This window comes from Juglans regia, chromosome 1 (genome assembly GCF_001411555.2).
Source record: "Juglans regia cultivar Chandler chromosome 1, Walnut 2.0, whole genome shotgun sequence".
NCBI classification, from domain to species: Eukaryota; Viridiplantae; Streptophyta; class Magnoliopsida; order Fagales; family Juglandaceae; genus Juglans; species Juglans regia.
The window spans coordinates 6798250-6868799 of record NC_049901.1 but is presented as its reverse complement, the minus strand read 5'-3'; the positions used below and the strand labels follow the sequence as shown (position 1 = coordinate 6868799).

At 38.9% G+C, this 70550-nt stretch overlaps 6 protein-coding genes across 8 annotated transcripts in view; 3 read left to right on the top strand and 3 right to left on the bottom strand.

Moving 5' to 3' along the window:
• The window catches only part of LOC108988058 (alpha/beta hydrolase domain-containing protein 17C-like), a 9637-nt gene extending 9047 nt beyond the window's left edge, over positions 1-590 (top strand). Inside the window, exons 5-6 of the mRNA XM_018961157.2 lie at positions 1-88; positions 223-590. The exon at positions 1-88 is cut by the window's left edge and continues 403 nt beyond it. Coding sequence (XP_018816702.1) covers positions 1-88; positions 223-295 — 161 coding nt within the window. The 3' untranslated portion in view covers positions 296-590. The remainder of the gene's footprint in view (positions 89-222) is intronic.
• A 1573-nt stretch (positions 591-2163) lies between these two features.
• LOC108988055 (DNA-directed RNA polymerase 2, chloroplastic/mitochondrial) lies at positions 2164-15941 on the top strand. 2 transcript variants are annotated; one of them, XM_035683374.1, is made up of 19 exons: positions 2164-3295; positions 4744-4992; positions 5086-5219; positions 5299-5365; positions 5562-5620; positions 6680-6797; positions 7041-7154; positions 7302-7433; positions 7540-7956; positions 8606-8656; positions 9263-9333; positions 12778-12862; positions 13129-13281; positions 13399-13473; positions 13576-13680; positions 13793-13840; positions 14632-14746; positions 14831-14934; positions 15175-15941. In XM_035683374.1, the coding sequence occupies exons 1-19, from the start codon at positions 2489-2491 to the stop codon at positions 15283-15285; spliced, it is 3015 nt and encodes a 1004-aa protein (XP_035539267.1). In that variant the 5' UTR covers positions 2164-2488; the 3' UTR covers positions 15286-15941. The 2 variants fall into 2 exon arrangements, with proteins under 2 accessions (XP_035539267.1, XP_018816698.1); XM_018961153.2 differs by having other exon boundaries at positions 2165-3295; positions 13591-13680.
• Positions 15942-16183: 242 nt separating this feature from the next.
• Positions 16184-24130, bottom strand: LOC108988056 (kanadaptin). Its single transcript, XM_018961156.2, has 12 exons — positions 23655-24130; positions 23458-23543; positions 22369-22448; positions 21989-22044; positions 21126-21174; positions 20009-20155; positions 19695-19790; positions 19288-19401; positions 18887-19017; positions 18370-18611; positions 16905-17729; positions 16184-16814 (listed from the first exon to the last, which is right to left on the bottom strand). Exons 1-12 carry the CDS (start codon positions 24044-24046, stop codon positions 16765-16767), a joined length of 2268 nt encoding a protein of 755 aa, XP_018816701.1. The 5' UTR covers positions 24047-24130; the 3' UTR covers positions 16184-16764.
• Positions 24131-25462: 1332 nt separating this feature from the next.
• LOC108988060 (biogenesis of lysosome-related organelles complex 1 subunit 2) lies at positions 25463-28090 on the bottom strand. Of its 2 annotated transcripts, none has more exons than XM_018961159.2 (3): positions 27898-28090; positions 26147-26352; positions 25463-25958 (listed from the first exon to the last, which is right to left on the bottom strand). In XM_018961159.2, the coding sequence occupies exons 2-3, from the start codon at positions 26225-26227 to the stop codon at positions 25689-25691; spliced, it is 351 nt and encodes a 116-aa protein (XP_018816704.1). In that variant the 5' UTR covers positions 26228-26352; positions 27898-28090; the 3' UTR covers positions 25463-25688. The 2 variants fall into 2 exon arrangements, with proteins under 2 accessions (XP_018816704.1, XP_018816705.1); XM_018961160.2 differs by having other exon boundaries at positions 26147-26312; positions 27898-28068.
• Positions 28091-32798: 4708 nt separating this feature from the next.
• On the top strand, positions 32799-57395 carry LOC108988097. The gene is made up of 18 exons (XM_018961213.2): positions 32799-33093; positions 33255-33404; positions 34157-34275; positions 34374-34419; positions 38064-38136; positions 38219-38276; positions 38878-38973; positions 39998-40115; positions 40187-40453; positions 42559-42660; positions 42839-43196; positions 43284-43397; positions 44035-44666; positions 44792-44988; positions 45579-45801; positions 46598-46717; positions 53181-53954; positions 54109-57395. The coding sequence occupies exons 2-18, from the start codon at positions 33309-33311 to the stop codon at positions 57178-57180; spliced, it is 6465 nt and encodes a 2154-aa protein (XP_018816758.1). The 5' UTR covers positions 32799-33093; positions 33255-33308; the 3' UTR covers positions 57181-57395.
• Positions 57396-57993: 598 nt separating this feature from the next.
• On the bottom strand, positions 57994-62700 carry LOC108988175 (amino acid transporter AVT6A-like). The gene is made up of 6 exons (XM_018961323.2): positions 61757-62700; positions 61218-61670; positions 60885-61037; positions 60178-60381; positions 59044-59509; positions 57994-58486 (listed from the first exon to the last, which is right to left on the bottom strand). The coding sequence occupies exons 2-6, from the start codon at positions 61642-61644 to the stop codon at positions 58348-58350; spliced, it is 1389 nt and encodes a 462-aa protein (XP_018816868.1). The 5' UTR covers positions 61645-61670; positions 61757-62700; the 3' UTR covers positions 57994-58347.
• Positions 62701-70550: the final 7850 nt, after the last annotated feature.

The following is a 70550-nucleotide window of genomic DNA, read 5'->3' as shown; positions in this document are numbered from 1 at the left end:
GAGAGAAATCAAGACATAGTGTTGATCGGCCTGAGAAAGTGAGTAATGGCACAGACCAGCAAGAGAGAGCGAGGAACAGCATTGACCGGTATAATTTACTCGCTAGGATTGCTTTTATCCATTTATCCTTCTTGTTTCAAACAAGGGTTGACCAATGAGGCATGCCTGCTATACACGAGACGTCTGGTTTTCCTAACTGTTATAATTGGGTTGTGGTGGCAGATTTGGAGAGATGGTGAGATCGGTTGGATTATGCAATATTGATTGTTTCAAACCCACTGCAACAAAGATATGAAGAAGAGAACAGAGCAGTGCACACATGGAAGGTTGTATTCGCTTTTATTTTAATTATTTGATTGATCAAGGGGGTTGTACAATTGTGTTATTTCTTGTCCATTTTCTGGAGGAAAAAATAGGAAATCAATATAATCCAGAAAATCATCTCATTTCATTGTCAATTGAGGTTAATAAATCTTACTCTGCTTCTGTCTTGCCCCCCCTCTACCCTCTCTCTCTGAGGCTCTGCACATTTGCATGTAGCAGTTTTTGTTCATCAACTATGTTGCAATACATAGTGTTTTCTTTCCATATATTTCATCTTGGGCTATTTTTCAGTTGAGCACTCTTCAGAGTTCAGAATATTACGTCTTTCTGTCAGTTAAGGTTTCAAAATCTGATGAAAGTTTGGCAAATTTCCCTCTTGTTAATTTTTCAGTTCGAGGACTAGAGTGTGTTCTTGATGGAAGGGTGACTGTGGTTAATCTTACATCACAGGACTTGAAGATCCCTGGATGTTATATCCAGATTTAGTATTGACATCTTTATATATATATATATAATTTACTTGCAAGTGTGACCCCTCGTTCATCAAGCCGAATCAATAAGTAACTTCTTGGTGAGAAACTTTGAACTTTGATGAGAGTTCTCTTTTCAGCCCCTCGCCTCAAACCCACCCCCGATAGGTATTAAGGGCTCGTTTGAATTATGAGTTAAATAAAATGTTATTAGAATATTATTTTTTAATATTATTATTGTTTTGAAATTTAAAAAAGTTGAATTGTTTATTATATTTTATGTGAAAATTTGATAAAATTGCAATAATGATATGAGATTAAACCATCTCTTTTTCCAAACAAGGCCCTATTTTCTCCTCACGGCTTATGTACTTTTATTTTCCTGTATCCTAATGCTTACTGTATCCTTTGGAACGATGTTTCAATCTCAGATTTGCAATATGTGGTGATGAACTGGTTGGAGGGAAGTTTTACCCTCTTGTCGATTAAGCTGGCAATAAGCAGAGTTGACCCTCTTTGCCTGCAATTCTTTGTTGAATAACAGATTAAGCCTGAGAAAAACCAAGTGATTAATATTTCCAAATACTAATTATTGGTATTTTGATTAAAATATCAAGAGCCCTTGATCGGTGGGGATCCCTACCATTACTCGGACAATGATAGGGATAACTTCATGAGAGATAAAAAGCAATGAGGTCCATCTTCTTTTCTGTGAATCGAATAGATGATCCCAATCGGCTCTTACCACTCTGTTAACTTGTTTATATCTTTTCTATAAATCATTTCTGACTTGTGTTAGGATTTGGATTCCTCTAGATTCTACACTAATATTGAAAAGGTGCCTAGTGTTGGAACCAGCCATCGTTCAAACATACCTTAATCTCTTATCGGTCCACGTTGCCATAGTGGAAGCCACCCACTCGTATTATGCATTTATAGAGCTGTGGACGCGTAATCTACATAATTGCATATTTATTATTTGAGAACCGTTATATACATAAAAATAAATTTACAAATTGATGTGATTTTATTAGATCTGTTAGATTTATTTTACTATAAAAATAATTTTATCATCTGATGTATTATATCAAACCATATCAATTTATAAATTTATTTTTATCTAATTCCTTTGTGTCTAAAACATTTTTTTTATTATTTTCAATGCTCGCGTAATGTTACAGATGTAGCATGCCTGTATTAATATATTAATAGTATGATTTACTTTTTCAATGAAATATATTTTTTTGTGACAAATATATCTGTCACAACAATTTTAGGTGGGTTGCAAATAGCATTACTAATTTGATCCCTAATTAATTAATAAGTTGTAACGTCGCCCATCTACTTTATGAAGGCAAGGAAAACAAAGTTCACCATGAGAAAGCAAGCGACAGTGAAACGAAGGACAGAGAAAGGTTTAAGAAGGGTTTAGGTCCGAGGCGGCCACTACACAGTCCCTCTATGGATTCAGTTCCCTCTGCGAATTTCTTTTACGACCCATTTCCTCTAATCACAATCGCATCCCAGTGCCACTCCATCCCATCAATTTCATTGTCGTCAAATTTTGATTCAAATTGATCTTAAGCAGTTAAACCCCTATAGTCTCTGCAAATCTCTGCAGCAAAATCGATACTCTTCTTCCCTGTTGTAAACAAACAAATTTTCCTTTAAGACCTTCAAGGATTTCCACTGGCATGTGGAGCAATATTGCCAAACGAGCTATTTCAAAGTCCCAGAGTTTTGTCCTCAATTCCCACTCCCTCAGACGGGTTCATAGCTTTCTGGGTCGTACCCAGGACCCGATCTTCCCTGAAGAATTCAGATATAGGCCCTCTGAGCTTAATGCTTGCTGGGATAATGGGTTTTCGGAAATGGGTTATCATCGACATGACGAGTTTTTTTCACATGAGGACTTTATGCGGAGGCCAAGTTTTGGAATTAGTGGGTTTTGTCCCAGAGGCTATGCGAGTTTGGCCGAGGCTGAGGTAGTTTCGTCTACGGATGTGGAGGAGGATGTCTCGGTTGCCGAGGAGGTTCAAGAATTATTGCAGGAAATGAGTAAAGAAGAGAAGAGGCAAGTTGATTATCGGCGGCGGAGGCAACAGAAGATGGCGAGGGGAATGGGCCAAGGAAAGTATCACTTGCTAAGGAGGAGGCAGGTGAAGATTGAGACAGAGGCGTGGGAACAAGCGGCAAAGGAGTATAAGGAGCTTTTGATGGTCATGTGCGCGCAGAAGCTGGCCCCGAATTTGCCATATATGAAGTCGTTGTTTCTTGGTTGGTTTGAGCCTTTACGGGACGCCATTGAAAAGGAGCAGCAGTTGTGCCGGAATGGGAAGAACAAGCGGGCGTATGCCCCATATTTTGAACAGTTACCGGCTGACATGATGTCCGTTATCACAATGCATAAGTTGACAGGTTTATTGATGACAGGTGGTGAGCATGGAGCTGCGAGGGTGGTACAGGCCGCTTGCATGATAGGCGATGCCATTGAGCAGGAGGTAGAAAGTTTTTTCCGCATTCTTTTCATGGTCATTTTGGTTTGAACCCTCCTATTTGATCATTCTATGATTCTTAGCCGTTCACTAGGATTGAGTGAAGAGACGTGGTATACAGTTAAATTGGTTTAGAGGGCGATGAGTAAGAATATACAACTTAAAGAGTTAGTGATTTTCAAATGCCTTGGGAGTAGTAATGTTTAGAATTTCGGTTACGCTGATGAGTTATAGATTGGTGCATGGTGACCATTACAATTGTTGTTTTAAACCATGGGGCGATATCATTTTTGGGCCTTAGTAATGTTCTTTTTTATTGGTAAACAAAATTTTATTCATGATATTTGGGCCTTAGTAATGTTTTTTTTATAAGTAATAAGAAAATTTTATTGACAAGTAAATAGGTGTAGCCCAAGTATACAAGATAAAACACTTAAATACAAGCTAAGAACTAGAAAAGGATGATAGCAAGTCATGAAGATTGTCTCCATTCAAAACAAGAACCTTTGTCCAAAAACACAAAGTGCTAAAGAAAAACTCTCTCAAGTTCTCCCATCAAACGTTCTCTATCTTCAAAGCACCGCCTATTTCTTTCCAACCATAAGCACCACATCAAACATAAAGGGATCATTCTCCAAATAGCAACAAAGCAATGATTCCCGCTAAAACCTTGTCAATAAGCTAAGAAATCCACCCTTGCTTAGGTATCACCCAAGCAATACCCGTCCTTCCAAAAATCTCTTCCCAAAAAGTCTAGCCACCTCGTAATGAAGAAATAAGTGATCAACCAATTCACCATATTTCTTACACATGAAGCACCAATCCACAACGATTAGTCCACGCTTTCTCAAATTATCCATGGTCAAAATAAATGCACTTCCAAGGAAATTTATTAACAGAATGACAAGTCAATGCCTTATAATAGGAGCTAACCGAGAATCTTAAATTTCCAGCGTGGATCCACAGCAAATTATCCGTGGACGAAACTACCTCAGCCTCGGCCAATCCGTGGATCCCAGGGTTTTATGACCCTGGGATGTAATGTCTAATTCTTCTGTAAAGCTTGACTTGGGACTAAAGATAACTGAGATAGAGCCCTTTATGTTCTGGAGTGGTTTGAATATTTTTTTGTTCTTTTTGTAAAATATTGTGGAGCAATGTTTAGTAACAGCAGATAGTTTCCAGTGTTTAATTATCCTGGTTTTAGAAAAATGGATATACTGGAATTATAACAGGTTTTTGTTATCTCTTCCTTTTATATTCTTCCTCTGTAATTGTATATTTTGATTTTGTTGTGAGTTTCTTATTCTTCAAAAAAAAAAAAAAAATGATTTGGTTGTAACAAATATGTCAGGGTTGGGTTAGTTGGACTCTTCTGGTTTTATCTTTCTGAATATGCTCATTGAAATGGGTGAGTATTTCTTGTTATCCCACAATGAGCACTGATGTGTCAGGTTAGAATTCACAAATTCTTGGAGAAAACAAAACAGAAAAAGGGTAATGAAGATAAGGAAAATGAAGGAGGTGACTCTAATTCTCTTATCAAGGAACAAGAGGAGTTACTTATTAAAAAAAAAGGGGAACAAGAGGAGTTAAGAAAAAAGGTCACTAATTTGATGAAGAAGCAAAAGCTGGTGGCAGTGAGGCAGATAGTGAAGGGAAAAGATGATTCAAAGCCATGGGGCCAGGATGCTAAGGCTAAGGTTTGAAGATATCTTGTAATGACATGAAAGAGATTATTTGTTTCTGTCAGTATGCTTTCTAAAAGAGGTGCTCTTTGCCCTTGTAATTTTCAGGTTGGAAGCCGTCTGATTGAACTGTTGATGCAAACAGCTTATATACAACCACCAGCCAATCAGCTAGCAGATGGCCCACCTGATATTCGACCTGCTTTTGTACACTCATTCCGAACTGTGATGAAGGAAGGAAAGTAAGATCCCTTTACTTCCCTGTTTTCAGAAGCTTAAAATATTTTCCCTGGTTTCACTTCTGGGCTTCTGTTTCCACAGGAAAAGAAGCAGAAGATATGGCATTATTGAATGTAACCCTCTAGTTCTTAAAGGCCTTGAGAGAACTGTAAGCAAGTTGTATCATCTTTCATTCCTTAGTGAGCATTAATCGGAAGTTGCATGTGGGCAAATGATGGGTTGTTTTCTTTTTAAGGGTTTGGGCAATTGGTGGATTATTTTCTAGTTTTTTGAGGTGGAACTTCCCACCCACTAACACATTCTTGTGTAAGGGTGATTACAAGATATGCTATTTGCTCAAACAGGTAAGGCACATGGTTATTCCTTATATGCCAATGTTGGTGCCCCCAGTCAAGTGGACAGGGTACGTCATTTGAGCTTCTATTTTCTTTATTTTTCGCTTGGTGGCTGCCTTTTTTGTTTTGAACTGCATAATCATGGTGCAGACAACTTAGCGTCCAACGTTTTGATATTCATACAGTGATAGCTTGTTTGAGCTTTTCTGTAAGAGTGCTATATAAGAGAAAGGGGTCTCTAGATTGCTAACATCTAACAGGCATATGTTTTTGGTATTTTTTTGGAAACAATAAATTAGTTCAATAATCTTGGAAAAAAAGTTATATGCTGAGTGTTTCCAAACAATTCTCAAGGACTAGATAAATGACGTTAGATTACTTTTATCGGCCATTCAAGTAATCATAATGGAACTGTTAGGATTGATTAACAAAAATATTGTAATTTTGATTGGAAAATAACTTTCTATAAAACTTTAAGTCTCCATTCAACACAAAAGTCCTGTTTTATTTACTTCATCACAATAGTTGCTTGATAAATCAAAGATGTAATATCATCTAGGGCCTGAAAAATGAAATTTTGGGATGCACTTGTGAGAGACTAATGACTTCTTTTCTATACGCAAACACCTTTAGTTAGGCTATCTATCTTATCATGTAAGAGAAGGTTAATTGATTTCTACTTTTTGGCCATTTCGTTCTACTTTGTTTTAGTTCTTGGTAACAGTATTACTTATTAATAAAAACGAGCTAATAATATTATTTACAAGGCTTTAGGTGGAATTTCTGGAGTAAGAAGTACTTGAATGTATTTTGGCTCTTTTGAACTAAGGATTTCTTGCCTTTTTGTTCCAATATTTAGAAACTCACAGAGGTTCTTGTAGTCATTTTAAAACGCATCCGTATCCCCTTCTGCCCATGGACTAGTTTATGTAAATTGCACTAAAGGAAATCCCAATTTCATTAGTGTATCCAAATGTCAGAAAGGGTATTGCAACTATCTCTTGCCTGTATGATTATGCTAATAATTCTGAATAAAAGATAAAGATGGCTTTTTGGTGGTTCAACTGTTGGTAACTATCCTTCTACTCCTTTATTCACCGTTCTTTCTTTTATTTGTCCTTTTGCAGTTATGATAAAGGAGGGCACTTGTTTTTACCATCCTATATCATGCGCACTCATGGATCCAGACATCAACGTGAAGCAGTTAAGAGGGCTCCTAGGAAACAACTAGAACCAGTTTTTGAGGTTTGAAATTATGTGAATTGTTCATTACTTTTTTTTATTATTATTTTTGTTTTTAGGTGTGGAAAACAATACAGGTATTCTGTATAGTGTATTCTGAACACTTTATTGTACTTAGCTGTGAGAACTAGTTACTGGAATTATGTTGGTTGTCATAGCACATATATTTTGTTTGCTTGGTATTTCTTCCCGTTTTGTTCCATTCAGAAAGGCTGTCATAATTGTTTAAGTACATCAACTCTCCAGGCGCTGAATACTCTTGGGTATACCAAGTGGAGGATAAATAAGAGGGTACTTAGTATTGTAGATAGAATATGGGCTAGTGGTGGCCATCTTGCTGATTTGGTGGACCGCAATGATGTGAGTTATGTTATGCCATCTATTTTTTGTCATTTTTGTTCTGATGTGCCTGTTTTGTTTAACAGTAACCCAACTTCCACGTGATTAGTGAGTTTGGTTCATTAACAGCAATTTGAAAATGCTTTTGTTTAACTATATGTGTTGTAGGTACCTTTACCAAATGAGCCAGATACTGAAGATGAAGCTCAGCTTAAGAAATGGAAATGGAGAGTCAAATCTCTGAAGAAAGAGAACAGGGAGAGACATTCACAGCGTTGTGACATAGAACTTAAACTTGCTGTATGATGCCTTTTACTCACTGTAAGACAGTAACCATGCTTTTCAAAGATGCTAACCCTTTCTTATTTTTAATAAGGTTTGTGTCAACTTTATTTACTGGGAGCAGGTTGCAAGGAAAATGAAGGATGAAGAAGGTTTTTTCTACCCACACAACCTTGATTTTCGAGGTCGTGCATACCCAATGCACCCGTACTTAAATCATCTGGGTTCAGATCTATGCCGGGGTATTTTGGAATTTGCCGCAGGACGCCCTCTTGGAAAGTCAGGCTTACGTTGGTTAAAGATACACTTGGCAAACTTATATGCTGGTGGTGTGGACAAATTGTCTCATGAGGGTCGAATAGCATTTACTGAGAACCATTTAGATGATATATTTGATTCTACAGACAGGCCACTTGAAGGCAAGCGCTGGTGGTTGAATGCAGAAGATCCATTTCAGTTCTTGGCTGTGTGCATGAATATAACTGATGCCTTGAGAAGTTCATCCCCAGAGACCTTTGTTTCACATATACCTGTACACCAGGTACTTTCATAGGGGACATAAGTTGCTCTGGGGAGTACTGATGCTCTGAATAGTAGTTTTTGCAGTTATTTACATATTTTTAATGGTAAATAACCCTTGAATAAGTTATATTCATGTGCTAAATCTTATGGGGAAAAACTGATCAAGAGAAAAAGAAAGGGAAAAAAAGGACTAGAGCGTAGTGTAAGGGTGTTAAAGGAGGTGTAGAGACAGTTTATATGTTCTTATGCATGAACTGTCTCCAATATTGATGTGTCTGCACACGTCTATCTAGCTTTTTGTGCGGTTTCCATACTGGAACTCTTATTGGATTCATTTGTAATGGCTACCTCCTACCTCCAGTCATATGCAGAGACTAACCAAAGACAAGTTTCAGTGGGTTCCTTTGTTAGGTTGTTTTACTTGATTTGTCTTGTATTAGAGGGCGTTCAATGGATTGTTGCAATTGTTGCATGGCAATTGTTGCATGGATGTGGGTAGGACCACCGGCTTAATTGCATTCATATTTCTTTTCTTATATGATACCGTCATCTCTTTACCGTATGTCTTTCCAGCACAGCTAAGCTTTGATTTGATCTGATATTTTGTGTTTTCTCTATAATTCATAACTTGTACTTAGTTCTTTTTTCCCCTTTTTGATGTTGTCTAGGATGGTTCTTGCAATGGTTTACAACACTATGCTGCTCTTGGAAGAGACAAGGTAACGTTGTTGTTTTTATTTTCCAGTTTAATTTAGGAGTAGGTATAAAGTTTTCACTTCTGTTTGGATGACTTCCCACAAATAATGCTAGATGCGTGAGAGATGCTATAAACCTTTCGATTTTGTGGGAGAAAAGGGAACCAAATTTATTGATTTACCACGATTGCCTTCCTCATTAATTAGGATTCAAAATGGCACTTAACTCACTTTACACTGTCTAAATTGTTATTTTTTTTGTCAATTATAAGACACCAAGCAATATGATCTGAGATTGTAGAAACACACTTAGAAGAAGGTAAAAAAAGGAAAAAAACTTCTAGTAATTTATTGAATAAATTTTGTCAAAAATGCAGATGAGGTTGATCAAAAAACTTTTTAAACATCTCTTTAGTTGAGATTTATCTATTTCTATCCATTAATTTTCCCTTTGCCTAATGCACCATTTAATGGAAAACTATTTACTGACATATGTTTAAATTGAAATGGATATGCCACTTACTTAATGGACACCATACCTCTCTCTCTCTCTCTCCTGTTTGAAAAATAAAGATTCGTTTCATTCTCGGATGCATATGAATTATTTCTCATTCATAATGTTCCATTCAGTTGGGGGCAGTAGCTGTCAATTTAGTTGCGGGAGAGAAGCCAGCAGATGTTTACTCAGGAATTGCTGTTAGGTAAGCTGTTATCTACCAAGGCAAATGGGATTCATCAGATAATGGGGTCCCAAACCTTTTTACTTTAGTTGCACTAGTAAGATTTCAGGAAGCATTGCAATTCCCATTATTCTTGCTACAGTCTTTTTTCTCCCCTCTCTGATAATAAGAAACAAAAGCAAGTATTGAGCAGAAGAAATGTGTTTTTTTGAGTTGGTACTTTAATTTTTGATAAGCTATATTATTTTTATTAATGATTCAATAAAAACAAAGGCGTTATCGAGGTAAACATGGAGTATACGACAGACAGCTACTGAAAGAAAGAAAAGAGGTGAAGAAATCTTGGAAGCTAAGGCTAGAATACATAGGTGGCTGCCATCCAATAGTAAAATGAATTGAAAAACAAGGACTTCCACAGCAAACAAATGCTCATTCGCAATTACTACCACAAGAAAGTTTCCCCGATCTCTAAGGGGGCTTATGCACTCCAGGACTTTCAGAATCATTTTTCATAAGGTCTTGTTGTGATGTGTATCCAATTGCCATTGCTAACACGCTAACAGGTCCACCACCCCATCTAGGCATAACCTGATATGAGCTACCACCTGGAGACATATGAAGTGGTACAAAATATGGAAGAAATGAGGAAACAACTTAATCATAGACTATGCTTGCTTTCTTCTCATAAGAATAATTAGTTCTATGTTTCTAGGTTGCTGGTTAAAGCACTCATAATTTAAAAAATTAGCTGTCTTTGTCATGTCCATATGTAACGTGGGAAGTATTAAATGTTTCAGTCTTTGCATCCACATCTATGGATTTTTGGGATGAATAATCCATGCATACCTCTCTATTAGTCTATACATGGAAAATAGGAAGTTTGACATGTTGGGCCTTCATAGTGGAGCTGAGTCTTTCTTTATCATTCTGGGGGTCCTGACTGAAAAGAGCTCCAGAACTCTTATCTCCTCCTCTATTGCTAAATTGATCTCTTTTTCCCTTTTAAATTTCTGCCCGGTGTAGTTGGTGGTAAGAGAACTACTCTATTGGTCAGCAATCCTGAGCAGCAAATTCTTTTTTTTTTTTTATAAGTAAAAATATTATATATATCAATAGGAGTAACCAAGTACACTAGACGTATACAAGAAAACACCTGGTCCATACTAGAGAGCTCCTAATGACCCAAAAAGCCCCCATCCAAAATACACCATGCCCGAATTGGAATAAAACGCACCTCCCCAACCCCAACCCCTTGTTTCCCCGTAAGACTAATACTCCACCCGAAACTCCCTCTACAAGAACGTAGTCATGATGCCCTCCCTTTAGTCTTCTCTCGACTTGAACTACCACCCTTAGCGTCATAGTTGATTGCTCAAGAAAGACGCTTTAACTCCCTGCTTTTCTTAAAACTTGATTTGGTTTCAAGCGAGTGGCTTGCCTCAATCGCAGTGAGTAGTGCTTTAAATTGGTCTTCACATCCTATATGTGAGAGCCCCACGATATGCTGAATCTCGTGACCTTATGTAGAACCCAATCCAATGGTGAGCGCGCTATATTGTTTATTGGAGGGAGAGAAACCAGGGGAACAACATTATCCCCAAAAACAGTACCCAACTGCACTCCCGACCCTAGACATTCCTTCTCACAAGGCATCAACTACAAACCCATAATTTCCTCTCAGTCCCTGCCATATCTTGCATTCAAATCCCAAACCTCCTCAACAGCTATACGGTAGCTGTCCATTGTTGCTGTCGCTATTAAAGGTTCCTCCCCTCCATCGACGAGGACATTGCTTGTATATGCTCCACCCCCTGACGATCCTTTCTGTGCCACTTTGTCAGACCCTACTGCTCCCTCTGGAAGCATAGAATAGGTAGGGGAAGCACTACCTTCTATTACCGCATTTTCATCTTCTAAAAGAGGCTCGTCAATTTCTTCCAAAGCACTCAAGACCCTGGAAGGACCCACCTTCAATTGAAAGTGAACCCTGGAAAAAAGTACCAACCCCATTAGCAACTGGTGACTGAGGGCAGTCAGACGACAAGCTACCGATGTCTTGAGTGAAACCGGCGTGAAGTGAACAGTGATGCCAGCGTCCAACGACCCTATTTGTGACGGTGTCGAAACGCCCTTTGCCGGCGCACTTGAGGCCTTCAAACCCTTTGGATCTACCCTCCCGCCCCCCTTGTCCGTTTCGACCCACCTCCCAAACCCACGACTAGGTCCAGCCTGTTAACCACTTTAATCATGAGATCACTCACATACTCTATAACTACCGTCAATTGAGTTTTGACAGCCCACAAGACCCTCTCCACTTCTCCTAATGTTGTCTCCTACAAGTGTCTTACAATTTTCTTCCGCCGCGGAGCTATTCTCTATTGGACTACCCACCAATGACCTCAACACTGAAACGTACGAGGCACCTTTGATTGAGGAAGGCCTTCCCACTGTCTTTCCATCAACACACTCTCCTCTGTTTGCATGCTTCAGAATAGCGGCTTTGGACCCAGTAACGCTTCGAATGGATTGCAGAAAACCTTTCCATCTAATGCCATTTACGCCTTCCAGAATCACCAACAAACCTTTCCTCCTTCCATTCCGAAATTCTGAGAGTTGCAGAAAGCTGCCCCTTGCATTAATATGATGTTGAATGATAAGAACTCTATTACCCATCCTTAGCTCCCTGAAGAATCCTTCATGACAATTGAGTTCTAAACAATCAGCTATCTCCTTAGCCACCCACGAAGCTGTCGTCCCACCTAGACACATGAACTTAGCCATCATTTTATTACATTCAAAGATGCGAAAGCTATTTCCTCCCTCTTTCGTAAAAACGAAAGTTTTTTATTCCACCTTCAACCACCTCTCACCTTTCATCTGAGACGAATCCATGTCGCACATCGTCATCATCTGATCCCAAGTCACAAGATCATTCTAGGATAATCTCGCTTCGTCATCTCAAGGATTATACCAAGATAAAAAGCAGATCAGAAACATCAGATCTGCACCAACGAGAATGCAGATGAAAATCCTGGTCACCGGAGGGGGACAGACGTCGGAGGGCCCTCAAAGGAGTCGCTGGAGCCCGTTGGTCTTGTCTGTGGCGGTGGTGAGGTGTCACTCGCTGGTCTAGGGTGGGTGAACAGTGGCGGCGGGTTTTCTCTCTCTGTAGGGTTTTCTCTCTCAACACCAAACTTCAGATACTTCTTCCAAATAATTATCTGAGCAGCAAATTCTATTGGCGGTTTGGGTTTGATGTTGTCTGTTGAAAGCATATGGCTAGTGAAATGCTTTCAACCTTAATTTCTGTTTCTGCTAAATAGATTTGACAAACCAAAAATAATTGACTTAATTTGTTTGTAAAGGCAACTGAATGTATTCACAGCTGCATAATTTTTTCCTTTTTTACAACGTATTTCTAACTGCAGTGGCCATTTTGATGACGACATCATATTTGCTATGCAGGGTACTAGAAATCATGCGAAAGGATGCCCAGAAAGATCCCACTGTTTTTCCAGATGCATTGCATGCAAGAATATTAATTAATCAGGTTCTTTGCCAACTTTTCATTTCCTGATTTGTATGATGTCTTGCGATGCATATTTTTAAACTTGGCAAATTGAAACTATCAAACCATTGCATTATTTTTCATCACGAATTCATTCAGAAGATGCAAGTAGGTTTTATATGATTCTTTCGGCGTACATTGCGATGTATTATGTGATTTGCTTGGTGTTCATGGCGATGTTGCCTACTGGGTGACCTCCTTTCTCTCACAACTGATAGTTGTTGACCTGATGGCTGGATGTCATCCAGGTGGACAGGAAATTGGTGAAGCAAACAGTGATGACATCAGTATATGGGGTCACTTACATTGGTGCTAGGGATCAAATCAAGAGGAGGTTGAAGGAACGTGGTGCAATTGCAGATGATGCTGAGCTCTTCGGTGCTTCTTGTTATGCTGCAAAGGTGGTTGAGGAAGAAGGATTGATGCCATTACTATAGCCGCATATTTCTGAGTGTACGTGTATCTGTGAGTCTCGATGAATTTACGTTAATGACAACTCTTTATTGTTGCCTGGGCAGACCACCCTAACTGCATTAGGGGAGATGTTTGAAGCTGCACGCAGTATCATGAGCTGGCTTGGTGAATGTGCAAAAGTGTGTCCTGTACCCATTTTCTTTTGGTTTTGCTTAAATATGTTTAAACATTATTTTCTACTCGTTTCTCTGTTGTCACTATACAAATATATGACTTCATAGTTGGAACACGAACAGATAATTGCATCTGAAAATCAGACAGTGCAGTGGACAACTCCACTTGGACTTCCTGTTGTGCAACCGTATCGAAATTTGGGAAGGCATCTTGTGAGTGGTTCAAAATCTTCATTAACATCTATGCTTATTACTCTAGTCACATATCGAGAATCCAAAAGAGCATTTCAAGTCATTAAATTTCTTTTTATGAAATTCAATGCAGATAAAAACTTCTCTTCAGATATTATCGCTACAGCGAGAAACAGAAAAGGTAGTTGTGCCTACTTTCCCATCTGAGCTCTGCTTGGTTATGTGGGTTTCTTTTAGTGTAATTCCACGTCACCCCTGCATTATACATTGACATTCAATGTCTGGCATGCCTATTTCATGTTGTAGCATTTCTCTTTGCAGAGAAATGATATTTGTAATCATAGAGTATACAAGCGGTGCACACTCATTTTGGAAACAGTGAGTTAATATGGGATCCACATGAAAAAAAATTAATTTTTTAATGGTGGACCCCACTCTTTTTCAAAAAGAGTGTGCAGCACTTGCACAACCAATGACTGTATCTAGCATCACTCCTTTACAAATATGTGGGTTTGCCCCAAATTTCTAGCTAGATGTGGGATTCTACTTAGAGGGGTGCAATGCCCTCACCTTGCAGTCCTGCTCCTCCATGTGCTAGATGTATTTAAGTTTATAGATTGACCCAACGGAAATGAATTTCTAATGCAACCCCATTCCCCATTCTCTTCTTCACCCCTTCTCATCTGCAAGAAATGATTCTTGGTTCTGCTCTGAATGTGGAAGCTGGAAATGGCTTAGAGCATCTAATGATGGATCCAATCAAAATGCATTGATATACAGTTTGTTAGTCATGCTGACTGAACAAAGATATATAGGGCCGATTTCTTATTTTTTACCCTAAATTGAAGAGCAACAAAAAGGAGGCCAATTTCATCTTCGGCTTTGACTTTCTAGGTTTTTAATGTGATGAATATAGCCATCACATTTTATGTTGGATATTTTGGGCCACCGAGCTCAATTTTACCATTGTAGGTCATGGTCAAGCGGCAGAGGACAGCTTTTCCACCAAACTTCATTCACTCCCTCGATGGTTCTCACATGATGAAGACTGCAATTGCCTGCAAAAAAGCAGGCTTGAACTTTGCAGGTTTTTCTTGTGGTTCCTTCCTTTTTTTTTCTCCTTTGTTGCTTTCAATTTTCTACTGATTTTACCACTGGTATATGATTACAGGAGTTCATGATTCATATTGGACCCATGCATGTGATGTGGATGAAATGAGCAGGATACTTAGAGAGAAGTTTGTTGAACTCTATGAGACACCAATACTGGAGAATGTACAGTATCTTTACGTATATACATTTAAGTGAAATCGGAAGCCCATTTAGTGATAGAATAATCACCATAATTTTGCTGAATATGGAAAAAAAGAAAAGAATGATGAAACTGCCGATTTTTAAGAAATTAGTTTATTCATTTCTCTTTTTCTGATTGAAACTTAGAGAAGTGTAAGCATGTAAACATTTCAAATCTATTATCTAGTAGTTCATTGTTCTAACCAATTGTTTTGTATGCAGTTACTGGAAAGCTTTCAGCAGTCCTTCCCGACATTGTCTTTTCCTTCCTTACCTGAACGTGGAGACTTTGATTTAAGGGATGTCTTGGAATCCCCATACTTCTTTAACTGAACAGATGCACGTATTTCTCTCCCCCAGGACTACAGTGATCTCATGCCTCTATAGATGTTTGCTTCTCTGTTTCTTTCCATATCATGGTTAGGAAAGTAGGGTCTTCTGTCAAAATCCCTCGTTGAGAATCGCTGCACCATCCATGTAAATATTACGTGAGGATGTCCCTGCACATGGAGAAGATTGCTATTTGATGCTTCATGTGGCCTTGAACTCACCTTTCTATGCTCCTGTACAGCCAACGTGTAACTTCAGTTTTTCTTTATATGTATGCCATATGGGTTAAAAGAGCTTGTCTGAAGTCGAATCACGGCAGGAAAATTCTAAATAAGAAGCTGAGATATAAGTCCGAGATGGCTGCTGCTTGTACACAGCTTCTTGACGATACATTTCTGTGCATCATGTTAAAGATGCAAAGCTTCATGATGATTCGATTGATATTAGAGTCTGTTGTGAGAAAATGCTAGGATCAGGTTCCTTTGATACTTGCAGATGCAAATATTGCTTTTTCTATAGGATATAATACTTCTTTTCCGTTATTCTTCAGGATTATGTGCCATATACATGTATATATTTCCTTTTATTGTAAGTAAATGGGAGTCCGATACCTTACTATATCATGAAACATTACGGGAAGCAAAACTTTTTATAGAGTATATGGATCGGCTTACCTCCTTTTGGTGGTTGAGAAATTTATTAATTTTGTGCAGAAAACATAGCAAAGTGTCTGTTGATCTCGACAAGACGATGGAATCATGGAACTCCTCATAGAACCCTGGGACGATCATGTCATGGATACTAACGCTTCAAATATAAAAAATAAACCTTTTGAGAGAGAGAGAGAGAGAGAGAGAGAGAGAGAGAGAGAGCTTTACATTGGACTGAGAATACCTTCAAGTAAATTCATCAGCATAATATTAAAAACAAGTAAGTTTTTATCAGTAATTTCAAGTAGTTGTGTCTCTTTCAAAGTATAGTCAATTTTCTGAACGGGTTACCTGCAAGTCAAGTCGCTGCTATCTCCAACCGAAAAACATCAGTCTGCTCATGGTGTTGTATCAAATTGGATCGATAATTTCGAGGATGGGTCGAGATCAATTTATCAGACCCATATCCTATTTATTTTTATTTCTTTTCTTTCCGTGCATTGTATTTGCTGCTATGGAATATTTGTTGGCCCAGTACCCCACATTTTATATATCTGGCATTTTCCTAATGCAATATTTCCATGGAAAAACAGTGCAATTCTCTGACTCAGTTGCATATTGCACGATGTTGTTTCTCTATTACTACATCTTCCCATAACGTCTCCTACAAAACTCATCCGAGTCATATCCCTCCAACTTAAACTTGATTGCGAAAGTCCAAGCAAGAGTGAGTCCATTTCCACCATGAATGCCTTCAAAAGTACAAAATTTCATGCCAATTTACATAATTATCAGCCACGTACTTCAGAGTAAGCACACAACATTTGGAAACTCAGTAACCATAGCGTTCGTTTAAGGATGTCCGCCCATCACCTGTTTGACCTGCATAAAGCATAAAGATGATATAATAATTAGACCAGCTACAAATAAAAGTATGGAATACTTGGCACAGCTCTAGAGCAGATTGCTTACCTTCCGGGGGTACCCAAGATTCATAATCTTTAGTACCATTGAGAAATGAGGGCTTCTCAGGACCTAGCACCCTCTTAGGCTTTTTGTTATCCCGACTTGACTGGTTATCCCCTGAACTATCTTGGCCTTCATATTTCTCCTCATTATCTGGTGCACAATACCCCTTTTGATGCTTTAACAGCAATGCCACAGCATCCTCTGCCATCACAGCTCCTGAAGAGGAAGATGTCCACGATTGAGGAGCATTGCTGTCGCCACCTTCAGGTTTATCAACTTGCTTCCGCTTCCTTACAATCAAACCTGGTGCAGCACTTTCAATCCCAGACACCCCCTTTGTGTGTGTTTCCTCCTCAGCGCCCAATATTTTCGTCCTATCTTTGTAGTCAACAAAATGATCAGGCTCGTGAAGATCCAGGGGTGCTACTTGTTGGGCCGCTTCTATCTTTCTATCCTCTATAGCCCCAAGCCATTGGGGCTTCACAACAGTATATACAGCTGTTTTGCCTTCAGTTGCATCGCTGACAATCTTGGCAGCTTCTGGCTTCTTGCTTGACTCCACAGTTGCATCTGTAGTTTCCTCTTTCAGCACAGAGCCATTCACCCGTTTCTCTGGTTGACTCTTTTCTTTTGGACCCGTAGGAAGTTGCTTCTTAATGGCAGCTGCGGGAGTTTCTGATTTGTTGGGCTTCTGCTCTTTTGCTTTCAAATCCCTTTTATTTGCAGCTTCTCCAGTTGGATCAGCAATCTTCAACAAGTAACATATCCTATCCATTTCTGACTGGAGAGCTGATGAGTCCTTCTCAAGTTGCACGGTTTTATCAAGCACTGACAATAAGAAGATCTCAGAAACAAAATAACAAGATGATATGCTCTCAAGCATTCAATATATATATATTTTTTATAGGTAAAAGCAATTTTATTGATACTAAAATAGTCATAGCCTTAGTACACAAGAAGTATATAAGAGAATTCACCTAATTACTCAAAGTAAATGCCAAGCACCCTTTTTTTATAAGTAGATGCCAACAATGAAACACCAAAAAACATTTGCATCACATTTCAGCAATAATAAGATTAATCTATTACTTGGACATGATAGAGGTCAAATACACGTGCATCTCCAAGTGCTTTGAAATCTAGGCTTATAGTTGAACAGAACTCATGACACAAAAATTTGTAAATGGCCCACCAATTTTCATAGGTAACACGTGAACATACATACATCAAGCATCATTAATTTCCATATTTGTTAAACAGCTCCGCATCGATGCTACCGACATTAATAATGCCTTCCCAGCATGTTAATCCCTTGACTGTTCCCTTATCACATACAAATGCATGTGGAGAATGATATATACACCGTCAGATATGCAAGCACACTATGACAACACAAAACAATAGGATTCTTCTTCCCAACAGTAATGCATTCAAAATCAATTGACAAATCCAGAATATGATATCTTACCTAGCTGAGATGAAAGCCCTGACATGTAAGCATCAAGTGCATCTCCAACTTCAGTTTCAACTGTAGTTTGTGATGCCATTCTGTTCTTTTCAATTGAAAGCAACTTTTTATTCTCTTCCATTTCCTGTATTATGGCGTCTCGCTTATCAAGAAGAGTATCAGCAGTTTCAACAGATTGGTTCTCACCAACTTTTTGACTAGAAGCCTTCTTCTTTGTCCGATCATAAAATTCATCCTCATCACTGAGCAAATGACATAATTTTTTCTTGATCAGTAAACAAATTTTCTTGATAGAAATAGACATTGCCCAAGTGCACGGAACATATAATTACATGCACTAACAACAAATCCACTTTGCATGACCATCATCATTGTTATTGATACTTCAAGAATAAAACTATATTATATCCTCTGGAAGTTCAAATATTTTGTTTAGGAAAAGAAACTGAAACATAATAACACTAAATTAATCTTAAAGTCTCCGTTTAAAACAGAGCATTTGCCATAGATAAGATACCTTGAATAGTCTTCATCATCTTCTGTGGCTCCTATCTTCTTTCCACGAGATATCTTTCCAGTACGTGCACCTATACTTTCTTGGATACTATCATTCAGTGTCTCCTCCAAGTTTTCTAGTTCTTCCATAATCTACACAAAATTGTAAGTACAATGTCAAGATATGTGTCCACACATGAACCAATATCTCTTTCCAAAAAGAAAAGAGACTAATCCTCTACTCAACAAGCATAAGCTTTGTAAGTAAGAGTCATGCTTGTTTGAAGGTGTGCCTAGGGTGTGTTAAAAAATTGATTTCTTGGATGCATACAGCCTATCACTAAGTTTACAAACACCACCTATAAAAAGAAATATAAATTTAAGTTTACAACCACCATGATTGTATTAAATATAGAGTTTTACCTGTGTAATCCTTTGCTCATTCCGAGCAATTTGAGTCTGTTGCCCTTGTGTCAAACCACCTTGAGCAATGTCTTTAACACGGATGGCGTCTATTTCCTTTTTCATATGAGCAATCTGCAGCCAGTAAAGTGAATGTGTACAGAAGGCATAAGCACCAATATGAGTGTGAAAACTTAAGGACATAGAACACAAATTGGGAGTAGACAATTCTATTAGACTTGATTTATAAATCACTAACTGCTCCAACACCCTAAATGAACACCCATCAAATAGTTTCCTTACTGGTTCTTGAAAAGGAGGTCATATGTACTTACAGAAAAAGGAGTCTAAGCTAAAACACAAAAATATCATTATTTGATTAGACATGGCCTAGTTAGAAAACATGGTATCAGAATCATGGCACTTGCCTTTTCCGTTCTTTTCAATATTTTGCCACGGGTTTTTTCCTGCTTCTCTGTAAGCTGTCCTTTGTATGTCTGCCAAGTTACTTCATCACCAGTATCCTGAATATACACCAAAATGTATCAGTGAATGTGGAAAACATTCAGAGTAAATTTTCATCAAAAGAAACTGAATCCTGCATTTCAAAAAAATAAAAAAAGCTATAATATTTCAAGAAAAGAAAGATTCTATCCAAGTCACATCTGATCAAAGAAGTGACTATCAATAAATATATAAATCTGATCTGAGACGTGATCAATGACCATAAAGCCCCACAAACCTCAGTTTCTTCGATTGCATCCTCTCCCATACCCCATGAGATACCATCAGCAAGAGATGCTTCCCGTCTTGCTCGTTGAAGGGAAGCTTCCCGGTCTAGCACCTCTTCTCGAATTTTTGCATCTCTTATAACTTTCAAGTCCCTCTCCTATAAAAGGGAAAAAATAAACCAAAAAAAAGGACTAAAGCAATGGGAATGAAAATGCAAACAAAAGGGGGAGAAGATTATCTAAAAATTTATAAACAAAAAAGTGTAAATAGCCATGAAGATGCTATGTGAAATGAACGTTAAAAAAGAAGTATATCAAAATATTGCTTGGGGAACACAATTGTAACATCATCAAACGGAATAAAAATGATCGTGAAGGTTCTTGATGACTCATTTGTTGAAAGTGTTTGCAATTATCTGCAATCCTTGAATTCCTCTTTGATAAATGCTGACTTCAGTCTATTTTTATTTTTTCACTTTTCTAAGGTTTGAGAATTTCATATTGTTAGAGCACACTTGTTTGTAAAGGACTAAATGTCCATGACTTTCTACTTTCAGCTGTAAACTCTAGTTAGGTACTTCTCATGTATACTACTTGTGTACTTGGGCTTTGCCTATTATTGTGAATAAAACTTCTTGATTACCGATAAAAAAAAGATAAAAAAAAAAAAAAAAAGAGGGGAAAACTTGAAAAACGGATGCTTACCACAATACAATATTTCCCAAATGGATCTTCATCTAGATTATGAGAAGTTAATGATAGAAACAGGAGAAATCCAAATTTTTTTTTTTTTTATCAGTAAATAAGATTTTATTGATCACAAGGATAGGCAAGAGCCCAGGTACACGGGACAGAAATCTACAACTATTCATCAAGAAGAGTAAAACTCTTGTCAAATATGAATATGCACCTGCCTACATATAAGAAAACACATGGTGCTATTGATGATAGTTTGTGCTTTTGTTCTTCCAATTCCAGATGGAAACTCCAACATACTCTTCTTTAAAAGTAGGGACACTAACATACTCTCTTGTATGTGAACACAAGGGATACATCATATCCAAGCACAAAAATAGCAGATCATATCAGAAATTGAATGATATTAAAACGTTGGCATTGAAATCTTACTGGCAGCATCAATTCAGCCGGTCCTTGGAAAATGTACAAGCGAGATGAACTATACAATTAGAAAAAAGGAATGATCAGAACCATATACCAATAAAAATATTTAAAGAATTTAAGAATGATAAACATAAATACCTTACGCCTCTCTATCTAAACCTATCAATACCTTATACCAATGTAAAAAGCCATTAATAACTATCAAAGAAGTGGGTTCAAATCCCACTGGGTGCAAACAATCTCTAGGGGCCATCGGACTGGGGAATTTTCCCATTGAATTACCCGAGATGCACTTGCAGAAAAGTCCTTACCAAGGGCCTGTGCACCTCTGGGATTAGTTGGGACGCTATTCCCGGACACTCGGTGCCAATAAAAAAAATAACTACTAAAAGAAGAAAGAAGCAAAGAAGAAGAACAGCGCAATAGACTGTCAACAATACAATAAATAATGTAATTATAAAAAACTAATTAGTACCATGCAGTCCAAGTTATCTAGGAGAATCTTTTTTTTTTATAAGTAAATCTAGGAGAATCTATTACCCATGCAGATCCTTTTTTGATCAGTAAAGAAAATCTCATTGATCATAAGAATAGGCAAGAGCCCAAGTATACGGGACATATACAAGAGCATTGTCTATGTGGTGCTAGTTTAGACCCATGCAGATTTTACTAGCACAGACCAGATGGAAGAGAATCACAAGAAAATGTCATAAAACAAGAATAGATTGAAGTATTTATAATTTTTCTTTACAAGGAAATTTACTCAAAGTGCAAAGGGGCGGAACCCATTACAAAGGAAGTATACAATAGGAGACACCCAACCGAAATTTATATAATGAAGTTAAAACAATCAGGGAAAAAACACTCACTGGCCAAACCGAATGACATCACCAACATGCAAGTCCACATAAACATTTTTCTTAACCTGATTAAAGGGGAGAAGGAACAGTGGTTAGATAATGATATCACCAATTGACAATTATCGTATGTCACAACAAAAATGCTTTTCATGAAAAAGCCATCAGGAAAAGAGGTGAATTCATATATGTGTGTGCACTTGTGTCACAAATTAACATATTCTTAGAGATATCTCATAGGTTTCATTGATAATTTGAGAATATTATCAAATAACAAAACCATAAACAAATAAATTGAAAGTTTAACCTCATACATTACCATAGTTTTTAATATTTTTTGTGGTAATAAATAAAATAATGCAATTGAAGGGAAAAAGGTTTCGAGGTAATACCTGACTCTTGTTAATGAAAGTACCATGAGTACTGCCAAGATCATAAAGATAGGCATCACCACTTCTTTTAAACTGAAGAACTGACAAAGAGAACATATAGGTTACCTCTATGAAACTATGAGAACACTATTAAAGGTTAAAGTTTGTACAAACAACTCCATTGAGCATGAACTTGTTCATATCAATAACATAAGGAAGCAATTAGTAATCTCTTCGGGCTTCCACATGTATGCATTGCTTTATGATATTAAATTTCCCACTAAAAAAAGGGGATAAAGATTTGGCAGTAAGAGTCCTTAAAAGATCTTATCACACACGTCCATAAGTTCTAGGATATCAGCAGATATTAGGAATCATGTGCCAGGGGCTACTGCATAAGCTGGGAAGCTAGCCTAAACTCAAGTTTCATTCTTGAACAGGAGTAAAAGCTAGTTCATAGAAATAGTGCAAATCACAAATCCTATAATTACTGATCAAGAAAAAGCAGAGTACAAATCCTATAATCTCTTACTGAATCATAAAGCACTGCCCAATTTGGTATAAGAGGGCCTGGTTACAAGCATTTGGGCAAATCGTTTAAACAGAACCAAATGATATCAACATCCACACGTTTACTTATATTACCAATAAGGATTTACGTACCCACACACACAAAAGCTTGAGCTATCATAGGAATTGCTCATATGATGAGTTTTAAAAGTTCAGTTCATATGAAATTGAATCTTGGAAAAGCAAAGGAAGCCAAGTTAAAGAGAAACGGGTGGAGAAGATGACAAGAAGGATTACCCAGCTACATCCAAACAAAACCCACTTCTTAGCCACCGCCAATATTTTTTATTTATAACATCTACAAAACTCCAGAAAATCTCTACCACCATCCAAGTAGACTCAATGTGAAGTCCAAAATCTAATTCTCATGATATGGAAGCATTTTCCAGCCACATTAGCAACATGCTGAAGTAGTATATCCCAATTCAGCATTTACTTCAAGAAAGCACACCCAAAGCCATTTTTGTTCAATGTTTAATTTAGCCATAGAGAAAAACAAATTTAAAAAAAAAAAAAAAAAAAAGCAAAAAATTGTAGTACCGGCATGAAACCGAGAAATGGTCGGGTGCTCAAGTACAAAATCGCAGAGATCCACACGTCCAAACATGTAAGCCCCCTTTTCATGCCTGAATGAAATCCACAACATTAGCACCGAACAAATACATAATGAATAAAAACTTAATCAAGTGCAAGCCCTGTATTTTCTAATCGGAGTTAGATATAGATTCAATGCTTACACATGGAATTGATCGATGATAGAGCCATCCTTGAGAATCTCAAGGTAGAACTGGTGGCATGGAGCTCCGCTCCACGGGGGAATTGTGTAAGGAGGGGGCGCAGCTTTAGCGCTCTGATGCAATGGAGATGGCTCCGACGTTGTTTTGGCACTGTCATGCTCAGTCTCGGGTAAATTCTCTATAGGTTCTTCTGCGGTATCGAATTTGTTTGTATCGAGTTCTGGCTGGGGTTGGGATTGTGTTACAATATTATCGGTTTGGGGTTTGGGAGGAGGTGGGCCCATGGTGGTCGTCATCGGTTCGCTTGAAGAAGAAGAAGAAGAAGAAGAAGAGGAGGTTTGGGTTTCGTCCAGGGTTTTAGGTGGTGGAGGGGGATCCACGGCCATGGTCATTGTAGCAGAGCAGAGAGAGAGAGAGAGAGAGAGGCAAACGACGACGATGAAGACCGCTGAATAACGACTGTAAACTTCGCAAAAGGGCTGATCGTTGGATCGAATATTTTTTCGGCCTTTTATAATACTGGGCCGGGCCTCTAACTTTCTTTTTCCCGTCAGCTCGTTAAGCCTCCGTCACACGTCCGTAATAGAGATAGGAATGATCAAAGTGATAGTAGGCTTGGGTTGATTAATAAGAATTAGTAGCTGAGTTTATTTGTTTGAGTCTAGTTGAGTCGGGTCACGACCAATTTATTGTTAGTTATATTTTGATTGGACTTTATGTTACCGTTGGAGTAAATGATCTGTGGCCCAAGAAAGAAGTCATATATATGGTAGAATGAGGGACCTGTGGAGGGATCGAAAATCATTAATGACAATGTCTTCTTATTTTCTTTTATCTCTTTCGTTTGGAGGTTACGTCAACCTCAAATTTGACGATTTTCTTTACATTTTTTCTCATTCTTTCTAGTTATTCAAACACTGTCTATCAAATGTGTTACAGCCTCTCATTCGTCCCTCCTGACCGACCAAGGCCGCCGAAGACAAATCAGTCCGTGTCTCTCGCTCTCTGAGTTGAATGAAGTGAATAGCTACAACGTGCGAATTTATCTTTTCGTATTCTCCATTTGAACAGGGATTGAACTACATCCCACAACTGGTTCATCACTTGAAAGGTTCAGGCAGCTTCTCCTAGTTCACGAGTCTCCGTTTTATATCCTTTTTTTCTCTTTTGTTTTTCCAGGGTGCAGTTATGTGTGAATTGTGCATATTTGTGGTGATTCGACACTTGTTTGGTTTAAAATATCCATGAGGATGGATAAATCGCGTAGTGTTGGTGAACCTGGTTGCTGCTTTTGACACTGTAGGTTTGTGAAGAAGAAGGAGGAGGAAAGGAATTGATTGGAGGAGATGAAAAACGTCACGTGAGCATTGGGTCACTCGCCCGATTCTTACACATGGAATCTTTTGCTAGGTTTAAATGTATAATCCAATATATTTTTACCCATCTCGAAGCTTTGAATGTTTCGAATCCACCTAAAGATTCAGCTTTACCCAGAAGTTGGCTTAAAGACTAAGGAGTTTGCTCAAGTTATAAAGATGGAGTGTGCTCTACCAGGTCTAAACTTCAAATATGAAGGTGCAAACAATCTCTAAAGATCATCGAATTGAAAATATTTTTTTTTAATTACTCAAAATGCACTTACTAAAAATTTTTTGCTGAGGTATGTGCACCCCTAAATTAATTGGGATACTGTTCCTTGACTCCCAATGCCAAATCAATAAATAAATAAATAAATCAGCTTCACGAAGAAACAGGTGGTCTTTTCGTTAACAGAAAAGCTCGGCTAACTACATTGTGTTTCATATGGGTGATAAGCTGAATCATGAATCTGGTGCTCTTTCCGTGTATAGAAGAGATACAAATATTTCAGGATCTCCAATAAGTTTGGTGTTCGACAAAAGCAAAGAACCATAATCTACTGTTCCAATAACCAAACAGGATCACATTTACAACAAACACAATTCAATGAACCAACTAAACCGTTATCAAAGATTTCAAATAAGAAATACGAAGCAGACAGACACGTTGATTAGTTTACGAGGTGGGAGGGCTTTGGTAGAGGGATTGCACTTTGGATTCTAACAAAGACGCGTACTTATCGAGCATCGAGATGACAGCTTCAAAATCTGTCACTTGCCTCTCTATTTCACTGATCTGCTGGACGTACTCGTCGAAGCTGCTGCTCTTGTTCTTCAACTGCTCCACAAATACTCTCAGCCCAGAGGCCACGTCCCCGAAGCCGTTGTACTCTTCTGCCACTCTCAGATTCATCTTCTCCAACAATTCCAGGTGATTATTCGTACCCTATCCAACAAAATCAAAAGCAGATTTGTCATAATTTCTGTTGGCAATATTCCAGAATTAAGTAATTTGGTAATTTGAACCCTAGAAAATGCGGAATGAGAGGTGAGAGGGGATTGAAGATCAAGAAAAGAATAACAAAAGGACAGTGCAAATTGGGGGTTAGAGGGAGAGAGAGAGAGAGAGAGTACTTGGAGCTCGGATTTGATCATGGTGGAGACACTGGTGAACAGGTCGTTAAGCGAGTCGGCGAGCTCGTCCTTCCCAGCCATGAAGTTTGCTTTGGACCGTTTGGCCCAAGGCAAAACAACGCGGTACCACTTGTATAGTTGTATTAGAGCATTGGCAATGGCAACTCTAAAGTTTGGTTAGAATCTCAACTTTTGGTTAGCTGAATCTACATTGGATTAACTATCTTAAAGTTAAAATAATAATATTATATTATATATTTTAATAATATTTGACCAAAAAAAATATATATTTTACAAATACACTTCATATATTTTAATAATATTTGAAAAAAAAAATTATACAACAATTCTTGAAACCAACAATGCATCTAATTCATCAATATTCGCAACCAGTAGAATAAATAAAAAATTCTGCCAGTGCATGCCATTGTGTATTGACCAACACACGGCACCAACACAGTGCGCAAAAATACCAACACACTCCATACAAATACCAACACAGTCCACAAAATACCAACACATTCCACAAAAATAACAACACAATCCATACAAATAGCAACAAAAATACCAACACGGTCAACAAGATATAAATGTTATATCTGCCTGCCTCAAACTGACGTGTAAAACCACATGTAAAACTAGCAGGTCATAGCAGGACATAGCAGGTCATAGCATAGCAAGACATAGCAGGTCAAACCAAGTAATAGTGTGCCACAATGCATGTTTCAGCTATTTGTTTGTTTGAAAATCTATGTTGAATACGTTAGAAGGTGGAGTAGGACTTTCTCATACTCCTTTGGTAGTCCTACGCATTCAGTATCATGCACTAGTCTTTTTAAGTCATCAATGATTACTTCTGATTTTATTTCTTTTGCAATTTATCTTCTGTAAGTTAATTATCAGATTTTATGAGTTTGAAGAATACTGTACTTTATGTCCACATACACAAAATATTTTATAGCATAACTTTGTATGTTTCTTCTAAAGCAGGTCTTCTAAAAATGGAAGCTGTCATCCTCCACAAATGAAAACAATTCCCACATGATCTTTGTAGTACAGAAAAAGAACCAAGTCAAGAAATGGACCAGCTTTGCTTCAAACAGAGCAATCATACGAGCAGAATAGAAACCCGGCTGATCTCTTCCCTAGAGAAACACTAAGAAACCAAAACAAACCAGAAAAAAACATGAGCATCAAAACTCAAAATTCTCAAGCCAAGTCTATCAGAACCTTAAAACAGAACCACAATGTGGTTTCTTCTCTGATTTACCTGCCAAAAACAGCACAAAAATTGCAGAATCACCCTAAATTTACCAGCAAAATTGCGCCAAATCACTAGATTTAATAGAACAAAACAAGTCCTTTCAGAAACCCAGTCCAAAACCATAAAAAATATAAATTCACTCCGTTATTAGTACATACCCACTTCCAGAAAATCGCCTTAATCTAATCCCATGCCCTTCAAAAGAAATCACTCAACCAGCATCCTAAATTAGGTCAACCCCTATCATATTCTCCCTCCCAAAGACACCCAGCTATTCGGAAACAGAATACCAAGAAGATTCCAAAGTTCAAGCCCGCACGGAATACAGGGGACCCAAACCACACATTACCCATTAAAAAAAAAGTAGAAGCAAGCTACTCTGCAAAAACAACCATTCATGCAAGCGCCCAGAAGCGTCTTTAGAAAGAGAAGAGGGAGAGGAGAGACTCAGAGAAAAGGGAGAGAAGAGCGAGGAAGAGAGACTTACCGTTTGGCCTGGAAGAATATGGGAAAGAAGATGACCGACGGAGAGAAGAGGGACGAACGAGGAGCAAGGGTTGAAGACGAACGAGGCAACAGAACGCGAGGTAGCTTGCGGGTTGAAGAGAGAGAAAAGAACGAGGCCACCTTCGATGATTGCGCAAGTACCTTATGAGAAGAGTAATGTTAGATAGTTTTGTAACTGCATTTTGAAAAAAATTATATTTATTATTAAAAAATTATTTTTTTTAGAATTTTAAATTTATCTTTTTTAAAAAAAAAAAGTGTATAAACTTTATACAATATTTTTTTTTTAACAAGTTAAACATAGCATAGATAAACTAAGTGATTACAAAGATATAAGATTCAGTGGGGTAGGAGTCCCCAACAATCTTTCCAAAACAAACAAAAAGCAGCACCAAAATAAAAATAAAAACAGGGTAAGTCAAAAGTTTGACTCCAACCCAGTCCCACAAGGGGATGCCGCTCAAAAGCAGTTTTAACATAGTCTGATAAACAGACTATAAACCTACGACTAAATGCCGTAGTCAAGAGGGGTGCACTGCGTTTTGTTGATCTGGTCAAACTGTAGGAGACTATCACGACCACATCATCTTGATCACTGGTTAGGGAAAACAGAAACATAGGAGAATAGCAACTAGAAGACCCGATACACCGGCAAAAGACCGCCACCAACGACAGTGACGCGTGTATGGCACGCGGCACACTGAGCGAGAAAGAAGCAGGTGGATCTGAAATATCCGAGGCCGTTGGCCACTGTGGTGCCTTGCGTGGCGGCTGGAAATCCCTTCTGGTGTGGTGGCGCAGGAGGCCTACGCGCAATGTAAGCTGCGCGTGAGCCATACGCACCTACGCGCCACTGATCTGGACAGTTTCCTTCCTCCGTCCGACAGATCGGCTGCTGGGGAGACCATTGGAGAGGGGCGTGGCAGTCAGAAAGTGCTGGCAAGCAGCAGATCGGAACAACTTGTTACTATCACCGGAAAAAGTTCAAACAAACTGGAAATAAGCCTATTAACTAGAGCTGGGCGATCGGAGAGGGGGAGGAGACGAAGCTCCACCACCCTCTGAGTGGTGACGCTGTCATAGCTGGAAATGAGAGAAACGGGAGAACGAGAAAAAAAAGGGAGAAACGGGTTCGCGAGGGTGATTCCTCCTTCGTACAATTTAAAACTAGAAAGATCATTTATCTTCCTCGATATGGCCAACGTTTACATCTTTTGGTCTCTTCGATTTCGTAAACTCGTGAAATTGAAAATGGGTAGCACTTGAAGCTGGTCGGGTGGGAAGTAAAATTTTACACTAACCAATTGAAAGCTGTCACATGGGTCTCTTTATAGATTTTTATTTACACCCTCACACAGGTGATGAAATCAATTTATTTGAATCCTCCCCCACCCACGTGATCTATTCCCCTCACTCTCACATCATCTATCCGTCTCTCTCTACAATACAATCTGGTTTCCAAAAATTTGTGAGGCTCTCTGTTTGGTTTTCAAGATTTATGGAGCGCTCGTGTCTGGTGAAACTTTCCGAAAGGTAAAACTTTTTGTTTGTTTAGTCCCTCATTTTTGTCATCTCACAAAATCTACAAATCATTACGTGGTTCATGAATTTAATCAATTGAAATGTGCAACCTTTAGGCATTTCACTTTCTATTTTTTCTTTATAATCTTTTTTTATTTTACATATTTCACGATTATACTTTTAAAATCTAAAGATCATATTTATTAATCTATCTAACATTCTTTTTATGTGTCGATATTTTTTATGATGATAAATGTGTTGTGACCCTTATGCATGTCTGGTTTATAAGGTAAACCAAGTGGTCTCGTGACCTTTCATTGTCATTCTCTATCAGCTAATATTTGTGTATTTTCTCTATACTTTGTCTGACATCTCCATCAATATCTTGGTCTTTATTTACTTTTCTTTTATTTCATTTTTTTTCCAACTTGTGCGGTGCACCACATACAGTAGCAGCATATAAATAGATTAGAATTTTGTGTGATTTTCTTACGAGTTTTGCGTTGAAATCTTTAAATTATATTCTAGAGTTTTGTATTGAGTACACTACACTTAATTTTGATTATCTATTGAGCTATCATTGCCCAGTAAATTATATTAGGTTGAGTGAATGATGAGTACATAAAGAGATCACGTTGAGATTTTAGATAGTTGTAATTCTAGTATCGATGAAGTTGAAATGATTGAAGAGGATGATAAGGTTAAACAAGACAAGAATATGCTCAATGAAAGCCATACGATGTCATTTTTATATGTGAAGCCGTATGTGGGGCTAATGTTTGACAATCTAAATGATGCACATAGTTACTAAAACATGGACACGTTCCATGCATAATGGATGATTGTGATATGTAATAGCATAAAACGCAATACAATAACGATTTACATTATCATTAACGATTTACATTAAATGTTTTATAGTAACATTAAACGATTTACATTATCATTGACTTTAAAAAAGTTCAAACTAACTAATAACGAAATAATAAAATCCAATACGCAATTAAGACACTTTTGTACTACTTCTTCATTAATTTGAATTTTGCATTTTCTATTATTGCACGTTCATATGCTATCATTTCATTTATTCGTTGTGCTAATTGCAAGGCTTGCTTACAACAATCCGGTTGTTCCATTGCAAAGTCAACTCATTAAAAAAATTTACACTGGTTTTGAGCCTTGTAATATGGACAATTCAAAAACTGTCGACAACAACTTTTAGGATTGGCCAACGTCCACTGCTTTGAGGGAATGCCATAATAACATAATGGTCTTCGTCTCGACATGATTTAATTCCACCTTCATAGAATGTAAACTAGATATGGTGTCTCCGCTACTACTTCCCATATTTCTATAAACAAATATAAAAACAAGCAGTCGACAAACATCAACAAGTTGATCCATCACTATCTACAAGTTGATCCATAAAAACAAGCAGTAAATAAACACAAGGTGTGTGAGGTATTTTTACAAATACAAGGTGTACAATTTTTACAAATCAAATAGCTAAAGGATTTAAAAGATCACCTATACTTGTCATAGGTTGTATGTTTTATCAAATAACATTTAGAAGAGTTTCATCAAACAATCTAGTCGAGACAATGTTATTTATTGGTATAACCGCATGGTTTAGAATGTTTCAGTTGCCATTCTTCTTCAAAATTAAAATTTAACAATCAATCTCATTCAAAAACATATTTAGAATATATAGAGATCCCCCACAAGAAAATGCATAAATCAAAATCTTCAAACAACACAAGAAATAGATCTCCACAAGAAAATGCATAAATCGAACCCTAGAATTACGGGTGTAACCGATTCGGTTTTAGAAAAAATTTGAGACCGAACCGGTATGCACTGGTTTTGCATTTTCAATAACCGATTCTGGACCGTTACCCCCTAAAACGGTACTTCCAGTTTTATTGGTTTCGGTTCGGTCCGGTACGATCTGATTTTCTGATTTTAATATACTATATACTATATTATACAATATATATATAATAGTATATTATAATATATAATATAGTAATATATTATAGTATATTATAATATAAAATGATGTAGTATTAGTATAACTATTAAGACAATAGACTATAGTGATATAAGATTTTAAAATTTAATATTATATTAATTAGTAGTTTATCATATAATACAAAACTATTTTATATATAATTATATATTATATATAAAAATTATATATAATATAAAAAATTATAATATATATGAACCAGTCCGGTCCAGTTTTAGAAAAAGAAAAATCGAAATCGGACCGATTTTGATCGGTTTTAAGAAAAATAAAACTGGTGCCGGACAGAACCAAATTTGATACCGGACCAAACCCACCGGTTCACCGGTTTTTCTTTTTACACTCCGAGCTAGAATCGCATGAAATGCAAAAATAAGCCCATAAATCAAACCCTAAAATCCAACAGAAATAGCATGTGAAATGCATAAATTAAATACTTACCCACTCAAGGAGAAGATTGCACAAGAGGGAACGGGTGGTGAAATTGGCACTGCGGGAGGGAAGGGGTGGTGAAATAGGCGTTGTGAGAGAGGGAGGTGGTGGGGAAAAGGCGCTACATGAGAGGGAAGGGGGGGGAAAAGGCGCTACGCGATAGGGAGGGGGAGGGGAAATCGGCTGCGTGAGATAAGTTGATTCGTTGTATGAGATTCGTTCATCTCTTCGAAATCGTGTTGGATGACGAACGAAATGGGGCTGGGAATGAGAGATAACTCAGAAAGGGGGCTGCGAATAGAAGGGGATAACTCTTCATAAAGAGGGCTGCAAATGGAAGGGGAGATGAATGATTCTGAAGGGTCGGGTGTAGGTGTTTTGGATTTGCACCTCCTACATGGCCAGTAGTTATTAGTTGGTGTGAAAATGAGTTTTATACATAACATGCATTGAGTTTTTCCCATTGAAAATCGTATTTTTTTATCATTATATTTTCAACATGATATGATATTAATTGATGGAAAAATAAGTGAAATATAGCAACGATTTTTATTTATTTATTTTTTGAAGCAATCTTATTATTTAACATTATATCATGAAATAATATAAAAATAATAATGAATTACATTACTGCATGAAATTAATCAATGGGTTTCGCGGTAGCTTTTGTTCATGGTAATTGGTAAGTTATTTATGGGCCGGAGCTCTTTATTTGGGCTGAAATGAATACAGAATATTTAACTCGAACCTGATTATTTGTGAAGCCAATCACCTGTCAACGAGAATCAAGTTAGTACTATACTTCTTGTATATTCACGCCCGAGACATTACGGGTCAAGCAATAAACCGATTGTCGGAAGGAAAAGGGAACAAGAATATAAGACTGGAAAAATGAAAATGAAAAATAAGAAATAAAATACAGGCTGTCATGAATACAGAAAATTCCCAGATTTTGCTCTGCAACGATCTTGTGGAAATTTCACTTCCCCCGTTGGTGATCGTCGGAGAATAGGAGGCCTAGGGCTTGGTGCTCCATCCTCCTAAAATCTCCGTTCCTCCATCAAAGCCAAACGAAGGAGCAAAGGGAAAAACAAAAACGGAACAAAACAAAACGTGTCTTATTCTAATTCCAAGGGTTTCCGGCGCGGCCTGTTAACAGAGGGAGCTCCTTCAGCATTGCGCTCTCGAGCTTTTCAGGTACTTGTTCTTTCCTACAAGATTCAATTTGACAATCTCATGGCGTGGCCTCAAAATTTGATATTCCATGAGTGGCATGGTTATCTGTTAGAGTCTTCGAGACTTATTGTTTATTGTTTCTCTCTCTGTTTTTTTTTTTGGGGGGCGGGGGTGGGGGGCAGCTGGATTGGGTGTGAAGTGAATGAGATTGAGTTGGAGCTGAAAAAGAAGCGAAAATGAAGGCAGGGAGCGCTGCCAAGTTGATAGTGGAGGCCCTGCTGCAGCGCTTCCTTCCGCTCTCTCGGCGTCGCATCGAAACCGCCCAAGCACAGGTCCCTTGCTTTATTTCTATTTAAATATAGCAATTTTTCTGTATATCGATTCGGTCATGGTTTTGCCGAAAAGCCATAAATTTTCGCTTAGACGACAGCCATTTCTGATATTTGGTTGATAGGAAGTTTATTTCTGTTGCGTAGGAATGCCAAACACTTTGTAAGATAAGGATAAATCTTGGCATATATGACAACCATTTCCTCAATTTGGTTGATAAGGGTTGTCCAATACTGTGTAAGATAAGGTCTATATCTTGGAGCCTCAGATTTTTAATTTTTTTTAATGCTGGGAAATTGAAATACTGAATATGGGAAGTTTAACACTTTAAACCATAAATTACCAAAACTAACGCATTGCACCACCAATCTACAAAGATCAATGTGCACTCTCTGTTGAGATCCGGCCATCAAGATTGCACCACGTCTCCTATTTTTTTATCCATCTTAAATTGCATAATGGACAAGGTTATTATATCTCAATTTTTGGTAATTGGAGGGAGCAATGTGTATTTACCACCTTTTTTCTTATATGGAGGCATCAGAATATAGAAATAGTTGATGAGAGATAGTGCGAGTGCAATTGCTAGACCCTTCCTCATACTTCTTCGTGCCTAGGTAGAGTGTAATTGCTCCTATGAGTATAGGGTGCTACTATGGTCATGCCCAAGTAGAGGGTATCATCCTCTAGTCTCCTGTTGCCCTTTTCATATAATATGTTTCATGATTTTTCTCATTACTTGGGTAAATCACAGGATGGACAGTACCTTCGACCATCAGATCCTGCCTATGAACAAGTACTGGATTCCTTAGCCATGATTGCGCGTCATACACCTGTACCTCTTCTAGAAGCTCTTCTTAGATGGAGAGAGAGGTGGGTTGAATCACCATTTTTACCGTTTTAAATATTTGTTAGCTTTTTCAGCTATTTTTGTATTCTTGAGTTTAGTTAATTCAATTGTAAAATTGCAGTGAGTCACCAAAGGGAGCAAATGATGCATCTACATTCCAAAAAAAGGTTTGTCACATGATTAGTAGCTTGATTGTAAAATTTATTTTTGTGGCAGAATAACTTTTTAATCGTATTTAATAAATGTTGACAATCATGACCCAATGCTACCAATACAGCTCCTCATCCTAAGTGCTAGATTGCAACGCTGCATGTTATATATCGACTACATTGGAATCCATATGATTGTATTCGCTCTTGCTGTTGGCTACCCCTGTTGATTTTCACCGGATATATTTTATTCCTCACTCTTTTCTCCTCATCCTTAGTTTGTTCTCATTAATTTCTTGAATTTCATTTATTTGTGAAATTTGAGAAAAGTCTTAATGCTACGTCCATTGCGCTTATTCCTAAAAAAGCTGAGTTCGTGTAGGTGAAGGATTTTCGTCCCATTAGTCTCATTAGTAGTGTATACAAAATAATTTCGAAGGTGCTTGCCAACCGTTTGAGTGGGGTTATGGGAAAGATCATCTCAAAATTTCAAAATGCCTTTGTTAAGGGAAGACAAATTCTTGACTCCGTTCTTATTGCTAATGAGTGCTTAGAGAGTAGAATCAGAGGTGGCGTTCCCGGCATCCTTTGTAAATTGGATATGGAAAAAGCTTTCGACCACGTCAACTGGGATTTTTTGGTTTATACTCTTGGTAGGTATGGTTTTGGGGAGAGGTGGTGTAATTGGATGAAGCATTGCATATCTACAATTAGATTTTCAGTTTTGGTTAATGGCACACTAGCTAGTTTTTTTGACAGCTCCCGGGGATTGAGACAAGGGGATCCACTGTCCCCTTTTCTTTTTGTTTCCTTTTTGTTTTAGTTATGGATGTGTTGAGTAGAATGTTGAAGGCGGCAGTGGATATGGGATTCATATCAGGCTTTTTGGTGGGTAGTCCTTCGTATGACAACGTTAATGTTTCTCATCTACTCTTTGCGGATGACACTTGATCCTTTATGAGCCAAATTCTTATCATATCCGTTCTTTACGGGCTCTCTTGCTATGCTTTGAAGCCGTATCCGGTTTAAAGGTGAACTTATTGAAGTCGGAAATGATCCTTGTTGGTATGGTCAATAATCTAGGAGATTTGGCTGATATTTTGGGTTGCAAAGTCTCTAGCTTGCCTTTGAAGTATCTTGACCTCCCTTTGGGGGCACCTCACAAATCCAAGGCTATTTGGGACAGGATTATAGAGAAAGATTGAATGTCAATTAGCTGGTTGGAAAAGGATTTATTTGTCCAAAGGTGGTAGAATCACTTTAATCAAGAGCACCTTATCTAATATCCCAACCTATTTTCTATCACTTTTTCCTTTGCCTACAGGAGTGGCTAATAGAATGGAAAGGATATTTCGTGCTTTCTTGTGGGGCGGTATGGAGAATGAGAAGAAATTCCATTTGATTAAGTGGGATAAGATTTGCACTCCTCTTTCATTGGAAGGTTTGGGTATTAGAAAGCTGAAAACTTTCAATAAGGCACTTTTAGGGAAATGGTTGTGGAGGTATCATCAAGAAGGGTCTTTGGAGGATTGTTATTGATGCCATGTATGGGAGTACTTGGGGTGACTGGTGTTCCAACGAAGTAAGAGGGGCATATGGTGTGGGAGTGTGGAGATTCATTCGTAATGGATGGGGGGAGTTCTTCAGAAATTTCAGACTTGAGGTTGGTAGGGGAAACCTTTGGCATGGCTTGTGGTGTGGGGATGAGACCTTGAAGAATGTTTCCCCCTCTCTCTTCAGAATTGCTTTGAATAAAGGTGCTTTTGTGGCTGATTACATGGATAATACTGCTGGATTTATTTAGTGGTCAGTAAGCTTTATTAGAGATGTCCAAGATTGAGAAGTGGGGGACAATGCTGATTTTTACAGCTTACTTTATGCTTTAAACATAAACTCTGTAGGGGAGGCATATTTCTTTGGAATCAGTTTGGTAATAAGAAATTATCGGTTAGATCTTTATGCAAGGTCTTGGCATCACATTTTTCTGCTGACTTTTTTCCTTGGAAAAATATTTGGAGATGCAAGGTGCCTCTTAAGGTGGCTTTCTTCGGGTGGTTGGCTTCTCACGGGAAAATTCTTACCATTGATAAGTTGAGAAAGCATGGAATCGTTGCAATGGATTGTTGCTTCATGTGTAAAAGATGTGGTGAATCGGCAAATCATCTTCTTCATCATTGTGATATGTCGAAGGCTTTGTGGGGCGAGGTCTTTGCTAAGGCGGGAATTGCTTGGGTGATGCCCAAGAGGGTGGTGAACCTCTTGGCGTGTTGGAGAGGGATTCTAGGAAATCGTCAAAAAGCAAATGTTTGGAAGATAGTACCTCTTTGTCTTATGTGGTGTATTTGGAATGAGAGGAATGGGCGCTGTTTTGAGAATAGAGAACAATCGGTGGAAGGGATTAGAGGTTTCTTTTTTCATACTTTGCTGCTTTGGGCTTCGGTTATTGTTTTGGATGGGAATAGTCTTAAATGACTTTTGTACTATTTTTATGGGTTAGCTTGTAATTAGGTTTCTCTCTTTTGTACACTTCTTGTGTATTTGAGCTATGCCTAATTACATTATAAATTTCTTACTTATAAAAAAAAAAAAAGAATTTCTTAGTTTGGGGGATAGGTTGCTTAAAATTTGATCATTATTTGTGGAAATTTTGTTGTTGTTCTATCATTTGAGTGAGTGCTTGTTAAGAAAGGGCTGCTAAGTTAGGTTTTCATTGAACTGAAGCCTTTTGAATTCTTTGTCAAGGAGGATATCTCTATTGTAAAAGTTAATGAGAGAAGTAGGGGCAGTTTCTCTTGATTTCATCCATTGCCGTCTTCCATGGCTTGCCTCACCTAAAAGAGAGAAGAGAGCCTTTTCAAAATTCCTAAGGGTAGGGAGCGCCATATATATTGTCCAAGTTCATTCTAATAGCCATGGCAGGTACTTACGCATGGTAAGTTTAGATGAGGTGGTCATCAATTATTTAGCCATAGAAGGGGTGGATGGCAAGGAGCTGCATAGGGTGTTAAAGCACTTCCACTCCTTTCTTGGAGAGCTTTATAACCACCATAGGGAGACCATGCGAACCCTTTGTTTTTTAAATATATAATATTGCTTATCCGAAAACCAAAGTAGAAATTTTTGTATACAACTGTGTGGGTGCTAGTATTGCTGTGTCTTTGTTGCTTGATTTATGCTTGCTTCTGCCTAGCTTATAGTCACTGACAATTTATTATTATTAAAGGAAGGAAGGGACTGCTTAAGTGCAGTATTGGGGAAAATTTAATTGAAGGCAATGAGATGTCTTTATCTTCCAGCAAAAGTCATTTGAAAAGGAGGATAGATGGGCAGTGTGTGTTCATTTGCTTGCTGACCATGAGCTAATATACTTATGTTTTGGTTATAGCTATCATGAAATCCTCACATGAATATATATATCTGCATAAGTGCATACTTTGTCTAATTCTCCTATCTAGAGTCAAGGAGTAAAAGATATAAGAAAATTATGAAAGTTAAGCCCATTAAAGTATATAGAAGCTGTCCAAAGGAAGAGAGTGCTGAAGAAGTAAGTTTTGAGCCTAAATTATCATTTTATTGTAAAAGATCCATTTCCTTTCAACACATATATTGCATAGAAAACTGTGCTCTGATCCTTTCTAACTATGTGTTAACATTGAGCTCAGCTTGCTGTGGAGTGCATTTTTTGCTCGGCATGTATTCGATTTGTGGAGTGCTGTCCACAGGAGGGACTTACTGGTTTGTTGATTATTTTGTTATGTTGTTTATCCCATTGGATTTGTTTACCTGATATTGACATACTGAATTGTGCTCATTGCAGAGAAACTCTGGTCTGGGCTTGAGAATTTTGTTTTTGACTGGCTAATTAATGCTGATAGGTAAGCTGCATCCTATGGGTTTGGAGAACTAAAAGAAGTGATTTTGTGCCTTAATTATTTTGGCTTGCATATTAATGATTCTCTATTTCTGATAAACTTGGACTTCCTTTTTTTTAAGTACTAAAAACTTTTTATTAAAAATCACAAAAGTCATAGCCCGAGTAGAAAGTTGGTATGTCCCCAGATAGCATATTGACCTAGTTGTTTCATTTATTTGACCTGTATCTCCTTTGCTGTGGTTCAAGTGGTGGTTATTGATCTGTATTTGGGTGTGAAAGGGATGTTTGAGCAGCTGCATTTTTATTAGTCACCAAAAAAATGGGGTAAAAGAGAAAAAAGGTTATTGACTTTTCGTTCTGGTTGGGGAATCTTTGGAATAATGTCTTCTTAAAAAAAAAATTATTGACTCCTTGTTATTTGTTTTAACTTGAATTCTTTACTTCAGTTTGATCATGCCATGATGTAGATTGAAGTGAGAGTAAGGGACTAGGTGTTTTTCGTTTGGTCAGAATTGACTAGATCATATACTACAAAACTTGATGAACAAATCCTTGTAAGTCTTGAGAAGTTTATAATGTATGAATATACGTTCTTGTTACAGGGTTGTTAGCCAGGTTGAATATCCCTCTTTGGTTGATTTGCGAGGACTCCTTCTGGACCTAGTTGCTCAACTCTTAGGTGCTTTATCTCGAATCAGGTAATCCGCATCTATAAAACTTGAATTACTTAAAATTGTGATCAGGTTCAAAATTGTTTTGTCCTTTAATTTTGGAGACTTGTAGGGTTTAGATTACCCATAAAAATTATATGCAGTTGTTGCTGCGTAGTTGAATAAATCACAACGCTGAATAGTTTTTAGCAAACTTAATATACCTGTTTCCTTATTTCTTATCAGTGTCAAGATTGAGATATGTTATTATTATCATGTATGGCCTTGTTGGCAGAGTAGCTTGGAAGAAGAAATTTAAATTTTTACATTACTGATAGAATTTTTTTTCTTGGTGACTGGACTGAAGTAGCCATCCATACCTTGTACCTCTTATTACATAATTATCATCATTCACCATTTCGATATGTCCACAATGTCTTAGTTCATGCAAATTATATACCTATAAGACTGCACTGCTATTTAAGTTCTAAACCCTTGGTTTTAGGGCATTGTTACGTTGTCACAAGAACTAGCTTCTCTTTAGGAGGAAGCCGATGCAACTTTCTAACAATCTGTTTTTTTTAGGGAGGCTACCATGCCGTAAATGGCCTGTTTGTCATGTTTCCTAATTTCTAATTGTCCCTTATTGACAACATTCTTTTTTGGTCCTTGGCTCGAATTTGCATTATAGTTGTTGGAGTGCAGTGGTCAATGAATGGTATCGGAAGGTGGTTTTGCCAAGTTATTAGTTTTTATTGTTGGCCAATAAAGAGAGAGAATCTCATTTCTGTTCTTCTCTGTCTTTTTTTATTTTTATTTTATTTATAAGTAAGAAATTTAATTCTTTGTCTTTTACTGTGGAATCTGTGTTGTGGTAATCAGAAATTGCTTAAAAGCATATAAAATATGATGAGGCAGCGCTTAATGCTTATAAAATATGTAGGATCGGTAATAAGGTGTATTTTGATTATGGTGTGCTTCTATGAACCAAATAAGTGTCCATCAATGTATTGTTCAGTATTTCTAGAGTGCGGACCTATTATTTTATGGCGTTTTCCCTTTCCTTTTACAGATTTAGTTCTGTGACTGAGCGCTTTTTTATGGAACTCAATACTCGTCGAATTGACACTAGTGTTTCGCGAAGTGAAACACTTAGTATCATTAATGGGATGCGCTACCTAAAGCTTGGGGTATGTAAATTGATTGTTCTGGTGAAAAATTGAATGAAAAGACAATGATTTAACGGTAAAGTAATTGCCAGGTTAAGACTGAGGGTGGGCTGAATGCATCAGCATCTTTTGTGGCAAAAGCAAACCCTCTTATCCGTCCTGCACAAAAACGTAAGAGTGAGTTTTACCATGCTCTATGCAATATGCTTTCAAACATCCTAGCACCACTTGCAGATGGTGGAAAAAGCCAGTGGCCTCCTTCTGGTGTAGAGCCTGCACTTTCCCTATGGTATGAAGCTGTTGGAAGAATAAGATTACAGCTCATTCCATGGATGGACAAGCAGAACAAACATATTGCTGTAAGTGGATGATAGATCTCAGATCATCTGCCCTCTTTTCATATGAGATGTGAAAATTGTTACCTTCCTTCGACTTGTGTTCTAGTTTATTTCACCTTCTAATTAGATTGTGATTTGTAAATAAGTGGGAAGGCTTTTTTTTTTTTTGGGGTGTTCGGGGCTCCATTTGTACAAATATAGGTCAGGATTACTCTCTTCAATTTCACATTCTCGCCTAAATAGGACTTGGACTCGCATATTCACTTATTGTGTCCGTTTCAGCCATACAACTTTCTTTTTCCTTTTTGGTTCTTATATATTTTTATAGGTAATCAAAAGATTTATTCATTAGAAAAGACACAGCCCAAGAGTACGCAAGAAGTATATATGAGAAGTACCTATTATTGATTCTTATAATTTACCTCATGGTATTTTTTACAAAAATAGAAATATACTTGCACGATAAAAGATGTGATACTCTATATGATAATGATAAAGGATAGGTGGTGTACGAGATCTCACATTGCTTGGGAATGAGAAGTTCTTGCACTTTATAAGATTCTAATGAGACTCCAATTGTATAATTGACTAATCCTTTTGAAAAATAGGTCATGTGGCTTGGCTTTCTTTTGGGGTGTTACAAATGGTATCAGAGCCTATTGTAACAAGAAATGTGGGACATGAGCCGTGCCTCCTAAGATGGATTGGCCCGACGAGGACGTTGAGAATTTAAGGGGAAGAGATTGTGATACCCCATTTAATAAGGATAAAGGTAGGTGGTGTATGTGATCCCACATTGCTTGGGAAGGAAAAGTTCTTTCTCTTTATAAGGTTCCAATGAGGTTCCAATGAGGTTCCAATTGTATCATTGACTAGTTCTTTTGGAGTATAGGCCATGTGGTTTGGGCCTTCCATTGTGGCGTTACAAAAGAAAAATAGAAAAACCCTTTTGTGAATGTAATTACATTATCTTATTCTACTGAAATACCTAATTCTCATAAAAGAGTAAAAGTATTGGAGAACCTAGTTGATGAGATCCAATCTTGGTGACTTTCTGAGATAACTAAAAAAATCTATTTTTTTAAAAGTAAGAAAATAGTTAATTCAACTGAAAGTGTTGATGGGATATATATCTCTTAAAGAATCTTGAGGGTTTTCATAATGAATTTGTAAAAGTCACTGTGAATGCTTGATCTATTGGGACAACCCACCCACCCTCATGATTTATCTTGAGCTTGCACAATCGCCTCAACCTTGTTTTGGTTGTACTTTGATAACATCTTTATTCCATTGGTTTGATAAGTGGTCGCGTCGTTTCAGCTGAAGTGACACGCTAGAGTTTCAACCTTAAGTCTTAGGCCTCATTTGGATGCTGAGATGAGATGAGAAATTTGTGAATAATAGTGGAATGATATGTGAATAGTAATAAAATGGTTTGAATTAAGATGTTTTATGGGGTTTTGGGAAATGAGAGAGAAAAAGTTGAATAAAAATATTTTAAAGTTAAAATATTATTTTTATTTTGAAATTTGAAAAAATTGAATTGTTTTTTGTATTTTGTTTGGGAGCTTGGAAAAATTGAATGATTAGGTAATGATTAGATGAAAAAGTTGAATATTTGAAATTGAAAAGTGTTTGTGTTTTGTTTGGATGTTGAGAAATCTTTTCTCATCTCATCTCATCTCAACATCCAAACGGGGCCTTAATCTCTGAGTCCTTAAAAGTATAAGATAATTTTTTTTTTCCTCTGAACAAAAGCTCTAGGAGAATAAGTTGTACAATGGAGTATATGGTGGATCTTCTCATACAATGGATCTACTCTTCATGACTTTCTTGTATCATTTTCTCGCTCCTAACTTGTAATAGGTGTTCTCTTCTGTATACTCCTTGTGTACTTGGGCAACACATGCTTACTTGTTTCAATAAAATTTTATTTTCCATTAAATTGCATTATTGTTATTTTATAACATTTTTTTAGTCATCTATTTATTGTTATCTCTTATTATGTTCTTTTAAGTTGGCACCCCCCGCAAAACACGAAAAGAAAAAGAAAAACCCAAACACCCCTAGTCCATTTGTGAGTTCTTATTTTCTTTTATCCCTCCTTAACAATTCTTTTGTGTTAGGTTGGTTACCCTTTGGTGACTCTTCTTCTCTGTCTTGGGGATCCTCAAATATTTCACAATGACTTAAGCCCTCACATGGAGCAACTCTACAAGCTTCTTAGGGTAAGCTAAATTGTTATTGCATCTTTTGTAGGGAAACAAGCAAATCATGGATATTTGACAAAAGCCATATGTTATCTTGGTTGTTCCTTTACATGTCCTAAAGCGATATGTTATCTTGTCCATACCGTCTTCTATTTTGAGTTTTGGCTATTTGACAAGATCTGAATTAATTATCCAGGACAAAAACCATCGCTTCATGGCCTTGGACTGTCTACATCGAGTGTTGAGGTTTTACTTGAGCGTTCATGCAGCTAACCAGGCCCCAAATCGTATATGGGACTATTTAGACAGTGTAACCTCTCAACTTTTGACCCTTCTCAGGAAAGGAATGCTTACTCAGGATGCCCAACACGATAAACTTGTTGAATTCTGTGTGACTATAGCGGAACATAACCTCGATTTTGCCATGACCCATATGATACTAGAATTGCTGAAACAAGATAGTCCAAGTGAAGCAAAGGTCATTGGTCTCCGTGCTTTGCTTGCCATTGTTATGTCACCTTCAAGCCAGCATGTTGGTTTGGAAATATTCAAAGGTAACTGACAAATGGCCAAATGTTCTTGATTAGTGATATATAGTTGGCCAAGTTATTATTAAACTTCATCGGACTTCTTTTGAACAGGTCATGATATTGGCCACTACACTCCAAAAGTAAAGACTGCAATTGAGTCAATCTTAAGGTCTTGTCATAAAACATATAGCCAAGCTCTTCTAACTTCTTCGAGGACAACCATCGGTAATTTCTTCTTACAATTTTTAATGCAGACCCAGGATTAGTAGGAGATGCTTTAGTGTCTTTTACATGTGTAAAAGGATGAGTAAATGCCAATTTATATTATATGGTGGTTTATTCTTTGTTCGGTTGCCTTGGTAAAGTCATTAGGCATCTCTCTTGTATATGTCCCTTGTACGTGGGCTACACCTATTTTCCTCATCTCAATTACTTAACAAAATAAGAAATAAAATTCATTATTTTTTTTTTGAAAATTAACAGATTATATTAATAAGAATAGACATAACCCAAGTACACATGGGGTATACAAGTGTCATTATTTTTTTACTGCAGTATAGTTTATGAATGAATGAATTTTTATATGTTGTCAATGAGCAAAGCCTCAATTCATATGAGGGTTGTAAGCCATTTGGACGTATGAACCCTAATGGAACTACGATGGACTTGATATGTTTTACAAGAGCTTACTTACCTCTTTGAAACAAAGACATAATGCAAGCAATGTATAAGCCACTTCTTAATTAATCAAATGTATTAATTGTTGGTTATCCGTTTGTTGTGTAGTCCTATATGCTTAAAGTCCTTGCTTTTATATCTTTGTGTCAGTGACACATGCGAAACAAATTCTATACTTTTCCAGATGCTGTAACCAAGGAAAAGTCCCAGGGACATCTTTTTCGGTCAGTGCTGAAGTGCATACCATATTTGATTGAAGAAGTTGGCCGAAGCGATAAAATCACTGAAATAATCCCTCAACATGGCATAAGTATCGATCCAGGTGTTCGTGAAGAAGCAGTACAGGTATTAAATCGGATTGTAAGATACCTTCCCCACCGTCGCTTTGCAGTAATGAGAGGGATGGCCAACTTCGTCCTCCGGCTTCCCGATGAATTCCCTCTCCTCATTCAAACATCATTGGGACGTCTGTTGGAGCTCATGCGTTTCTGGAGAGCCTGTCTAATTGATGATAGACCGGAATATGATGCTCAAGATGCAAACCATGTCAAGCATGGAAATCTGGAAGTCAAGAAGTCTTCTTTCCACCAATCAGGAGAACCAATTGAGTTTCGTGCGTCAGAGATCGACGCAGTTGGTCTAATCTTCCTTAGTTCTTTAGATAGCCAGATTAGGCACACAGCACTGGACTTGCTGCGCTGTGTTCGTGCTTTAAGGAATGACATTCGAGATCTATCACTACGTGCGCAAACAGATCATAGTTTGAGATATGAAGCTGAACCAATCTTTATTATTGATGTCCTGGAAGAGCATGGGGTGGGATATACTTTCTACTTTCCCCATCTCTAACTGTTGTTCTTTAATCTTAATTATTTCCCTGTGAGGTGCAGCCTGAATCTAAATTTACCGATCATATTCAAATTGATCTTTGGATGTTACAGGATGACATTGTTCAGAGCTGCTTTTGGGATTCTGGCCGTCCTTTCGATATGAGACGAGAATCTGATGCAGTACCTCCTGATGTAACACTTCAATCTATAATATTTGACAACCCTGATAAAAACAGGTGGGCTCGGTGTCTAAGTGAGCTTGTCAAATATGCTGCTGAGCTTTGCCCAAGCTCTGTTCAAGATGCAAAGTAAGTAAATTGTTTTCATATTCATGTCCATGCTTGTTTCTGCCCAATGTTGATTTGCTGCTTACTTTGCCCTTGTCTTATCCCCAGCAAAGGTCACTGTTGATATACACAATAAATCCTAGATCTTTGTGTTTAGTCTGACATCCAAGAACACAAATTTGTTTTGAGTACTAGATCTCTGTGACTTGAAAACTAACAGTTTACAAACAATTAGCATGTAAGGTATCTTGACATGGAAACTGTGAATGCTTTTGAGGAAAATTTTTAATAATTTGTCCATGAAGCATGAAACCTGCCCTGGTTATGTTGCTTTTAGTTTCTTGCTGCCTTTAATCATGATTAATGAGGAATCATGAGTACCCATCAAAATCAATAGTAATCATGAGCTTTCTTGTTTCTGATAGAGATCCTTTGATTAATCAATTTTAGAAATTATCACTAGTCACTAATGCATTAGGTGTCGCTCTTGTATATATCCCGTGTACTTGGGCAATGCCTATCAATTTCATCAATAAAATTTTGTTTACTGATAAAAAAAAAATCAATTTCACAAATTAAAACTCTAGCACATTACAATTTGTTTTTGGCAGATTGGAGGTTATGCAACGTCTTGCTCATATCACACCTGTTGAGTTGGGTGGGAAAGCTCATCCATCACAAGATGCAGACAACAAACTGGATCAGTGGCTGATGTATGCAATGTTTGTATGTTCATGTCCACCAATGAGTAGAGAAGCTGGTGGTATAGCGACAACCAAAGATATTTACCATCTTATTTTTCCTTCCATAAAAGCTGGATCTGAAGCACATGTAGTAAGTATCTAAGATATGTATCTCTAGTAGGGTATTAATTATCCAGATATTCCGAACTGCCAAGTTGAACGTTTTTGTCAGGAAGTAGTCTGTTTGTGACTGATGCTCGAGGATCAACCAGATCCAATGTTTAGGAAATTGGTCCCTTTTTAAAGAGAGGCTGTGTGGTTTAATTCAATCACAAATGTGTTATACTCATTACAGATGATAGTTCAATCACAAACTGTTTAGTGTCAATAAACAAGTCTTTTTTATCCTATTCTTCTACTTCGATGGAAAGTGGCAATGGTTAATCTTGTGAAATATCTTATAATTTAAAAAGGGAAATATAAAGGGTAGACCTGTGTTGTGGGGTGTGCCAGGTGCGGGCTGGTGACCCATCTCTTTCTACTTCATATTGTGTTGCCGTGGGCAACCATTTCTTTATTTTGTCTAATATAATATTTATGTGTACAATTTACCTATAAAAAAAAATATATTTATGTGGACAATCACACACTCTTATCATTAAGCAAATTTGTATATCTGCCTAATCAATGGACTTTCCTCATACATATTGCACACCCAATATATTGATACCATAGGATATGGATGTGATTTAAGCCTGAAATTATCTCGCCCAATTTATATCTGTTTGTATAGTTGGTGCTAAGTGCTCTAATGCCAGAATGTTATAAACTTTGTGCCATGTGTGCTTATTGATTGAAAAGAAAATATGCAATTCATTATTTATTTATTTTCAATGCATGTAGATTTGATCCTCTTGGTTAAACAACTTATTTCCTTCCCAATTTAGCATGCAGCCAGCATGGCTCTTGGCCATTCACATCTTGAAGCATGCGAAACTATGTTTGGCGAGCTTGCTTCTTTTATTGATGAGATTGCATTGGAGACAGAGGCAAAACCAAAGTGGAAGGTATGGTTTATTAATAATGCTTAAAATGAAAGAAATAATGCTTGAAGTGTCCTAATTTCATGTCATTTGTAGCTTCTAGCGAGAGGGGTCTCAGTGAATTAGCTAATCCTGTACCAGAAAAGTTTTCTGGGAAGATTAGAATAATTTGTAGTACCATCTAAATTGATGTATCTTTAAGTCAATTCCTGCTGCCAACCGCAAGGAGTGTGACCATAATTAAAATGGGAATTACAACTTTTGAGTCTATCGACTATCCAAAAGAGGTTAAGAAAATTCTGCCGAAGTCTAAACTGATAAAAATAAAATTATATCAATAATCTCATGATCACAGATTGTATGTAAATTTATGAGAGAAAGGATCTGTAAACAATATATGAAAACAGATTTAGTGATTTCCTCATGCTGATGGTTGTCACCTCTGTTTTCGCATGCTTCCAGTTGATATAATGTTGAAACATGCTGTTTATGGGAGGTTGAGTGAGTGATTCATTGCAAGTTTGAGTTGCATTCAAGTATGCCAAGTTTGAGTTGCATTCAAGTATGCCGAATGCTGTTGCTATTGATCGTAAGATATTTGAGGTTGCTAGAGATGGGCGATGGGTGACTATCACAGAGAGGGGGTGGAAGTTGGTGAGAAGTCTTCATTTGGAGTTAGCCACGGCACGGTGGTTCACCAAAGCCTTGGAAGATTGCGTGAAGGTGGGAAGGAAGGAGTTTTACTTAGCTTACAGAGATGGGGACAGGGGCCTCATAGCCCAAAGGTGCGTTAACTCTCAAGGGGCATTCATGTCGTTGGTGGAGTTCAGAATGGGGGGGAGGAGAAACAGTATCCTCATTCCTGAAGGGAGGGATGGGAGGGGTGGAGGAAATTGGTGGAGGTGTTGAAGGAGATCAGCTTTGTAGTTGGCCCTACGATGGTTAAGACGTCAGAAGTTTATCTCTCGACATCGTATCTAGATGCTGTAAAAAAATCTTCAAGGGCTTTGGACCCATCCCATCAAATTGTCAAATGGAGAGGTAAGGCGCCGCTGTAGTCTGGAGAAGGCGTGGCCTCAGTTGAGGTAGCGGGTCAGAGTTTGGAGGGGGCTGACAGAGCTATTGTCGGTCTTACTAAGGAAAGCCTTCTGTGGGTCGTGATGGAGATGCAGAAACAAATAGAAGATTTGAAGGCAAACTTAATTGGCATCAAACGGTGCGTTGAAAGAGAGGCATAGGTGGGAGTGGGCGTGGGCCTGGGGAAAAGGGTTATGGAATGGCCTCTGGGCTAGCAGAATGGGCCCATAACTAATAGGCAGGCCTTAGGGCCTCAGTCTCAACCGAAACAGAGGAGGCCTGTTTGGAGGAGACGTGTGTCGTCTTCCTCAGGCCCGTCGACAAGTGGGCCTCAGCCGCCGTCGCCGGGGAAGAGCCAGGTGGCTCCGGCGAAGGCGGCGACCCCTCTGACGGTTGCTGGTAAGCCAGAAAACGCCGATAGAAAGGATGGAGGTCTCGGGGAAGCGTGCGATAGGTCATTCCAAGGCTCCCCGAAGGCTGTCGGTGAAGCGACGGCCGCAGAAACGCCTGTGATGACTTCGCCGTAGCAGAGGCTCGGAACTGTATGGTCTCTTCCTTTAAAGAGACGCTTGCGATGGGGGGATTATAGTGAGGCAGAATCTGCCGATAGTGGAGGAGGAGGAGTCTCCTCCACTGCGCGGCGCGGTGGTGGCTTCAGCCACCCATAAGGTGTCGATTTGCATGGTGGGAGAGTCTCCTCCCTAAATGGAGGCCCATGGCCATCCCGAGGATCATCTAGACAATGTAGTCGCGCGAAGTCTCAGTTTTGAATCTCATCCAGGGACTGAGGGGGCAGGGGTGGAGGTAATTGATGATGGGCTTTCTCAAAGTGAGGTAATGATGGTCCCTGAGACTCAATCTCCCATTAGTAATGTTGTGGTTGCATGGGAGGGTAGGAATTTATTTGGGGAGGAAGAAAGGGCGACTCCTAAGCTGCAATGGGTTTCCAGTGATGGGGAACCGATACCGTTAAACAGTGTGCTACCAGATGAGCCGAATGTTTCGGATTGAGTGTTTCAAAAGGTGAAGGATTTGCATCGCTGGATAGGCATGGAATGTGTGGGCTATGAAGAGCAGTTTATGGCTCTACTTACTACAATTGAAGCGAGCCATACACAGTCTAAGAAAACGGGGTCGAAGAAATAGCGGGAGCTCAAACGACTAACTTGGTCTTTGAACTATGACGGAAGCTCAAGTCGTGAAAGATCCAAAGGGAAGGGGCATGCTTATCTTTTATGAAGCCGAAAATTGTGTCTTGGAACGTCCGTGGGTTGAATGAGGCGAATAAGCGGCTTCGCATAAAAAACTTGTTGCGAGAATGGAGGGTGGATATAGTTTGTTTACAAGAAACTAAATCGAAAAGTGTTTCTCGAAGTCTAATACGTAGCATTTGGAGTTGCACTTATGCGGATTGGGTTTATCTAGCCTCGAATAGGGCTTCGGGTGGAATCATAGTGATGTGGGATAAAAGAGTTTTGGAGAAAATTGAGGAATTTGTGGGGGAGTATACAGTGGCATGCTCTTTTAAGAGCGTGGTAGATAACTTTGTGTGGGCTTTTGCAGGTTTATACGGTCCAAATGTAGATAAAGACAGACGTTTCTTATGGGAGGAACTCGCTGGGCTACATAGCTGGTGGGAGCTTCCTTGGTGTATAGGAGGGGATTTTAACGTAATCAGATTTCCTAGTGAACGATCGGGAGAGAGTACGCTACGCCCAGCAATGACAGAGTTCTCAGACTGTATCTTTGATTTGAACTTGCTGGATATTTCTCTGCTAGGGGCCTCCTTCACTTGGTCGAATAATCAGACATGGTCACGGCTAGACAGATTCCTAATTTCACCGGAATGGGAGGTGCACTATCCGGAAGTGTGCCAAAAGAGGCTGCCACGTCTTTGCTCGGACCATTTTCCTATTATGTTGGATTGTGGTGGCATTCGTAGCGGGCGTCGACACTTTAAGTTTGAAAACATGTGGTTGAAAAGTAAAGGCTTTGTGGATAAGGTTAGGCAATGGTGGTCTTCTTATCAATTCCATGGTAATCCCTCATACATCCTAGCTTGTAAGCTAAAAGCTTTGAAAAATGACCTTAAGCTTTGGAATTCACAATCATTTGGAGATATTGGGGAGTGAAAAAAATCCATGGTGGAGGAATTACAACAGTTTGAGCAGTTATTGAAGGCTAGAGCCCTTACACTGGATGAGATATTGCGCAAGTCAGAAGTGGTCACAGAATTAGAAAAAATACTATCACTAGAGGAAATTTCTTGGCACCAGAAGTCGAGAGCTTTGTGGCTGAAGGAAGGGGACCGAAGTACTAAGTTCTTTCATAGAGTTGCTAACTCTCATAGAAGAACTAATACCATTGATATGCTAAACATTAATGGTATGGAATGTAAGGAGGCCCCTGTGATTCGTGACCATATGGTGGACTTCTATGATTAACTGTTAACAGAGCGTGTGGGATGGAGGCCAAAGCTGGATGGTCTTGTTTTTGACACTATTACGCCTCAGGAAGCCTCTTGGTTGGAGAGGCCTTTTGAGGAGAGGGAAGTGTATGATGTAGTCAAACGTATGAGTAAAGGCAAAGCTTCTGGTCCAGATGGTTTCTCGATGGGTTTCTTCCAATCTTGCTGGGAGGTGGTGAAAGTGGACATTATGAATGTGTTTCAGGAAGTATTCTTGGTTGGAAAGTTTGAGAAAAGCCTTAATGTTACTTTTATAGTGTTGATTCCAAAGAAGACAGGAGCGGTGGAGGTAAAGGGTTTTCGACCCATCAGCCTTGTGAATGGGGTGTATAAAATTATATCCAAGGTCCTTGCTAACAGACTGGGGGCGGTTTTTAGCAAGATTATTTTGAAACCACAAAATGCATTTGTTAAGGGGCGGCAAATTTTAGATTCAGTTCTTATAGCGAATGAGGTCCTGGATAGCAGATTGAAGACTGGCTCCACATGTATTATTTGTAAGTTAGATATGGAAAAGACATATGACCATGTCAATTGGGACTTCCTCCTGTATTTGTTGGGGAGGTGTGGCTTCGGGCCTAGGTGGTGTATTGGATTAGTTGGTGCATATCCACAGCCAGATACTCAGTATTGATTAATGGTTGCCCTACCGGCTTCTTCCGTAGCTCTCGAGGTCTAAGGCAAGGAGATTCCTTGTCCCCACTTCTCTTTGTTATTATTATGGAGGCCTTGAGTAGGATGACATCGGTGGCGGTTATGCACGGGTTTGTGACCGGATTTACGATTGGTGATCCCAGTAGGGGTATTATTACTTTGTCTCATTTACTTTTTGCAGATGATACACTCATATTTTGTGAGGTGGATCAAAACCAGTTGAGGGCTTTGAAGGCTTTGTTACTATGCTTTGAAGCAGCTTCAGGCTTGAACGTGAATTTTGACAAGTCAGAGTTAGTGTCAGTGGGGAACGTGAGTAATACTAGGCAGCTAGCTAGTATTCTTGGGTGCAAGGTAGCCTCTCTTCCGATTACCTATCTAGGATTGCTGTTGGGGGCTGCAGCAAGGGTCTCATCCATATGAGATTCAGTCATAGAGAAGATAGGACGGAAATTGGCAGGGTGGAAAAGATTGTACTTGTCGAAAGGTGTCCGTTTGACTCTTATCAAGAGTACCCTTTCTAACCTACCTACATACTTTTTATCTTTGTTTCAGTTGCTGCTAGGGTAGCGGCTCAGATTGATAAATTGTACCATGATTTCTTATGGGGTGGGCTAGGGGATGAATTCAAATTTCACCTGCTCAGCTGGGATAAGGTGTGTACACCAATATCGTTTGGTGGTTTGGGTATCAAAAACCTGAGAATTTTCAATCGGGCCCTGCTTGGGAAGTGGTTATGGAGGTATAATAACGAGACAAGAGCCTTATGGAAGCTAGTGATTGACTGTAAATATGGAAGCATGTTGGGGGGGGGGGGGATGGTGTACTTAAGAGGTGTACGGCCCTAGAGGTGTGGGAGTTTGGAAACACATTAGGAAGGGGTGGGGGGATTTTAGTAGCCTTTCTAAATTGGTGTTGGGGAGGGGTTCTTGCATTAAGTTTTGGAAGGACATATGGTGTGGGAATGAGGCCCTAAAGGATACATTTTCAGCTATTTTTCAATTGGCATGCAACCAGGAAGCTTCAATAGAGGACCTTATGCTTCTAACAGGGGACCAAGTTCAGCGGAACGTCACATTTAGTAGAGTGGCGCAAGACTGGGAAGTGGACACCTTTGAGGCGTTTTTCAACTTGCTTTATTCCATGAAGCCGAATGGACAGCAAGTCGATAGGCCGTGGTGGATGCCTACGGGTAAGGGCATTTTCTCAGTTCGATCCTTTTATAAGTCCCTTTCCCAAGTTGCCAACACCCCATTCCCATGGAGGAGAATCTGGAGAAATAAGGCGCCTCCGAAAGCGATCTTCTTTACTTGGACAACAGTGTTAGGGAAGATTCTGACTACCGACAATCTGAGGAAGCGCCGTTTAGTCATTCTAGACTGGTGTTGCATGTGCAAGAGAGCTGGCGAGACAGTTGATCACCTTTTGCTACACTGTGAGACTACTAGAGCCTTGTGGGTTGAAGTATTTAGCCGGATAGAGTTAGCCGTTGTTATGCCTGCAACGGTGGTAGATCTATTGGCCAGCTGGACACTTCCGAGAGGAGCTCAACAAATCAAGGCGGTGTGGAATATGATCCCGATCTGTATTATGTGGTGTATATATGGCAAGAGCACAATGATCGGACTTTCGAAAACAAAGAGCGGTCTTCAGAGGAACTTAGAACCTTTTTTTTCCGTACTTTATTTCTATGGGCCATTGCTTTAGATTTTAATGGCCTGACTTTTCATGACTTTCTAGTTTCTCTTACTTCGACTTAGATAGGTCTTATCTCTTGTATACCATCTTGTGTACTTGGGCTTTGCTTATCTTTATTAATATATCTTTGATTACTTATAAAAAAAAATCTCATGATCACATAAACAGAATCAGGATGCCAGTCACTTGCATGATTCTATCAATCTCTTTTATTGCTCACACCGGTTGATCAGTTTTCAAACATTGGGATTCCTTTGGTAAAATATAAATTAGTTTTCCTTTTGATTGGTCCGCTTTGCTCCTATCCCACATTTTCCTGTGCGAGTTTTTGGTGTTCTTCAGAGAGCACCCCTCCAACCAAAGGTGGAAAAGATGTCAAACAGCATTATTCATTGTTCCTTTCCAGTTCATTAAATTATTGTGGCATAGTTTAATGGTGGGCAACGGTTGTTTTGACCTGATTCTTTAATGAACTTTTGTTACACATAGAATATCCTTTTTTATGTAATATTAATTGCTAAAAATTTTCATTTCCCAAATTTTGAATTTCAGTTAAGATGACTTGCAAAATTTTCACTCCTTTTGATGCAGAGTCAAAAGGCTCGCCGTGAAGAACTTCGTATCCACATTGCAAATATATACCGTACTGTTGCTGAGAATATCTGGCCTGGCATGCTGGCTCGCAAGACAGTTTTCCGTCTCCATTATGTGAAGTTTATTGAGGAGACAACCAAACATATCTTAACAGCACCTGCTGAAAGCTTTCAAGAATTGCAACCTCTCCGCTACGCACTAGCTTCTGTTCTAAGATCACTGGCCCCTGAATTTGTTGAGGCAAAATCAGAGAAATTTGATCTAAGAACTAGAAAACGACTTTTTGACCTTCTTCTCTCATGGTGTGATGACACAGGCAGCACGTGGACTCAAGATGGTTCTAGTGATTATCGACGTGAAGTAGAACGTTACAAGTCTTCTCAACATGCTCGGTCAAAAGACTCTGTAGACAAGATAGCATTTGATAAAGAATTGAGTGAACAGGTCGAGGCCATTCAGTGGGCATCAATGAATGCTATGGCTTCTCTTTTATATGGGCCTTGTTTTGATGACAATGCAAGGAAAATGAGTGGGCGAGTAATATCTTGGATCAACAGCTTGTTCATTGAGCCTGCACCTAGGGCTCCATTTGGTTACTCACCATCTGATCCCAGGACTCCATCTTATTCCAAATATGCAGGAGAAGGTGGCCGCGGAGCTGCTGGTCGTGAAAGGCTTAGGGGCGGCCATCATCGTGTTTCATTGGCAAAATCGGCTCTAAAGAATCTTTTACTTACGAATCTGGACCTGTTTCCTGCTTGTATTGATCAGGTAACAGTATTGCCCTTCAATTGTTATGCCCCAACTAGTACACATGTTACATTTTGATGAATAACCATGATTGTGAACATGGATATTACCGAACTACATGAGATGCTTACTATTTGCTGTATGAGGAACTAATTATCTTTATATTTGTGTTCAGTGCTACTACTCTGATTCTGCTATAGCTGATGGTTACTTCAGTGTGCTGGCTGAGGTCTACATGCGCCAAGAGATACCAAAATGTGAGATCCAAAGACTTCTGAGCCTGATCCTCTACAAGGTGGTGGACCCATCAAGACAAATTCGTGATGATGCCCTTCAAATGCTTGAGACGCTTTCTGTTCGTGAGTGGGCTGAGGATGGTATTGAGGGTTCAGGGAGCTATCGAGCTGCTGTCGTTGGTAACCTTCCTGATTCTTACCAACAATTCCAATACAAGCTCTCATGTAAACTTGCCAAAGATCACCCTGAGTTGAGCCAGCTTCTCTGTGAGGAGATCATGCAGAGGCAACTTGATGCTGTTGATATAATCGCACAACATCAAGTCTTGACATGCATGGCTCCATGGATGGAGAACCTGAATTTCTTGAAACTCAAGGACTCAGGTTGGAGCGAAAGATTATTAAAAAGCCTTTACTATGTGACTTGGAGACATGGAGACCAGTTCCCGGATGAAATTGAGAAGTTATGGAGCACGATCGCTAGCAAACCTAGGAATATTAGTCCTGTTTTAGATTTCTTGATCACAAAAGGGATTGAAGATTGTGATTCAAATGCATCTGCCGAAATAAGTGGTGCATTTGCTACATATTTCTCGGTTGCGAAGCGTGTAAGTCTATATTTAGCACGGATATGTCCTCAGCGCACAATTGATCACCTGGTATTCCAACTGGCTCAGCGCATGCTAGAAGATAGCATTGAACTAATAGGGCCAAGTACAAATAAAAGTGATGCAAATGGGAATTTTGTGTTGGAATTCTCCCAGGGGCCTGCAGTTGCCCAAATTGCATCAGTTGTAGATAGCCAGCCACACATGTCACCATTACTTGTCCGGGGTTCCCTTGACGGTCCACTTAGGAATGCTAGCGGGAGCCTGAGTTGGCGAACAGCAGGTGTGACCGGACGAAGTGTCTCAGGACCTTTAAGTCCCATGCCTCCTGAGATGAACATTGTTCCAGTGAATGCAGGCCGCTCAGGACAGCTCCTTCCATCTTTGGTAAACATGTCGGGGCCTTTGATGGGGGTTAGAAGTTCAACTGGAAGTTTGCGGAGCCGCCATGTCTCTAGGGACAGTGGAGACTACCTCATTGATACACCAAACTCTGGTGAAGATGGGTTGCATTCTGGGACGGCTATGCATGGTGTTAGTGCTAAAGAACTTCAGTCAGCCTTGCAGGGTCATCAGCAGCATTCATTGACTCGTGCAGATATAGCATTGATTCTACTTGCAGAAATTGCATATGAGAATGATGAAGATTTCCGTGAACACTTGCCTCTACTGTTTCATGTCACATTTGTATCAATGGATAGCTCAGAAGACATTGTGCTGGAACACTGCCAGCATTTGCTCGTTAATCTGTTATACTCTCTAGCAGGCCGGCATTTGGAGCTGTATGAGGTAGAAAACAGTGATGGAGAGAACAAGCAGCAGGTTGTGAGCCTTATCAAGTATGTGCAGTCAAAGCGAGGAAGCATGATGTGGGAGAATGAGGATCCAACAGTAGTGAAAAATGAGCTTCCCAGTGCTGCACTTCTGTCAGCATTAGTTCAGAGCATGGTGGATGCTATCTTCTTCCAAGGAGATCTCCGCGAGACCTGGGGTGCTGAGGCACTCAAATGGGCTATGGAGTGCACATCAAGGCACCTAGCCTGTCGCTCACACCAGATTTATCGTGCTTTGCGACCTAACGTCACGAGTGATACATGTGTATTACTCCTCCGTTGTCTTCATAGATGCCTAGGAAATCCAGTTCCTCCAGTTTTGGGATTCATTATGGAAATTCTGTTGACATTGCAAGTGATGGTGGAAAATATGGAGCCAGAAAAGGTTATACTTTACCCCCAACTCTTTTGGGGGTGTGTGGCTATGATGCACACTGATTTTGTTCATGTCTACTGCCAGGTGCTTGAGCTCTTCTCACGCGTGATTGACCGTTTATCATTCAGGGACCGAACAACGGAAAATGTACTTTTATCAAGCATGCCTAGAGATGAGCTTGATACCAATGTTGAAATAGGCGACTTCCAGAGAATAGAATCTAGGAATGGATATGAGCTGCCACCATCCACTGGGAATCTGCCAACATTTGAAGGGGTGCAGCCTCTTGTGCTTAAGGGACTCATGTCTACTGTCAGTCATGGTGTCTCTATTGAGGTTCTCTCACGTATAACAGTGCACTCTTGTGATTCTATATTTGGGGATGCAGAAACAAGACTCTTAATGCACATTACAGGCTTGCTTCCTTGGCTCTGCTTGCAGCTTAGCAAGGATCCAATTGTGGGGCCTGCCTCGCCACTTCAGCAACAGTACAAAAAGGCCTGCTCTGTCGCAGCCAACATCTCCATTTGGTGTCAAGCAAAATCATTGGATGAATTAGCTACCGTGTTTATGGCCTACTCTCGTGGTGAGATCAGAAGTGTTGATAACCTCCTTGCTTGTGTCTCGCCATTGTTATGCAATGAGTGGTTCCCAAAGCACTCAGCTTTGGCTTTTGGTCACCTATTGCGGCTACTGGAGAAGGGGCCAGTTGAGTATCAGCGAGTGATATTGCTCATGCTTAAGGCCTTGCTTCAGCTCACTCCCATGGATGCTGCACAAAGTCCACACATGTATGCAATTGTTTCCCAGTTGGTGGAGAGCACTTTGTGCTGGGAGGCGCTGAGTGTGTTGGAAGCCCTTTTGCAGAGTTGTAGTTCATTGACAGGTTCCCACCCACAAGAATCCGGGTCATTTGAGAATGGGCTTGGTGGGCCTGATGAGAAGATGCTTGCTCCACAGAGCTCGTTCAAGGCTCGTAGTGGACCCCTACAGTATGGTATGGGTTCAGGTTTTGGGCCAGTTCTGACACCACCTGCACAAGGGAGCTCAACTGAATCGGGAACATCACCTAGAGAGGTGGCTTTGCAAAACACGCGGCTGATTCTCGGTCGTGTGCTTGACAGCTGTGCTCTAGGGAGGAGAAGGGACTATAGAAAGCTGGTGCCCTTTGTAACAACTATTGGGAACCCATAATGTGGTTAGGCCTGTTTCTTGCATTGTATTTTGGATGGAGTACAGGGGAGACTTTTAGGGTGATAAATTGTATATAGTCTTCATAAGATAGTGGTTTTTTTGTAGTTGGGCTTGTAACATTTTTAGTTCCAGCACTTGTAGATCCTTTACAGCAGTCACTCTCTTGTATCCCCCTGTCTAATTTTGTTAATTGCAATCTCTTCTTTTGCTATCAACACGAGTTATAATTCTTAACCAGATATATATATATATATATAATATATATATATGGAATATTCCCCTTGAATGAATGAATTGGAGTTGAGATTTAAGTGATCGAGTTGCAATGGGTCACCTGGATTCGCGTGATCCTGCTAAGCCTTGTGGAATCGGATTTTAATGTTATGATAGTTCATTGCTACTGTTAACACTGCTTGACAGAGTGAGATTACTTCTATTAAAAGATTAGGACATGGGGTCTACAGCCATGATGTGCAAACTGGCTGGGATCTCCCATTGGCCACCGGGAAGTTCGAAGTTATTTGTCTCCACCGACCACTGTAGATCAGAAAAAAAGGAGCCTTAATTGGCCAAGGCAAAAGGTTCAATGCCTCGCGACCATGTATCAAGTGTTCTGATTGACCTCATAACTAAAATCTGCACCTAACCATCAACAGGCTCATTTGTTATATCATGAAAGTGAGATGATATCCGATGGATAGATACAAGAGTAGTTGATTCAGAATCCCAGATTATCCATCATCTCTAGGGAAACTTCTATTACTACTTACAAGTAAACGTGATCTATCATCATATAGAAGCCTAGTACCACACTTTCGAGGGGAATTACTGCATCTTTATTATTAATGAAGCAATTTAGGTGGTTCTTTTGCAAGTGACAAATCTAAATTACACATTTGCATTTCGACAACTTAATTCGTCCACACGACAATATCAAGCACAACGCAAGCCAACAATGCACACAAATTTCAAATCCATATATACCCTCATTCACTTATTTATCAAAGTACCTTTGTCCAGTGAGCAGTGGATTGTTTTACTACAACTATAGTTCAACTCCTGATATTTCTGATTGGCTCTGAATAAACAAGCCGCAAGTTACCTTCTTGCAAGCAGGACCATACCTCCAGCTTGAGCATTTCTTCAGACCAGGAGTAACATATGAGATCATTCATGTGGAGATGGGCTCTTCTTTATCAAGGCATAGGCATCACTATATATGGCCACCAGGTTGGAGAAGACTGCAAGAACTATCATAAAAATGGCCAAGATCTTGTCCTTCTTAGTTGCTATGTTGTGATGATCCCTGAATTACCAAGGGAAAAACAACTTGTATAACTCAAAAGACCATAAAAATGAAAAGAACAAAAACAAAAACTGATTTTAGAGGTCCAGCTCAAATATATATATATATATAATTTACCAAATAATCAAAATAATCTCCTCATGCATCTCTAACATTGTTTGTGTCAATGCTAGAGGTAACCATAGGATTCTAATTATCAATTAAATGTAAGTAGTATTTATCCCTGTCAATGAACCTGCAGCATCACAGTGGTACATCGTTAAGCATATCAAAAGTATAAATGTTTCCTTCACGTGAAATCTCAATCCTGTATATACATCTTTCGTTTAAAAGGCCTCTTTTGAATTTTTATTCCGTAAGACTGAGATCACACAAATTAATCAACCATGAACACCTTGAACAAACCATGATTTTCGTACAAATTCCATTATTTTTATAGCCAAATCACACACATCCAATAACAGTTTACCTTCCACCCTGTTCTTATGGGGAGAAAGTGCCATTAGAGCCACAGCTCATTGGCTTTCTGGAAAGTCCAGTGATATGTTAGAACTCACCTAAGAGTAATGGCAGCAGGAAAAATGAACCCAAGACAGACTGCAGCGGTCGCTCCAGTGAATTGGAAAGCATCCCAAATGCTGGGTATGAAATTTGCACCTAAGAAGATAAGACCAATGAGCCCAATTGAGATCAATGCAAACCTACAATTGTCTAGAACCAATGGTCTTGATGAGGGAAAGAGGAGGCCATCCAAGTTGAGCCGCAATGGAAAGAAGACAACAGGAAATACAAGCATAAGGTGGGCAGCATAGCTAACACGGACAGAATCATTAAGCAGGGACCCGTAAGGAATGCCAAGGTTGGTGTCAAAGTTGGCAAGCACATCATCTAAAGTTGCATCACCAAAAAGAAGGAACCCGAAAAAGCTTGTCATTATGTACACAGAGGAGCACAGAGCAAGTGAAGTTTGCACAACTGCTTTTATCTGTGTAGAATCTTCAAGTTCATTGTCTATGCTGTGAACTGCAAATGAAGTATCCAGGAAAGTTATAATGAACTTCCAATTTGAAATAAGGAAAAACTGAAAAAAATGAAACATTCCATATCAATCATCATTTAATATATCTAGAGCTTATTCCAATCCTGGGTTCTAGTGGCACAGAAGCAATGCCTGAAGTAAACCCAACTTACTGTTGGTTCAATTGACTACTGAGTGGTATGTGACGTGGGAATGCCAGGCAATGGAAAGGCATCATGATGCAATTGCACCAAAATTTATACCAAATTTTCTTTTAAGGTGGGTCAATTATGGTGATCAGTTTGTGTAAAAAGGGTGCTAATTAAGATTTAAGACCCATTGTTCTGAGTAGATTCTCAACTACAATGGTCGGAACAACTAGAATATTCAGTTGTTAATCCCTAAGATGTGGATCAGAATTCTTCCCACATTCATTCCTTATCAATATGCTAAATGTACTAATATGGAATGTAATGTGAAGTTTGAGTGAGTTATACTTTTCTTTCTTTCTTTTTTTTTCATTCCTTATTTGTTTCTTTGTTGATATTGTTTTTGGGGGGGCAGGGGGTCTATTCATCTCATCAACCTAAGACACCTCATTAATCCCATTCCGACAGAAACACCAGGATGCAGGAAAATAAGACACATATAAATGAGTAAGCAGATTGCATACCATTATAGTGGCAGATATACGCAGTGACAAGAACAGGGACTACAGTGAAGAGTTTGAAGAATGACGTCAGATCAGTAACATCAGGTAGCAATCTAGGCATCATAATGCCTCCACTTATCAATTTCACGATTGAAATTCCAACAGTAATAACAAGAAACACAACTGCCAGGGCAACTGATAATGCAGATGTGTATCTCAACGAATCTGCCACCAAAAAAAGAAGTCATAAAAGATCTCCACAAAAACGCACATTGGGCATAATAAGGCCAAAGAAAAAAAGGAAAATCAAAGTTCTCGTACTGCCACCATCTTCTGCTAAACAAAGGTTGTTAAAGGGATAATAATATAGAGATTCACGTGCACAAGACGAGATGTGAAAGTTCAAAGGAAAAGAATTCCCAAAGAAAGTTGAATTTATTATACATATATTCAAATCACCCAGACAACACTGCAGTTCAAGAAGCAATAAACCAATTTATCTATTTTGTTGCAATTATATATTATTGCTGTGGTATAATGTGCACATAGTAATGAATTATTTACTAACTAAAACATAATCTACTAGTATAGTTCAAGCACAACAGTAGCAATAATACATTAGAGATTGCTAGATCTGACTAAAGTTCAACTTGAGGTCGAAAATTCAGAACTCCAAAGAGTAATTCAGATAACAGCATAATCATTGTAAATTAGTGGATAACACTAACCAATTCGCTTAAAGCATGCCAATGGAGCAAATATACAGATCGTCGTGACGAAGAGAATGAAGGTACGCCCATTCCACCAGTGGTCTCCAAACCATCCTTCAAGGACACCAGCATGGTGAACTCCACTTGAAGATGTTCCAGAAAGCACATCGCCTTCAAGTAAAGGATACAAAATCCATCAAATAAATTTATAGCTTCCACATGAATACCATGATATCTCTAGACAAGCCGGCAACTAAAGTCTACCAAAACCTTCCCTGGATCAGATATAAAAAACACAAGCGAAGATTGCAACAGAGATTTCAAATAACAAGTAATCAAATTAAGTCATACCGATTATAATCATATATACTATAAGTACGCCAATGTTGTTTATTATAACACATATCTGCAGCAAAGTTTTCCCATATTTTCCAAAGGCGTCCCCCATAAGACCTCCATATGAAGACAACTTCCCTGCCCGGCTAAACCTAAGCAGCATCTCGATTGAAGCATTGGTTAAAAACGCCGTAAAGATTATCATGACAATCCCAAGACCAAGCCCCAGCACTTTCATTGTAGCAGGCAACGCCATGATCCCGGCGCCGATAATTGTGGTAGATAAGTTAAACACTGCCCCTGTAAAGGAAGCACCATTGAACTCATCAAACCGAACATCTTCCTCTTGCATCTTAGGCAACAAGGGGGCTTTCTCATCAACAATTGCTTTGGCCTTTAGTGACTTCCTCTCCTTTTTAGGTAAAATATTCCCAATCGTCATCTTTTGGTATCTGAAAATTTTCCCAACTGTGCACATACAAACCGAAAATTACCTTCCAAGTTCTATAATTTTAAAATAAATTCAAACAATTTTTAAACTTAATACTCCTAACCTGTTAAAAATATGGAAGAACGTCAATACAAACAACTGTGATTCAGCACAATTATTCTGAAGCGGGCTCTTTCTAGGACCAAAGCAAGCGGAATTTCAAACCCAATTCCCTAAAAGCTAATTGGGAAAACCACTTTTTGCAGAGTTCCAAAGAAGGCAGACCCTTGGCCGATTGGTTCCAAATTAACCATGCAGAAATAAAGAAAACCACCCAGAACCGGAAATCTCGAAATTAAGCTAGGAACTCAAGTAACTGAATAATATACAGTATTTGAAAGCAAATATCCACAAAAACTTCGCTTTATTAAATTGAAGAACGAAGTTGCCTCGAACCCAATTCCGCAGACGACAAAATCCCACAAAGCCAACTCTTTCTTCGAAGATAAGCACCAAATTTAATCAAGTTGGAGAGCTTTTTGGTACAATCTGAGAGCGCGACGGCAAATTTTCCAAGACCCAAGAGGGGAAAGTGACTAAAGTCACTAAACTCTAATTTTCAAAAACAGGAATTTAGACCCAAGCGTATTAATGACCTCTCAGAATTTTGATGCTAGGCTTCCATTTATAGATAAAAAGAAAGATAAAACTACACGTAATGACAATGGCGTATTGAATAATTGTACGTACATATATTTATATATACGAATTGACTGAAACATGAATGCAAATTATGATGATGAGGACAAAAACCTGTTTAAGGTTCGGTGATAATTACAGAATTGGTTAATGTCAAATATATATATATATAAAAAAAAAGGGCAATGACGCAGTAATTTTAGGGTTTCTACAGAGTTATGGCGTCCGTTGACGTTAACATAAAAAGAGCCCCGACGAAAAGTTATTCATTACACCAAGAAAAAACCCAACAAGAATCGAGAATTCCAGGCGAAAAAGTAGTTATTTTAGGGGCGGCCTCGAGTCGATACAGAAAAAGAATTCAGAAGTACGGCCTAGTTTGCTTTTCGGGACATGTTTATTTCTGGCCGCAGGCAATGGGTGGATAATCTGTTGTCGAGATTCATCAACCTACCAACATTTTATTACACAATCTTGAAATAAAATCTGAAATATAAATTAAAAAAAAAGAATTTAATTTTTTAAAATGAGTTTTTAAATAATAATAATAATAAGAATATTACTATTTAATAATAATAATAATAATTCTCTGCAAAATCAAAATGTTATTAACAGTGATATATTCTCTTCAATTGGGGAAAAAAGAAAAACTATGTCAGTACCCAAATTATTAAGGTTGTCGTTTTCTAAATCAAAAATAAACATTTTTCAAAGCCTGAAATATTTCTCTGGATAAAATCTGCAGCAGCCTGTCTACACCTATGACCTAACTCTTCCATTCAAATCTGCATATTCCAGATCTAACCATTAATAATGTTTGGATTTGGGATTAATAATGCTTGATTGCTTGGAGGAGGATAGTGTGAGTCGTAATTTTGGTGAAGATAATGCGGTGGTAGATATTTTTATAAAATAGGAAATTGAGAGTTTGAACGTGGATTGAGCTGAAAATAGAGTTTATTTATTCAGTAAGTTAAGAGGTCTTTTTTGAATGGATAGATTTGATCTTTTTTATTGGAGAATATCTTAATGAAGTATGTTTTATTTGCTTCTGTTTTTATTGTTACTTTACTATCAGCTTGCGCTGGTGTTTACTTGTAGGCTTTTTTTATAGGTTTTTTTTTTCTTTTTTCTTTTTAATGTTGTTTTTGACATCTTGTAATTTTGGTTTCATGTTTATGATTTTTGAGGCTTGAGCTTTGGTCTTTCTTGAATATCTATAAACCTCCAAGTTTATGATTGTAACCACGATTTTCTTCTGTTATAAATGAGGGCTATCAATAAAATTGAGATATCATTTTCTTTCTAAACCAAAAAAAAAAAAAAGTCCAGTATCTTAAGAATAGAAATTAAACCCAAATTACTACGAGCCCATATATGAAGTTTTAGAGAATGTTTGGATGTTAATATGAGTTGAGTTAAGTTGTGAATATTAATATTTTGTGAATTTTATTGAAATGAGTTTAACTTTATAAATTTGAGATGTGTTTAATTTTTTAAGTTAAAATATACGAAATAGGTTGAGATTAGTTTATTTTTTTTTATAAAAAAATTAAAAAAAAATAAATTTTATTATAAGATAAATTGATATGAATTGATAGCCAAGAGGCTAATTTAAGAATCAAAAGTTGGTAGAGGTCTGGTAAATTCGGGGTGCTGTTGTTGATATCTTAAGGTATTTATTTGACAAGAGTAAAGTCCTGAAAATTGAAATATTTATAAAACTCACGACCGAAGGTCTGCAAATAAAAATGAGTTTTGTGGTCTTCAAAATGATCATTACTGCTATTGACCCTTCGAAAGTTAAATTACGTACAGAAAAGGGATCACCGTGCAACACGCTTTCTTGTCGATCCCTGGCCGTCAACACGACAATATTTTTTGTCCAACACACCCCACAATTTAAAAATATATAAATCATAGGAATATTGCGAGTTTTTTTTTTACATCCTAGCCCTAAAGGTTTCAACTTTCAATTACAAATTATAATATAAATATTTTATTAAATATATTATCCACGTTGATTTAATATATTATCCTAGCCCTATTATATATACAGTTCTTTTATATAAAAGGCAGTAGGCAACGCACACCGCCACACACTCTATTTAATTGATATGATAAGATTTAATTTAATAGTACTAATATTGATTTTTTTTATATGCATATATAAAATTATATTTTTGAAATTGATTTTGCATATCCAAATTTTTTTTTTACATTAGATTATGCATTTTCGAGTCAAATAATAATAAAATACTTTTTTTTTTCCTAAAATTATTATTATTTTTATATGCTTTAAATAAGTAATTATCAATTTTGTTCGGTCCTCTTTGATTTCTTTGTTTGAGTTGCTGTTGAGAAAGATCAAAGGGTCGGAGAGAGAAAAAATAATAAAATAATATTTAGAGAGTGAATAAAAATATTGTCCATAACTATGCAAAATTTTAAAAATGCATAATTCAATACAAATAAATTTGACAAAATATTATGTAAATATAAAGATGCATAAGTCATTACAAATGCTCAATAAGTAAATCAAGTTTTGTCATGTCAATTAAATGGAAAGTATGTTTTGCACAGCAATTTTGAAATAAAATTTTATTTTAATATATAAAATGAAAGGAAAAAGAAAACAAAAAGAAAAGACCTACTTTATCCTAACTCATTTCAACGTCGTAGAATATTAAGGAAAAACCTACTTTATCCTTCCAAGCTTACTGCTTAATTTATCAATTTTTTTATTTATTTAGTGATTAAGAAAATAATTTTAAGTGTATTGGAGTATTCTTTTTTATTTTTTTAAATATTTAAATATATTTAAAAAAATGAAAAAATAAAGAGCGGTAAGTTTGAGTAGGCTTCTGGACGGTAAAGTATCCCAATTTGAATATTAATTCAATATAGGAGCACGTTTGGATATAGAGGTGAGATGAAACTATATTATTTTATCTAATATTAATTAATAATTTTATTATTATTTATAAATCATCTTTAACTCATTTCACTAAAAATCGTAAAACAAAACAAAGAGTCTGGCAAGGGAGGAGAACGTGTTAGACCCCCACGTCGAGTGGCCTCAAGGAGAGCAGCACAAACCCTAACCATGGTGGGTACTAGCACCGTGGTTAACCCACAACCATGCCTCCACAGCATGCGGGCTAGCGAGGCTAGCAAACCCACGGCAGCGCGCGCAGCACAAGCCAGCGCGCACAAGCACGCAGCACAGGCCAGCGCGCGCAGGCGCGCAGCACAGGCCCGCGCGCACATGCGCGCAGCACCAGGCGCCCCAGCGGGCCGCACGCCCAGGCACTTCGCAGTGCGCAGGCCCGTGCGCACACCAGTGGGCCGCGGGGCCCTGCACACGCCCATGCGCCACACAGACCAGCCAGTCCGCACGCGCGCGCACACGACCAGGCTGACCATGCCGCACACCCGCACAGCCTTGGGTCCTCCTGCCGCCCATGCCAGCACGCCCACGCCCATCCTGCAGCGCACCAGCGAGGCTAGTGGCACGCCCCATGGCGTGCCATCCAGCGCACGGCTCCAGCCCGTGCCATGCGGAGCAGGTCAGTGGCATGCCATCCAGGCGTGCCATCCAGCGCACGGCTCCAGCCCGTGCCATGCAGCCAACGGCCACGGCACCCCCGTGGGCCATGCCGAACCAACATTTAGCCATGCAGCCAACGCCCAAGCCAGCCACATGGGCCATGCCGAACCAACACTTAGCCATGGACCAACCAACCAACATGCAACCACTTAACCCACCTTGGGTCCGTGCATGTCACACCATGGTTTAGTCCATGGCTCCCTTTTAATTGTTTTACTTATTTAGTCCTTTGATTATTTGTTATTTACTTTGAAGGGACCATTTTAGGGTTTCCAAGTTGTAACCTATAAATAGGACCCCTAGTCATTTCATTTCCATCTTTTGGCAAAACTCTAGAGAGAGAACATTGTTTGAGAGATCATCTTCGGTGCATGAGCACTTGGGCAATTTGGGTGCAATCCGTGAATCCCAAATTGATTTATCATTTTATGTAGCTTAATCATTCCTTGTGCAATACGTGAATCAAGGTTTGATTGTTCATTTGATCCTTGTGTCATTTTAGTTCATTCGAGAGCAATAGTATTCTATATATTGTTCTTGGAGTTCCACATTTGTTCTTGAAGTTCTTCATTATTTTTGGTCTCTCAATCCGTGTGAATCATCATTTCGACTATAACAAGTGTTAGTCAACTTTCCATAAGTTGCCCTAACCCTTTTGGTTGTCATAGCCGAATTGCATCACTTGGTAGGTCAATTCCCATTCGGCCAACTATTGCCTTATTGGGACTTGCCTAGCCGCCACCCAACATTCCTTTTGCATCCATCATCATTAGGAAACTTTCCTAAATCCCATACTACCCTATTTCGGCAACCCTAGCCACCACACCTACATTCCATATTGAGCTAACCCTAGCCGCCAACTACCTTCCTAATTTGATAAACCCTAGCCGCCATTACCCTTTTGCCAATTCGGGAAACCCTACCATACCTCATGCTCGTGCATCACCCATCATCCAACCCTACACTTACATCATCCAATCTTAATATCATTTACCAATTCTAGCCGAAATACATCTTCTCCCATTGACACATTGGTCATCTTGACCTACATTGGACGTGGACCAAGCAAGAGAAGGACTTGGACTCGGTCATCTCAAGGTTACTATTGGCTTAGCAAGGCAAGTGTTTAGGGACTAGACCGGGGTCCCTAACATTTATGGTGCTTTCATTGAGAGGTATCTTGCTTGGTGATTTTTGAGAAGTGCTCACTTCTCCACGAGGTAAACGACGCGTTAACCCAAACTTTGTGAATTTGTTGGGGGAGACCCTCGTTGGATCCCATTATTTGTTGTTTGTGAATTGTTGAACATTGGAGTTTGGGGGTTGAGGTAGAGGACGGAGTAGAGTTCTTGAAGGGATCGACCACCCTTGAAGGTGGAGGATCCAAGGTCGGACAAGAGCTTGTGCAAGAGGGGTTGTCCATCTTTTTAGGTGGCCAACTCAAGGTTGGACTTGAGAGCCCTTCCTATCGCCATTGAAGAGTACAAGTTGCTGTCCGAAACTCCCTCAACCAGAATTTTCAGTCGCAAGTCAGTTTGCAAGTGTTCAAAGAAGCTAGTTTGCAAGCAACATGGCCACAAGCCATCAAGAGACCGAGATGGTGGCGGGTTCCAATCGGGAACGTATAGAGAGACTTGAAGATCACAACACAAGAGTATTAGACATTTTGAGTGATGTCAATACTACAATGGCCGAGCTTAGAATGGCCATGAATGCCACCAACCGAGAAAGTGAGGAACATCGAAGGGCCACGGAGGCTTTGAGAAGGGAGACTCACGAGAACATCGAAAGAATCGAGAGGAGGATTGTGGAAGGCCAAGCTTCCCGACAAGAGGTGGATGGACAAAGGCATGATGCCTTTGTGGAAGGAGTGGAAACAAGCATATCCGGATCCGTGCGTGAGCCTAGACATGAACCCCCAAGAGAAGGGTATAGAAGAGGGGGAAGAGTGGAAAATGACCACATAGCCGTGGAGAGATGGGTTCGGAATGATAACCACCACTCAAGGAGCCCGAGTATAGTAAGGGAAACTCAAGACGTGAGATATGAGGTCCCAAGACATGAAGAACAAAATGAGGCCGAGTATGACTTAGGCCATGGAGGGCGTAATGGACATGATGATCATGGCCATAGGAGACGTCACAACCGTGAACGAGAAAGGGGCCATAGAGATGAAAGACATGAAGAAGACCACTACGACCATAGAGTTGGAAACCGGGCACATGACCGGGGACCAAGGAGACCAAAGGTGGATTTCCCCAAGTTCAATGGGGGGGATCCATATGAGTGGTTGGACAAAGTGGACCACTATTTCCGTGTCTATGAAGTACCAAGAGATGAGAGGGTGTCGACAGCATGTTTTCATCTTGAAGGGAGAGCAAGCAAGTGGTGGCGTTGGCTACGCGACCAATATGACCAAGAAAGGAGACGACTTGGGTGGACGGCCTTTGAAAAAGAGTTCTTGATGCAATTTGGGCCATCACCAATTGTCAATCACCATGGACAATTGGCCAAGTTGAAACAAGAAGGAAAGGTGCACCATTACATAGATGAGTTTCGGCAACTCCAAACTATGGTGAGGGGTTGGACCGAAGAAGCCTTGATTGGAACTTTTGTAGACGGTTTGAAGCCTTGGCTTGCCAAGGAAATAAAATTGAAGCAACCCACAAGATTGCAAGAGGTAATGCGAATGGCCGAAGTGTTGGAAGAAAGCACCCATATGGAGAAACGCCATTCCAAGGAAGTGGGGAGCAAATTTTCTAAACCTTTGCAAACCAAAACTCCTTGGAAAGGAAAAGAAGTGGAAGGGGGTAGTTCCAAACCAAAGCCTTATGAAATTAAAAAGTTGTCAAGGGAGGAAGTCCAAGAAAGAATCAAAAAAGGCCTTTGTTTCAAATGTGGAGAGAAATGGAGCAAGGAACATGCATGTAGATCGGGTAAAGCTTACTTGATGATTGAAGAAGAGGAGGATGAAGAGTCCTCACAAGATGAATCCGAGCAAGAAGAGAATGAAACCAAGGAGGAAGAAGAAGAAGCCGAGCTATCACTCAATGCTATGTCCGGAATCCAAAGACCCACTTCCATGAGAGTTATGGCATGGATTGGGAAATTTGAAGTCACCTTGTTGGTGGATAGTGGCTCAACGCATAACTTCATCAACGCCAACATAGTCACCAAAGTTGGGTTGAAACCGAGCACCATTGAGCCTTTTGATGTTAAAGTGGCTAATGGGGACAAGTTGAGGTGTGAGGGCCTTGTGAAAGAGGTTAAGATGAATGTTCAAGGAGTTAGAATCATGGCGGACTTGCACATTTTGTCACTAGTGGGACTTGATGTAGTTTTGGGTAATGCATGGCTCAAAGGCATTGGCAAAGTTGTTAATGACTATGAGAAGATGACTATGGAATTTCGGATTGGGTCCAAAAAGAAGTTATGGACAGCTTTGACCTCCAAGGAGGTGAGGTCTTGTGAGGCCTTGATGTTTGAAAAATTATGTAAAGGTGGAGCTAGTTGCTTTGCCATTATTCTAGCAAAGCAAGAGACACTTTTGAAGATTGAGAAAAATGAAGACGGGAGCAAGAGGGATGACATGTCATTGCTGCCCGTGGAGGTCCAAGAAGTTTTGAAGGACCACAAGGGAGTTCTAGAGGTGCCAACTACCTTGCCACCTTCTAGAGTCTTTGATCACTCCATTGCCTTGGAGAATGAGGGCAAACCGGTGAATGTTCCCCCATACCGGTATGCTTATTTCCAAAAAGAAGAGATAGAAAGGCAAGTGGAAGAAATGTTGAAAGGAGGCTTGATAAGGCCTAGCAATAGTCCTTTTTCCTCACCGGTCTTATTGGTAAGGAAGAAGGATGGTACTTGGAGATTTTGCACGGATTATAGGGCTTTGAACGAGGCCACCATCAAGGATAGGTTCCCCATACCTACCGTTGATGAGATGTTAGATGAGTTGCACGGGGCTAGCATCTTTTCTAAACTTGACTTGAGGGCGGGATACCACCAAATCCGTATGAAAGAAAGAGATGTGCACAAGACGGCCTTTAGAACGCATAATGGGCACTATGAATACCTTGTGATGCCGTTTGGATTGTGTAATGCACCTTCCACATTCCAAGCCGCCATGAATACCATTTTCAAGCCCTTATTGAGGAAGTTTGTTTTGGTTTTCTTTGATGATATCTTGGTATACTCCAAGAACATTGAAGACCACAAGTCCCAATTGAAGATAGTGATGAAAATTCTTGAGGAGCATCATTTTTTCATCAAAGCATCCAAATGTGCTTTCATGGAAAAGGAGCTCGAATATTTGGGGCATTTCATTTCGGGTGAAGGGGTCAAGGTGGACCAAAGGAAGATAGAAGCCATGGTTGATTGGCCATTACCCAATGATGTCTCGGCCTTGAGAGGATTTTTGGGACTAACCGGCTACTATAGGCGGTTTGTGAAGAACTATGGGCTTATTGCTAAGCCACTCACTTCCTTGTTGAAGAAGGATAATTTTGCATGGAACCAAGGGGCAAGGAATGCTTTTGAGGAATTGAAGAGAGCCATGACCACTACTCCCGTATTAGCCCTACCTAATTTTGAGAAGGTCTTTGAGGTT

Bases quoted from the DNA above. Each gene is read 5' to 3' on its own strand.
- LOC108988056 (XM_018961156.2), bottom strand. From the start codon at position 24,046: ATGACCATGGCCGTGGATCCCCCTCCACCACCTAAAACCCTGGACGAA. The intron at 19,018-19,287 runs GTAAAACTCTAT...AATTTTGTGTAG, and splicing joins ATGAGCAAAGGATTACACAG to ATTATGGAAGAACTAGAAAA. The intron at 16,815-16,904 runs GTAAGCAATCTG...TGCTTTATGCAG, and splicing joins ATCTTGGGTACCCCCGGAAG to GTCAAACAGGTGATGGGCGG.
- LOC108988097 (XM_018961213.2), top strand. From the start codon at position 33,309: ATGAAGGCAGGGAGCGCTGCCAAGTTGATAGTGGAGGCCCTGCTGCAG. The intron at 40,454-42,558 runs GTAAGTGGATGA...CTTTTGTGTTAG, and splicing joins AGCAGAACAAACATATTGCT to GTTGGTTACCCTTTGGTGAC. The intron at 46,718-53,180 runs GTATGGTTTATT...CTTTTGATGCAG, and splicing joins AGGCAAAACCAAAGTGGAAG to AGTCAAAAGGCTCGCCGTGA.
- LOC108988055 (XM_035683374.1), top strand. From the start codon at position 2,489: ATGTGGAGCAATATTGCCAAACGAGCTATTTCAAAGTCCCAGAGTTTT. The intron at 4,993-5,085 runs GTTTGAAGATAT...TGTAATTTTCAG, and splicing joins GCCAGGATGCTAAGGCTAAG to GTTGGAAGCCGTCTGATTGA. The intron at 13,474-13,575 runs GTGTGTCCTGTA...ATGACTTCATAG, and splicing joins GGCTTGGTGAATGTGCAAAA to TTGGAACACGAACAGATAAT.
- LOC108988060 (XM_018961159.2), bottom strand. From the start codon at position 26,227: ATGGCTGGGAAGGACGAGCTCGCCGACTCGCTTAACGACCTGTTCACC. The intron at 25,959-26,146 runs GTACTCTCTCTC...TTTGTTGGATAG, and splicing joins TGATCAAATCCGAGCTCCAA to GGTACGAATAATCACCTGGA.
- LOC108988175 (XM_018961323.2), bottom strand. From the start codon at position 61,644: ATGACGATTGGGAATATTTTACCTAAAAAGGAGAGGAAGTCACTAAAG. The intron at 60,382-60,884 runs GTTAGTGTTATC...TTTTGGTGGCAG, and splicing joins GGCATGCTTTAAGCGAATTG to ATTCGTTGAGATACACATCT. The intron at 59,510-60,177 runs GTATGCAATCTG...CTTCATTTGCAG, and splicing joins GTATATCTGCCACTATAATG to TTCACAGCATAGACAATGAA.